Source organism: Hemicordylus capensis, chromosome 2, assembly GCF_027244095.1.
Source record: "Hemicordylus capensis ecotype Gifberg chromosome 2, rHemCap1.1.pri, whole genome shotgun sequence".
Classification (NCBI taxonomy): Eukaryota; Metazoa; Chordata; class Lepidosauria; order Squamata; family Cordylidae; genus Hemicordylus; species Hemicordylus capensis.
The window spans coordinates 351,620,549-351,692,637 of record NC_069658.1 but is presented as its reverse complement, the minus strand read 5'-3'; the positions used below and the strand labels follow the sequence as shown (position 1 = coordinate 351,692,637).

At 44.1% G+C, this 72,089-nt stretch overlaps 1 protein-coding gene and 1 long non-coding RNA gene across 2 annotated transcripts; one reads left to right on the top strand and one right to left on the bottom strand.

The window, feature by feature from the left end:
* Nucleotides 1–3,524: 3,524 nt before the first annotated feature.
* On the top strand, nucleotides 3,525–9,105 carry LOC128345964 (uncharacterized). Its single transcript, XM_053298706.1, has 2 exons — nucleotides 3,525–4,510; nucleotides 8,047–9,105. Exons 1-2 carry the CDS (start codon nucleotides 4,015–4,017, stop codon nucleotides 8,577–8,579), a joined length of 1,029 nt encoding a protein of 342 aa, XP_053154681.1. The 5' UTR covers nucleotides 3,525–4,014; the 3' UTR covers nucleotides 8,580–9,105.
* Nucleotides 9,106–19,208: 10,103 nt separating this feature from the next.
* LOC128342548 (uncharacterized) lies at nucleotides 19,209–39,650 on the bottom strand. The gene is made up of 3 exons (XR_008315064.1): nucleotides 39,307–39,650; nucleotides 37,141–37,302; nucleotides 19,209–19,592 (listed from the first exon to the last, which is right to left on the bottom strand). It is a non-coding gene; the product is annotated as an uncharacterized LOC128342548 (long non-coding RNA).
* Nucleotides 39,651–72,089: the final 32,439 nt, after the last annotated feature.

Below are 72,089 nucleotides of genomic sequence, written 5' to 3'. Positions count from 1 at the left end.
TTAACCAAATTTAAAAAAAAAATTAATATGGTTTTATCTTTTGAGATTATTTTTTACTTGTTTTGTTTTGTGAATTTTAACTGTTTTATATTGTTTTACATTCATTATATTTTAACTTTGTACATCGCCTAGAGATGTCTATATAAAGTGGCATAGAAATATGATAGATGAATGAATGAATGAATGAATGTTCCATTCTTTAATTCTTCCTGTCACTTCCTAAGGGAGTAAATACCCATCAGCAAGCTCCAACAGCTTTTCTTCTTGCTCTTACAAGAGCCTTCCAGCTCTGGGTCTCAGAAAAACTCTTGAGCCAGATAAAGGTTTGCTGAATCTTGCTGAGGAATGTTCTCACCCAGTGGAGGGGGGGGGGAAGTGTGGAGGAAGCTCTAGCAGCCCTCAGCCTTTTACCTGCTGCTCTATAGTTAAAGAGTAGCTTTGATGGAGGGGAGGTAGCTGGAATTCAGTTTGTTCTCACCAGTCAAAAGATTTTTTTTAACCTGCTCTTCACAGCTACATTATTTAGCACTGTGATGCTAGAAACACCAACTGGGAAATGCCGACTAAGCTAGTCACGAAACCTCTACAGGGAGAAAGTTCATGTGGGCTGAAACACTGTTCCCTGAAGTCTTTCTTAAATTTGTAAGCCTTTCAAGATTAAGGAGCTAACTTTTCTATGTAAAATAACTGTTACCCATCTAATGCACTTGGCACAATCCTAGGTTAAAATCAAAGCAAATTTTTAGGTGGTGCAGAATTGATTTGTGAATCTACACATTTTTTCTTCTCATGACAAATGAGGTTCTGTTTTCATATTGAACATACACCCACATAAAAGCTATGGCTATGTTTTTAAAAAAAACTAGTGTGCAACAAAATATATTATTAATGAGTAGCAAAATTCAGTTCCATGCCTACATCACTTTATGGACATGTTAGGGCCTATGTGTAGACATGAATAAACAAACATCCTTTCACATACCTAAAAAATATACAGCTTTAAATCCTGTTTCAAAACTGCTGTATCACGAGTGATGGAGAGTATTGTTCATCATGGGCACAACTCAATAAGTATCCATGACTGGCAGCCATACCAAAATATGCAGAAGTATGTTCATGGCAGTAGAGTTGATTGCCATGTTGTGATCTAGTTTTGGTTCTTCCCAGGTGCTGCTTCAACTGCTGCAGAAATCTCTATACAGGCTACGTATGCCTGTGGTATCATCTTAAGAGGGTGGTTTCAGATGTAGATGACTTACATCAAATGAAATGCAAAGGCTTTAAGGGTTTCACACAATGGTGATTACCCCACTTTATCTTGTACACAGTTCATTCCCTTGGCTTCAAACATGTTCACTGAGTATGATTCTCCACAAGAGTGTGCACCTGAATGATCATCTGCCCTGGGAGAATGCTTCCAACGTTATCTCCCTATTGCTATCAGAGATTATCCATATCAATATGATCACAAGATCTGCTACAGGCTCTCTTTTCAGCTGAGAAGGCTGTTAGATACTGGCATTTTGGTAAATTAATGTAAAATACCATTTCCCACAAGAAAATGAAAACAACAGATAATAAATTACTGTGTTGGAACAGGTTACAGTTAAATGTTTTTCCATCCAAAGAGATTCAACCTAGTCAACATAGGAACATAGGAAGCTGCCATATACTAAGTCAGACCATTGGTCTATCTAGCTCAGTATTGTCTTCACAGACTGGCAGTGGCTTCTCCAAGGCTGCAGGCAGGAATCTCTCTCAGCCCTATCTTGGAGAAGCCAGGGAGGGAACTTGAAACCTTCTGCTCTTCCCAGAGTGGCTCCATTCCCTGAGGGGAATATCTTATAGTACTCACACTTCTAGTCTCCCTTTCATATGTAACCAGGGCAGACCCTGCTTAGCTAAGGGGACAAGTCATGCTTGCTACCACAAGACCAGCTCTCCTCTCCTATATAGTCATATATGATAAATAACAGGCTGGTTCACACAATTCTAATTAGGGTAGCAGACACATCCTACCCAAGTTCGGGACCTGTGTATGCTCCCATTTTCAAATCGTCTGTGAGTAAAAGGCAAGGTAGGCGGGGAAGGAAGTGACTGTCTGCTAAGCAGCAGCTGGGTCAGAGGACTCTGTCCTACCCAGCAGCTGTATCCAGCTCTTTAACAATGAAGTACAGAAACCCCTCCAACCCTGCTGCTATTGAACAGACAATAAGGTCATTCACATGACCACAAGGGGGTCGGCTGAGGGGTGGGGAAACAGGAGCCTACCCGCCTTCCCCCAAACAAGCGGCACAACAAGAAGACAAGCAGCAATTGGGGCAGGGGAGGAAGCTGGGCTGACAGGTATCCCACAATGCAGTATGCAAGCAGTATGATTCATTGGGAAAGCTCCCTTCTGCTTGGCCACTCCTTCCCTCGGACTGTCTTATCAAGATGGCTGTCAGGAGCCCAGGAGGAACTGCTGGCAGCACGTTGGCCCACACGACTAGTGAGTGAGGTAGGAGACACACCCACTTGTTCTTACCTGTCCTCTTACCTCACTTTTAGCCTGGGTTTAAAGGGCTACCCAGGAGAGGAGCAGTAGGATCAGAACTGAGGCAACATACTACAGGAGAAGGAAGGAGATATTTGTAAGCCTATTCTAGGAAATAATTCTTTTCTGATCTTATTTACAAGTAGACCTGGAAAATAAAGAAGTACAACCAGCCAATCCTGGGCTAGCCCTGTCCTATCAAGGTAGGGCTGGTTGTGTGAACAACCTTATTCACTTCTTCCCCTCCTACCTTGCTTTTCATTCACAGAGAATGAGAAAATGGAAGTGTACTCAGCTCACAAACTTGGGTAGGACACATGAGAACAACCCAAACATGTTTTAAATAAAGAAAGATAGTAGACAGTGAGCTGGGTCTCACGATCAGTGAGACCTGGTTTGGGGCGGTGAGCAGGGAGGGAGCCATGGGTGGCCGGATCAGCTGCCAACATGATTTCTGGCTCCGTGACAGAGCCAGTGGGGGCTGGGGGAGCGGGGGCCAATCAGCCCACACAAGCTCCAGCATGTCCTGTGCGAGTGTGCAGGGCATGCTGGTGAGACCCCCAGATCCAGGAGGCAGCTTTTTGCCTCCCCTCCGGGGGTCTCCTCATGAGTAGCCACAGCTCAGAGTCGCACCATGGCTACTCACGATCAGAAAGCCCGGGTTTGCGGAGCACTCATTCCACAAACCCAGGCTTTAGGGAGGGCTACCAAAGTGGGTGACCCGCTTGTAAGCCACTGGGCTCGCCTGCGAGCCCAGTGGTTTACACAATCAACAAAAATTGGGCTAGGCTCTTCTAGCCCGATTTTTGTTGCTTATGAGAATCCCCCTCCCCTTGGCCCCGTGTTGAGGGGAGGGTGCTTGTCCCAGCCCAGCTCAGCACGAGGCCAAGAAGCGGCCTGATTGGCTGGCTGGGTTCTGTGGGCGTGGTTTTGGCTGCAATTGGCCGTTCCACGCCCCAACTGCTTCAGTTTGGCTTTGCATCTCGACGTGGAAGGAGCTCACAGTGCTGGCTCCTTCCGAAGTTTTCAAGAGGGAGGGGTTCGCTCGACAGCGAGCGCGGCTGTTTTCGGTGGTTTTAACTGCTGTGGGAACTATAGTGGTGTTGTGTGAGCTACTCGCTGTCCTGGGGGCCTGTTTTCAGCGTCCAACTTCGCCGACGGGGCCTGCTACGGCCCGTGAAGCCTTCTCGTCGCAGCGTGGCCTTCGTTGAGGGGCATCGGCCCCGTGGTTTGTCGGGTCCTTGGGGGGCCTGGGGGTGTGTGGGTTACGCCACGGGGGGGCTCCCCTGAGTGGGGTGGGCATTTTTTGTGTTTGGTCCCCTTACTATTTTGTGCTATTTCCACTTGCTTTGCTGGCATTTTAAAGCTTTGTTTGTTGGGATAGCTGGGCGGGGTTGTTTCGTTTCATTCAACTCTGAGGTTTTTTAGCTTCTGGTCATTTACTTTATTTGGGGCTTGGCTGTCAGAATTGGGTGGCAATGCCCAGAAAGGCAAAAGAAAAGAGAGGGGTGCGGCCTATTCGGCAGCCTAGGAGGCCTGCCCTTCCACCGTCCTCATCTGAGGAGGATGACGAAGAAATGGGAGTGATTCGCAGTTTGATTAATAGAATGGAGGCTTTGGAAAAGGCCAGAGGTGCTCCTTCAGACAAAGGTGCAGGTCCCTCTGGCGGTGGAGGCGTGCCGCCGCCCAAGGTTCCCTGCCGCACTAGGGGTTCTGCCTGGAGTCAATTATTAACTTCCCTTTCCATCAGGTTGGAAGCTTTAGAGAAAGGGACGGATCCGGCCGGCCCGCCACCTCCTGGCCGGCCTGTGGCGCCTTCTGCACCTGTTGGACCACCTCCTGGACAGCCTGTCCCGGTGTTACCGCTTCCATCTCCCTCTGATCCGGTTCCGGAGCTGCCATTGCCATCACAGCCACAACCTGCTGCACCGGTTGATCAGCCGCCTGCGGACCCGACTATGCCTGTGCCTCCTGGTGAGCCAGCAGCACCCACACCTCCTGGCATCACCAGCCAGTGGCCTTCTGTTCCCTGGCCGATGCCTGCCATGGGGGCTTGGGGACCAGCTTCGTACTGGTCCCCCTACACACAGTCTTGGGGTTTGGGTTTTCCTTTAGCTTTCCCTGGGGTCACTGCGGGTACGCAGGGTGCTGCAGAACAGGTCTGGATGGGTAATAGGCCTTTGGGCAGTGCTTTGCCTCCTATCAGCGGCATTCCCACTGCTGCTCCGGATACTGCTAGCAGACCGGGTTACTATCCTATGGGGATTTTGCCCACAACACAACACGCCCCTTATGGGGGTATGGGGCTCCCTCTTGGGGATCACCTACTGCCTTCCACTAAGGAAAAGATATTAAAAGGCGAGTACATGGACATCTTTAGTTTACTTTTTAGGGAACCCGAGGTAAAACACAAGGAGGGGGAATCTTGTAAAGAACATGAAGCCACAAAGCGCAAACTGGTCAAGAAGACCTGGAATAATTGGCTATCTGATTTCACCATCTATATGGGAGTGATAGTGCAGGCCCAGCCTGCGCGTGGGCTGTCCCTCTTAAAATACATGGACATTATCCACTGTGCGGTTTCTGATTTTGCGGGATCCTCCTGGATATGCTATGATGAAAGTTTCTGCATGAGGGCGGCTTTGGATCCCAACCTTCCTTGGGACACACCCCTTCAGGAATTGTGGCTAGTCATCATGTCCCCGGCTCGTCCGGTGGAAGGGGACCGATCGGATAGTGGACACTTGTTGTCCAAGCCATCGGGTGCCTTGCCTCCGTCGGGTGTGGGCCAGCAGTGGGTACAACCCCACCTGGTCTGCTGGGAGTACAATTCCAGTGGAAAATGCTCCCACTCCCCCTGTCGGTTCAAGCATGCTTGTAGCATCTGTGGGGCCAAGCACCCAAGTGCCTCTTGCCCCAGGGCGAGATTTGGTGGCCCGGGATCTAGGTTGCGGTCCAGTAACAGCCGGAAGTGCGGTCCCCCCCACCCCCTGCGGGAAAGGGGCCCAGCCCCATCAAGCTTGAAGTTTTGGAGCAGCTTTTGCTTGACTACCCAGATCGGGCTGCAGCTAAGTACATATTGGAAGGTTTTAGGGACGGGTTTCGGATCCCTTCTTCTGCTCGCCGTGGGTTGAGTAGTCCCCGCAACCTTAGGTCAGTGATAGGTAAGGAAGATATAGTTTTGAGGAAAATTAACAAGGAAGTGGCTGCCGGTAGAGTGATGGGCCCTTTCGACAGCCCCCCTTTTCCTAAATTGTGGGTTTCGCCTTTAGGTGTCGTTCCCAAGAAGGCCCCGGGTGAGTTTCGGTTAATTCACCACCTTTCTCACCCCAGGGGTGCGTCAGTCAATGATGGCATCCCTGACAGTCTTTGTTCAGTCCGCTATACTTCTTTTGATGAGGCAGTCAGAGTGGTTAGGGGGCGGGGCCCGGGCGCACTTTTAGCAAAATGTGATATAGAGTCCACTTTTCGCCTGCTGCCTGTCCACCCTGACGATTTTGAGTTACTGGGCTTCACCTTTGCTGGTCAGTTTTACTTCGACTGGGCCCTACCTATGGGTTGTTCAATTTCGTGTGCAGCCTTCGAGGCGTTCAGCTCTTTTTTAGAGTGGGCAGTCAGGCGGAGGGCGGGCCTTATGTCCACGTCTCATTTTTTGGACGATTTTCTTTTTGTTGGCAAGGCCAGATCCAGGGAATGCCACCATTTGCTGCGCTCCTTTGTGGAGCTCGCGGCTGAACTGGGGGTACCGCTAGCGGGCGACAAGACTGAGGGGCCGGTCACGCAAATTTTATTCTTAGGAACAGAACTTGATACGGTTGCGGGTTGCTCCAGGCTTCCCCAGGTGAAGCTATTGGTGCTGTTGGACTTAGTTGGGTCATTAGGGCGTGCCCGTAAGGCCACCCTTAGGGAGCTACAGGTAGTGGCAGGACATCTTAACTTTCCCTGCAGTGTAGTGGCTCCTGGCCGGGCCTTTCTACGTAGATTATGTGACCTCACGGTGGGGCTTCGTGCCCCCCATCATAGGGCCCGGATTACACATGGTGTCAGGGCCGACTTGGCCCTTTGGGAATCCTTCCTGCTAGGCTTCAATGGGGTAACCTTTTGAAGGACCAATATGCTGCTCAAAGCAGATCTACAGTTTCATTCAGATGCAGCTGGAGGTTTGGGGTTCGGAGTATACTTTAGGGGCCGCTGGTGTGCTGCGCGCTGGCATTCAGACTGGGTAAGCCAAGGAATAGTTCGCTATCTGACCTTCCTTGAGCTTTTTCCCCATAGTGGTAGCGGTCCACATTTGGGCTGATGAATTCGCTAATTCATCAGTTAGGTTTTGGTGTGACAACCAGGCCGTGGTCCAGGTGGTCAATGCACAAACTTCCCGCTCCCCTAGGGTTATGGGGCTAGTGCGAGCTTTAGTTCTGCAGTGTTTAAGGGCTAATATCCTCTTTAGGTCCCGTCACGTCCCAGGGATTCGAAACGACATAGCTGACGCTCTGTCTCGTTTCCAGGTGGACAGATTCAGGGAGTTAGCGCCCGAGGCTGCGCCACATCCGGATCCCATGCCGGTCTTTCTGTGGCAACTTGGCAGGTCGAGGCACAGCAGGCCATAGCGGCGTCTCTGGCGCCCAGCACCAGAGAAAGTTACACAGCCAAGCTTGCGGCCTTTTCCGGAGGGAAGAAGGCTTACCCGAGGTTTGGCCTATTCCGGTAGAACAGTTGCAGCAGTTTTTGGTTACCTTACGTAGGGCAGGGTGCGCTGTGTCCACCCTGAGTGGCTATTTGGCAGCTCTGGCCTTCCAGGCACAGGTAAAGGGGGTTATTGATTTTTCTGCTGACCCACGCGTGCGGCGCATGCTGGAGGGCTGGGCTAGAGGGGACCCTGGGATGGGTGACTCTAGGCCCCCCTTTACACTGGATATGGTTGCTGCCACGGTGGGTAAGCTGGCAAGCTGCTGTGCTGACGCCTGGGAAGCATCGCTGTTTCACGCAGAGGTACTGGTGGCTTTCTTTGGTGCCTTTCGGCCCGGGGAATTATTGCCACGCAGCAAGGGTTCCCCTAGGGATCGCTGTTTGCAATTTTCAGACCTTTCTTTCTCCGGCAATGAGGCTCGGTTGTTCCTCCGCCACTCCAAGACAGATCAGCGGGGCAAGGGTCAATTAGTCTGCTTAGCGGTGGCTGCGGATTCCCAGCTGTGTCCTGTTGCTGCCTTGCAGCGCTACACGGACCTGGGCCCTGCCTCAGAGGGATGCTTGTTCGTTCATAAGGATCAAACACCTTTAACTCAATACCAATTTCTGGCAGTGATCAAGAGTGCCATGGTGGCAGCAGGGGTTGCCCTGGCGGGCTTTACTTTGCACTCTTTCCATATTGGGGCGGCTACTACTGCCGCGCAGATAGGCCTTCAGGAGGCTGAAGTGCGGCGGATTAATAGATGGAGGTCCGTGGCGGTCAGATGCTATGTGCGCTGACAGCGGACTTTAGTGGGCTTACGTGATTTCTGTTCTCTCGACAGATGCTGGTGGAGCAGCAGCTCCAGTACGGGTCCTGATGTGCGGCCACTCGCTGGTCTTCTGGGCCTTCAAACGAGCCAGCACTTCTCTCTGGGGATCGCAGTTAGGTTTCGGGAGAAGGGCCTCGGTGTACTGGTTGGGCCTGCGGGGCATGCTATGGAACCAATTGCTACCTGCGATCAGGCAGCATTTAGTTAGCTTCCCCATTCCCAATATATTGGTTTTACGTTTGGGGGAGAATGACTTAGGCCGGCGGACTGGCCTGTCCATTGTTCAACAAGCCTCCGCTGATATAGCCCTACTTCAAATTTGGATGCCGGGGATGCGGGTGTTATGGGTTAACTGGATTCAGCGTAGGGTCTGGCGGAATGCCCGTTGCGGGCTGAGCTTGGAAAAAGCCCGTAGGAAGACTTCGGCTGCGATCAGTAAATTAATATTGGCAGCCGGGGGGGCTGTAGTGTGGCAGTCTGACCTAGCTGCCCGCTGTCCTGTTATATCGGGCAGATGGCGTTCATCTATCAGTCCAAGGCTGTGATTGTTATCTAGGTAACGTTCAGCGGGTGCTTGCTGAGCTTCTGGATGGGCATGGGGCAGGGGGGTCAAGCAATGGCTAACCCTCCTGGGTGGCAATAACAGTGCGGGCTGAAGGGTAAGGGAGGTTAGAGTATCGGTGAGCACCCTTGGATATTTAAAGGTGGATTGGTCAATCTCTCCTTTGTTGCCTGCGCGGCACGGGGAGTAATTTCATTTCCATGAAACCTGTTTCAGGAATTCACCAACCTTTGGGCTGTGCGGTCCGGGGCGGGTGAAGACCTGGAGATGTCCAGATCACCTCTGAGAAAGGGGTGGTCGGCGTTGAAGGAATAGGGCGGGATGTGCCCGCCTCTTTCCTGAGCCAGGGTGTGTCGCCCAATGAGGCAATGGGTAGGATGGGGAAATCCTAACTCATGCCTAGGGGCCCGCACTGTTTTCTGTTTTCTGTTTTATGAAGGTGATTATCACCTCATGTTCAGTCCGCCATGCCTGTTGTTCTTTAATAAAGCGTGGCCCTTTTCACCCAACGAATGTCTCCATGTCTTCTTGGGCTGGGGTCTGGGAACAATAGCCCCAGTGGCTACAGAACACATAGTACCAGCTTAGTTGTCTAAACCAGTCAGGCAACATACTATGGGAGAAGGGAGAAGATATTTGTAAACCTATTCTATGAAATAACTCTTTTCTAATCTTCTTTACAAGTAGATCTGGGGGAAAAAACTTATAAGGAAATTAAATCTACTCTGCCTGATATCCTGGTTCTAATTATGTCAGTATTTGATGCTCAGATAGAGGGAGAAAACCCTTAAGGAACCTCTAAGAACTCACGTGGGAAATCACTTTCTAACTCCAATGAGCCATAACTGAAATACCAGGAAAAATATTCTTCCAAAATATATGTTGAAATCAGTGTGCTTGAGAGGGAGACTACTCTAAAACATCTTTTCTCTAATAGTGCTAAAAAGGCAAGCTATACTTAAAAAAATAATAATCAAGCAGTGGCTTGTCTCTTCAGAAGCAGAAGCTGCTGCTGAGGGAACAAGTTTTTCTGCTAAGAATTAATTTGCCTACTTTCACTATAATCTTAATTGATGATTACCTCACATGTTATCTCACTTCAGCCTTAAATGTTCACACATCCACCATCTTGAATTGGGGTGGATGACATCTTGACAAACTAGGCTGTTAAGGTGTCCCTATGTGTCACTCACTACAACTGTACCAAATCTGGTTAAAATTGATTGGATGGTACATAAGTTAACCCACTTGTGTCTCAAATGTAAATGTGTCTGTTACCTTCAATTGGGGTGGGTGACATTGAAAATACGCCATTGGGGCATCCCTATGTATCCCTAAAGCTGTAGCAAATTTGGTTCAAATCAGTTAGGCAGTTCACAGGTTTTCCGTCTTGTGCCTTAAATGTTCCCATGTCTGCCATCTTGAACTGGGGTGGATGATATCACAAACTATGCCACTGAGGTGTCCAGGCATTGTGAAGTCGGTAGGGACACACAGAGAGATGGATGCACACACACACACTCACTCACACATAATTCTGGGTGATCTCATAAGTTTACTTTCCTTAAGGAAAGTAGGCTTAAAAATGTAACAAGAAGCACATATTTACTGATGTGTAAATTGCTTCTTTGGATCAGTGTTCAATGGTCTTCAGTATTAAGTCTGATGCAAAAAAAAAAAAGTTATTTCATTTAAGCCAAGGCAAAACCTGCAAGACACCAAACTTTCCACTTGCCAACAAATATATCAAGTGTTCCTTTTTATTACACAACTCTGCCCTGTCACTTCAAAGTCACACATGAATTGTCAAATCTTGTTAGTTTATTGGATTTATTAATACAGCCATTAAAGCTAGCTAATTGTAGAGTGACAAATTTAATTACAATCAATTGGGATTGTGTATTTTTCTGCCAATATCATAAAGCATTTAGGAAGAGATAAGTGCAGGCTGTGACATTAACACTACCACAGGTCCTCTTTTACCTGGGATTTGATATAGGTATACAGGCATTGACTCAAAATAATATTGAATTCACTGGCAAAGAGCCTAAATCACAAAATATTGGATATTTATTATTTAACATTTTTAAAATTTCTTGAATAATCATCCAACTATTGGGAGACTGTACAAAACAATTTCCCTGCACATTAAACCAAAAAAAACCCAAAAAAACAACACCACCAAAAAACCCTAGCATGTCAGAAAGAGGGCTGGGTTACAACTATTCACCATGTTCTCTATATGCAAGAAGATGTTTTGTTCTTTGCTTTTGTTTCTGCATGAGGGAACACTCAATCACATAAGCCCTCACCTGCAGTCCAACCCAGACATAGGCCACCTTAATACCTTATGCCAAAATGGAGGCAACGATGCAAAAGGTTTGGGTTATTTGAATATGAGAAACCTTGGCTCCATCAAAAACGTGACCCAAGGTTTCCGGCCACGAACCTTAATTGGCATCCTCAGTTCCTCTTCGGTATCACCGCCGAGACCTCCAGTCAGAAAGTGGTGGCATGTTGTCTGAAGGCTGTCTATGGTTGTAACCGGAGTTGAGGGTAGGAAGCTCCTCCCTCTCCCTGTCTTCAGTTGGCTGTTGTGGCTGTCTTTCATAAGAAGGAAACCTGCACAGCCAGTTCCTCCCCTCTTTCAGGCTCCAGACTTCAGATCGGGATTGTCTGTGAGCGTGGCAGTGGGAATGGGGTCAAACTGCAGGTCCGTTGGACCTGCTGTTTCCTGTTATATGTGAAGGACCCCATAGTACCTCAGTTATAATGTGACCAAAGAGCCACTTAGAAGTTACTCGCACCATGGAGTCTGTGATTTCCACACTGTTTCCATCTGCCACCATATCATTTAATACCCACCATATGAAGCATGCCCATCATGTTGAGAGTTTCCATACCTGTGATTGATATCAATGATGTTTGATGGTGGGAGTGGGGAAATGCATTAAATGGTGGGCAGGATTCATGCAATGAGTGCTACTTAAAAATATAGCAAGAGTGGGAAACTCATACAGGGAGGTTGATCCACAGGCCAGTTGTGATGGCTAGACTGCCCTTGGGAGACGTGCTGTGAAAGTAAACCAGGAGAAAGGAGGACATACCACCTTTGTTTCATATAGACAGAATTAAGAGAGGTTATGTTAGAAAAGGATGGTGCAATAGCAATCAAAGAAGAACATCTACCTAACCTTTTTTGAAAAAAGAAATTGCTTTTAAAAAGATCTGACCTGCACTAACAGATTGCAATGCTTAATGTAATCCGTGGCAGCACCAGAAAAACATTGAGAAGGGCAAAGTGCATTTATGGGTGGGTGAGCTGTGTTTTCCACACATTAGATTTCTGAAACAGAAAGTGGGGGCACATAGGGGAAAGCCTATAGAGGCCACTTCCCCATCCATGTCCGCCCCCCCCCCCACCGCAAGCCACCCTTGACTGAAACTCATATGAAGCTGGCAATGCAGGCAACAACTCAAAGTGAAACTGTGTGGCAACCTAGTGGAAAGGCCAAGCATATAGTGGTTTCTGAATCAGAGTTATTCTCTTTTTGTCATGAATAAAATGGGAGTATCAACAATACAAACTTCCTTTTAAGATATATGTAAATCAAAAGTTTTGAGAAGATGGACTCCACTGTTTCTGCAGTGTCTATTAAGGTGGTATCCAGCAATCCCTCTTGCAATATTAGATTGGATCAGTTTCAATCTGTGATGCCTGTGGACGTGGACAAGCTGCTTGGGGTGGGGCGGCCTACCACTTGCTCTCTGGATCCTTGCCCAACTTGGTTGCTTCTATCTAGCAGGGAGATTGTTGGGAATGGCTTAGTTAATATCATTAAATCATCGCTGAGGGAGGGCAGGATGCCTCCTTGTTTGAAGGAGGCAATGATTAGACCACCTCTTAAGAAGCCTTCCCTAGATCCATCAGTGATGGATAGTTATAGGCTGGTCTCCAATCTCCCATGGTTGGGCAAGGTGATTGAGAGAGTGGTGGCTAACCAGCTCCAGGTGGTTTTGGAGGAAACCAATTATCTAGACCCATTTCAAACTGGCTTTAGAGCGGGCTATGAGGTTGAGTCTGCCTTGGTCAGCCTGATGGATGACCTTTACCAGAGAATCGACAGAGGGAGTGTGACTCTGTTGGTTCTTCTGGATCTCTTGGCGGCATTCAATACCATTGACCATGGTTTCCTTCTGGATCGCCTGGGGGAATTGGGGATAGAAGGTACTGCTTTGCAGTGGTTCCGCTCCTATCTCTCAGGCAGATTCCAGATGGTGGAGCTTGGTGACAGTTCCTCTTTAAACCGGGAGCTATTATATGGAGTCCCTCAGGCCTCCATTCTGTCACCAGTGCTTTTTAATATTTACATGAAACCGTTGGGTGAGGTCATCAGGATATTTGGTGCAGGGTGTTATCAGTATGCTGATGACACCCAAATCTATTTCTCCTTATCATCATCATCATCATCATCATCATCATCATCATCATCATCATCATCATCATGAAATGGCATTCACTCCCTAAATGCCTGCCTACGGGCAGTAATGGGCTGGATGAAGGATAACAAATTGAAGCTGAATCCAAGCAAGATAGAGGTGCTCATTGTGGGGGATCAGAATTTAGGGGATGAGTTAGATCTTCCTGTGCTGGATGGGGTTACATTCCCCCAGAAGGAACAGGTACGCAGCTTGGGAGTGCTCTTGGATCCAGACCTCACCATGGTATCTCAGGTGGAGGCTATGGCCAGGAGCGCTTTCTAACAGCTTCGGCTGATTCGACAGCTGCGTCCATTCCTTGAAGAGAATGATCTCAAAACAGTGGTGCATCAGCTGGTAACCTCCAGGCTCAACTACTGCAATGCGCTCTACATGGGGCTGCCTTTGTACATCGTTCAGAAACTTCAGTTAGTTCAAAATGTTCCCACCAGATTGGTCTCTAGGGTAACCCGGGGAGACTATATTATGCCTGTCTTAAAACAGCTGCACTGGCTGCTGATATGTTTCTGAGCAAAATACAAAGTGCTGGTTATTACCTTTAAAACTCTGAACAGCTTGGGTCTGGGTTACCTTAGAGAGCGCCTTCTTCGGTACAATCCCCATCACTCATTGAGGTCATCTGGAGAGGTCCGTCTCCAGTTACCACCGATACGTCTGGTGGCGACTCAGAACTGGGCCTTTTCTATAGCTGCTCGTCGTCTATGGAATTCACTCCTGGATGATATCTGCAGTTTAGACTCACTGTCGGCCTTTAAGAGAGCCCTAAAAACTTATTTGTTTGGCCTGGTCTTCCGAGGCTTGTAAAGTGTTGTTGTTTTTTAAAGGAATATTAATTGGTTTTAAATGGTTTTAATTGTTTTTGAATGGTTTTATATTGTTTTTAGCATTATGTTTTCAATTGTGTGTTTTTATGTTTTTGAAGTTGTTGTACACTGCCCAGAGCCTCTGGATGGTGTGATTTATAAATGTAAACGCAATTAAGGGACACCTCAAGAGAGCTTTGTTCAGTGACTTCCTCCAGTGACATCCTGGGGGCACTCTCATGACCTTATTGCATGTGCCAGGCAGTGCTTGTCTGAACTAGCCCAACGACTTGCTTCTGAGTGTTAAAAATTCCCAAAATATTTATTTATGTTTATAATAAACATGGTGATCACTCAGAACAGTTTCTGGACCCATGACAGTCAGGCCAGGCCCTGCTAACCCTACAGTACAACATTCAATACTTTTTGGAAACGGGTAGTCTACAACAAAGTGCTGCATCTGGGCTTCTCCCCATGCCTTCTGCTTGCTATGGGCTGGGATAAGGTCAAAACAGCCATCAAACATAGGATTCTGGACACGGAACGCCAGGCAGATTTAAGCAAGGCACCGGGCTTTCTGGCCCTGGATAGTTGTAGATTCATCATCACCCCCTCTGCATATTTGTCACAATTGGAAATACCAAGCCATAGAAGGGCGTTCACCTTTGCCTGGTATCATGCCCTTCCCTCCGCCATTCTGGAAGGCAAATACAGGAAGATCTCACTCATGGAAAGGCTTTGTCCTTGTGACTCTGGGGAGGTGGAAACCATAGAGCATGTGCTCCTTTCATGTTCCTTTTATAAGGACAACCATGACAAGCTCATACCTCTCCTGCTTCTCAAATACCCCGGTCGCTCTAGTCAAGACTATACGAAGATGTTGCTCTCAGATGACAATTGGATATGGATGTGCATTTCATTTCGGATACAAAATGTTTTGTGCACAAAACAGGCCATTTTGGCTGTTTTGTAGCCAAAACAAAACACCCAAAGCTCAAAACAGAAAATTTTGTAGCCAAAACAAAACGTCCCTGTTTCAGATACATAACATTTTGTTGTTTCAGCTGTTTTGGAACTCCATTTTGCAATCACAAAAAGTCTTTCTCCTTCAGTCTCCATTTTGAGTTTTGACATCTGTTTGAATTTCCAGCCCTTTCAGCCCGCAGACTGGCCAGCGAAAGCACGGGCTGATCTGCTGGCAATTGCCTCCTTATTCCTTTTAAGCAAATTTAAGGGTTAATTTTACCCTCATTGGCCAGTGGGGCAGGGGGCATTTCATTGTTGTTGTTTCACACTCTTGTGTGTAGATCAATTGCATTTCAGGTGTGGGGGATGTGGATGTGCATGACCTTTGGAAATCTGCCTGATTTTTTCCAAAGATCTGATGTTGTTGATGTGTGATGTTGATGTTATTTGGGGTGGATTGGGGGCATAAAGGGGGCTTTGGGGGCAGAAGAGTGGTTCAGGTGGTAGTGCCCCAATGGGTACCTGCTGCCACCCAGATTCCAAAGGAATTGGGAAAAGGGCTGATTTTTAAAGAATTTCTGAAGTTGACATGTCTTTGGGGCAGATTCGGGGCAGAAAGGGGGCCTGAGGGGCAAAACAGTGGGTTGGGTGGCAGTGCCCCAAGGGGTGCCTGCCACAACCCAGATTCCAAAGGAATAGGGCAAAGGCCTGATTTCTTAGGAATTGTTGATGTTTATGCTTCTTTAAGGTTCCCCCCCCCGGAATAATGGAGGTTTCAGCAGACCCATAACTCCACCTGGGGGGCACTGGGGTGGCCGGGAGTGAGTGGTGGTGTAGTGCACATAGGGTGCCAACTGCCCCCATGGAGTGCTGGGTTGCTAACCCATGGAGTGCTGGGTTCTGTTGTTTCTGAGGTGTTCTGAGTGTAGATTCTCTGGTAGCATATGAGATTTTCAATGACATACCATGAATCCTCTCTCATATGCTACCTGAGAATCTGAATCTACATTCAAAACACCTCAGAAACAACAGAACCCAGTACCCCATGGGTTAGCAACCCATGGGGGTGGTTGGCACTCTATGTGCTCTACACTACCACTCGCTCTGGGCCACCCTGTTGCCCCCCAAGTGCAGTTATGGGGCAGGAGTTATGGAGGTCCATCATTCCCTATGGGGAAGAACTTTACAGACGCGCAAAGTCCATTACATCTTTAAAAATCAGCCTTCTGCCCAATTCCTTTGAAATAATTCTGGCAGCTTCCTTGCCCCCACTGGGCACTACCACCCACCCTACTCTGCTCTGGGCCACCCCTCTCCCCTGAACATGAAGCTATACTTTTGCTGAAACCTCCATTCTTCCCTATGGGAAAAATCCTATATTTCAAAAATTCACCAAAACCCAGCCCTTTGCCCAATTCCTCTGAAATTTGGGTGGTAGTTTCCACCCATTGGGCACTACCACCCCCACCCACTAGTTTTTGCCTGGGGCCATTTTTAAAAATCCAAAACGTTTCATATTTGGATTTTGCAATTTCGAACAAAGAACAAAATCGAGGTGTTTCGGATTGGCTGATTTCGAACAAAGAACAAAATGGGGTTGTTTCGGATTAGGGCCAAAAAAAAACAAAAAACGGGGGGAAAACGCACAACCCTACAATTGGACCTTCATGTACCATGCTGCCAGATTCTGCAGGGCAGTGTGCAAGATCCACCGGGTCCTGATTGCCAGTCAATACCCCTTGCAGCAGATTGTTAACTACTGGTCATTTTACCTGATTGTTTAATTTTAATTTGCTCCTCTACTTCACATGTTAGCTTTTATATGTTATCTTAACTATTTTATATTTTCAGATGCCTTACTTTTAAAGATAGTTGCATATTTACCTTTGTATAATTGTATCTTAATAAGCACAATTATACCCATCTTCTTATTTTATTAATCACCCCACAATTTCTAGAGTTGTATTTCACTAATCATAAAATTATCATAATCATCATAATCATAATTTTATAGGCTAATGATAGCTATGGATTTGCAGCATTTTAGGTGTATCTATCTGGTTTATAATAATTTTAATGATTTTTATTTCATTGTATCTATACCATATCCTGTGCTGGTCTTTGACCGTAATAAAGATAATTGATTGTTTGGAGCCAGTTTTGTGATGTCTGAAGGATGCAATTTCTTCCAACCAGCCTTAGATCCCATTCATGCCACATTCTTTCAAAGTAAGTGTATTACCCCGTAACCATTTTGCATTACTCAAAAAGTCATGCTTTTCAGACATCACAAAATTGGACTCAGATGCATGTTTTGCAAGACATTTTGCTTACTTGGGTAAGTTTGGTGCTGTTTCAGCAGAGGCGTATCTAGGGAAAATAGTGCCTAGGGCAAGCACTGAAATTGCGCCCCCTGTCCAAACATCTGACACCCATCTGATTCTCTGTACATAGTGCCAAACTGAATATGTGTACAGTGACTTATATTATATTAATTTTTTAAAAAAATAAAAAATAAATAAAAATAAATAATTTTTTAAAAATTACCCTGTAGCCCCTTCGGGGGGCTTCCTAAAGGCTGTGGGGGTCTGCAAAGGTTTTCCCTCCCCTCTCTGGTCTCTAGGGCCTCGCAGGGACCATTTCAGCATGTGCAGTGGCCATTTAAAAAAAAATTTTTTTAATGGCCACTGAAAACAAAATGGCAACTGCGCATGCTCAAATGGCCTCTGCAAGGCCTGGCATGGCCTAGGGCCTCACAGAGGCCATTTGAGCATGCACAGTGGCCATTTTGTTTTCAGCAGCCATTTTAATTTTTTTTTTTAGATTTTAGAAAAATGGCGCCCCCTTTCAAGTGGCGCCCAGGGCACGTGCCCTGCCTGTCCTACCCTTAGATACGCCCCTGTGTTTCAGTATATCTCTCCTTTAAGCATGAGTCTTGTAGCGTGACCCGGAACTACACATTACACATGGCATGGAGATGCTGCCAAAAACACAATTTCTGTGTTAAACTCTCCTTCACTCCCCATGTGTTGTGATATCTTCACTTATTTCTCTGTCATATTTCTCTGCATTGTGAGGATTCCCACTCCTGTCCCACAGTACTGGTGCTACCAAGAGGGCTGGGGAAATTCACAGCTCAGTGGTGTGACCCCATGACATGGGTCAGTGTTCTTATTCCTGAGTGTTATAGTGGGGGATGGGGGGAGGATGTGGGAATACCACTTTCAGAGGCAGCTCCACATTGTGTATAATATTTAGCATCAGAGTTAGGTTTTAATCCCAGATCAAGTCCCCCCCACCCCTTTAAAATAGTAAGGTTTTTAACAAATGATATCTTTCAGAGTGTTGGCATGGTATAATAAAAGCACTGTTGCCCATGGTGTGAACATATCCTACTAGGTTTTGAAGGTCCTTGTAGTGATATAGAAACTTGCAAAATTTGACCAGAGAGGTCACTGCAACAACAAAAAACGTGAGTATGTACAATACAGGAAACGATTCCTCTATCATGCCACGTTCAACTCTCTTAAAAAGTACCATCTGTCTCTAGTCTGTGAACTACAAAGAAATGTGTAAATGGAAATGCTGACAACCTCTTTACACAAGTGCTATGAATAGTGCTTCTCTAATGATAGAAAACTATCGATTGCTCCTACTGTCCTCTCCAATTGACCAGGTCCTGCAAATCTCTGATAACACTCTTGTCGTTACTTGTCAGTATTGTGCACTTTAGAAGAATATAAATGAATACAGCACCATCGTCTGCTTTGATTGTCTGATAGAACAAGTGTCGGGGATCTTTGTTATTGATTTGTAGATAATATTTCCTGTATCTTAAAAACCGTCAGTGAAATTCTTTGGGTACAGAAAATAGTGTTTGGGCTTTAGCATTAGGCTGTTTACTAATTAGTTTGCAAGTGGAGAAAGCAGAAAGGCTGAGTGACTCAGCAGATTGTTCCACCAACTTTTCTTAAATCACAGAGTATCTAATTCAAATGCACAAGTACAAGCAGTAAATGCTGGCCACATTCGCACATAACGCAGAACCACAGAACCACTGTTCTGCTCCCTACCCCCCACCCTCCTGACTAAATTAGGACATAATGGAGAGCAGGGAGCCTTTCATGAAGGACAAGAACCATCATGTGAGCACATCCTCACTGAACTGTAATGTTGGAACTGCAGCATCTCCCAAATGTGTCTGTGAACTAGATCTTAGATTTTTAGGTCTGTTCAAGTTACAGCTCTGGGAACATTTCATGGATGACTAATTTCACCTAATGTTTCTACAAGCTTCTGTTGAAACAATTGTTTTTAAAAGTCTGTTGGTAAATTCCAAAGAGTTCGGTTGAGCATATCCCTTTTATCTAACAATAAGACTTTCCTTTTAACATTTGAAGAAAAATATCAATTAATAATCATTGTGGTGGATTAGATGGGGAAATGATATATCATTTTCCATGACATTCCCCAAAAGTCTTTTTACATAAAGCCCTTCGTAGCATGCTCAATGATATTTCTGCTGTCAGACCATATTTCTCTCATAGTTACTTCTTTCCTGTTGACCTGAGTTTCACCAACAATGCTGTTTTAAATTAGGTCCCTCGAGAAACATCAGAGTAAATTCATAGTTCCGTGATATAAATAGTAGTTGCCAGTGCTTGTACATCATTATAGTCGTGTTTTCAGCATAGAGATAACAGAGCCCACTCTGTATTTCTTGACAACTGCACAAGAAACATAAAGAGCAAATTTAGAGGTAGCGTAAGTTAAGTAAATCTGCATTTATCTCAACAGATTGGCGCTTAGCTGGCATCAGTTGTAAAATAAAACCATTGGCTGAGGAGTGTATTATGACATTTGTCTTGATTCTCTTTATTGCTATACTGCAGTGGCAGCACCAGAAAAAAAATTGAGGGGGGGCACAGATGGGGTAAAATGTATTTATGGGTGGTTGAGCTTTGTCCCACATATTAGATTTCTGAAACAGATTTCTGAAACAGAAAGAGAAACAGAAATCTAATTCATTGAAATGAAACCATGAGATGTTCCTGATATTTCTCTAATTAGTTAATTATTTCATCAGATCATTTTAAGGCAGCACATTAGGAAAAGGTGCTTGCTAAGGAGAGTTTTTATTTTAGGAAGTTGCTTTTGGAGGATAGATACAACTAGCTATTCCTGCTGGTGTGGGATACAATTTCCAGAAAGACATTAGAATTACATTTGCTTCTGAAGAAGAGTGTATTGCTCAAAATGTGTCAGGCAAGATTGAATAAACTGATTGCCAATTCAATCAGCACCTTTGGGATTTCCCCCCCACCCTGCTTTTTTTTTTTAACTTCTTGGTGCTGCAGCATTTTCCTCCCTCCTCCTTTCTTTTATCCTCTGACTGGTCCCTCTACCTGCAGAACTCTCTGACAAAGATGGCCACCAGCTCTTGGGGACTGCTTTAAGCAGAGATTACAACAGATGATCAAAGACTGAGGTATGGTGGCTGCTATTTTTGTCCTACCTCAGTAAAAATCAAGGTACAAAAGTTGGACTTCACAGGTTCAAATGGGCTGGATAGAGGGGCTTCCCGTGGGTTCTCATTATCAGCAATAGCTGGCTTCCACTCTCTGATTGCTGGTCATAATATGGACTCTGAGACTGATTATCATTGTTGTTGTTTTTTGTTTTGCTTTGCTTCAAAAGCACTTTTGGTCAAGAAAAAAGATAAAATGTTCAGAGATTAGACACCCAGATGGCAGATTCCTGGGAAACACCTCAGTGATGGGACCCTCTTCTCTCTTCTCCCCTAATTTCTCTACCTGATATTTCTTTTCTCTTTCTGGTATCTGTCTTTGTACTTAACTTCTTATTGCCCTTTCTTTTTCCAAGCATGTCTTTTCTTTTGTGTACACTAACCTTGAGTCTTTCTTAATCAGTATGGTTTCTTTTTCTAGGCTTGAAGACCTCATAGAGGCTGTTGTCATGCACAGCCTAACCCAGGCTAGGGATGCCTAACCTGGGTTAGGCTGTGCATGAGAACTGCCGGAATGGGGCCTGATCCCACTGGCCAGTGCTACCTAGCCTGGCTTTTTAGCCTGGCTGCTAGCCGAGGTTAAGTGAGTGAGGGCTCCCTTAACGTGAGCTACTGGCTTGTGTGCAAGCTGGGTTGCTTCCAGCCTCGCACCTAGAGCACCCATATCTTGGGGGAATCTGCCAATGCATTGTGCATGTTGTGTGGTGCATTGTGCGATCTCCAGAAGCCAGGACGAGTCCTGGTCTTTGTTTACCCATGCTACCAGTAGTGCTGGTCATGTGCACATGGCTTGCATGCCTTCAGGGCTGGGCTACAAGTGGTCATCTGGGGGAAGATAGGTCGAACCCTGCCTTCTCCCCCTCCTGCTTGACCCCGCACAAGTATGCTCGTGTGAACAGTCCCATAGAGTTTTCCAAGTATGTGAGGAATACAATGCAAAGAAATAGGGTGGAGCTTGTAGAAATATTCAACCAATTATTTTAGATTCATTGCTAAGGATGTGTTTGCTTTTGGTTTCAAGTATGTTGCGATATAGGAAGATGCTGAAAAGGCATCATCTCATACTGTGAGGGAGATGGCAATGGTAAACCCCTCTTGTATTCTACCAAAGAAAACCACATGGCTCAGTGGTCTCCAGGAGTCAACACTGACTCAATGGCACAACTTTACCTTTATGTTGCTATTATTCCATATCTGATTGCTTATATATTGTATCTAGGGCTTCAGTAAAGCATGACGCATTTTATTCAGTTAAATCCATGCACTGATATATGTGTATGCATTTGCATTTTGATGTCATGACACAATGAGAGTTCCTAGTGCCTTTTGCTTACAGAAAGCAAAATAGAGCCAGCAGTCAGGAGACAAGCCCATTGCCATAAGAAAAATGTTGGAGTGCCAGTGCATCGACCGTGTGCATCAACTATCCTAATGACCACTAGGGTCATTGGGAGTATAGATAGTGAGTAAGGGTCTCTCTAACTGTTCTACCTGTCTCTACTCTATGACCCCTGATATGACTCTCCAGGTATTTCCTGTGAGAGTCAAAATCCCTTTCTTTCCTCTTAGAGAGCAGATGGAAATATCTATCTCTCTCCCTGCCTATTCATTATGCAGTTCTATAGATTAGGATTAGGTCTTTCCTATCCAAAGTGTACTTTACCAATAAATACTTAGTGAAGCTATTCACGATTGCTCAAAACCAGGCTGGGCTCCCTTAGCCCAGTTTTGAGCAATCATGAGAACCACCGGGCTCACAAGTGAGCCCGGTGGTTCTCTGGTGACTAGCCCACCTAACTACCCCTCACCCTAAATGAGGTTAATGGAGCGTTCCTTGTTTATCTGATTGTGTGTCACACTGGGGTGGGGGGAGGGGGACACCAGGAAGGTACCATGCACTCGCACAGTGTCTTCCTTTGGTTTGGAGGGCCAGGGGGCCGCGCGGTGCTCCCCTTCCCCCAACCGCCGGAGCTCCCAACGGAGCTGCGGCTGGGCATGGAAGTGCCTGACCGGAGCAGCTACCTGTCTGGGTGGCCGATCCAGCGCCCAGCAACAAGGAACTGCTCGTGTGAAGCACCTCAGTATTTAGTTCTACAAGAATCTCCATGTCTTCTCTAAATAGCTGCAACAACTAAACGCTTCAAACTGTTGTGTAACTGGGGTGGGTAGCTTCTTTAGTGCTCTGCTAATTAAGTTGGGGTGGATTACAATCTCCAACAAAAAGTGGTGCTTCTGAGTGCTCCTGCCACTGCTTGAAAACACAGCAGCCTTTAGCAAGGTTTAAGAAAGAAAAGCATTGCCCCTACAGCCTAAGCTAAGCATCTTAGAACCCGAAAGAATATCGCAGATCCCTTCCGCCACAAAAGTGCACAATCTCCCCACCACCACCACATATACACACACGGAGGTGCTTCACACAAGCAAAGTGAAGCGCCTTGAGGTGGTTTGCAGGGAGCCGTCCCTGCGGGCTGGAACGGCCACCCACACGATTGAAATGTTTCTGCTAATCCGTCATGGGGCAGTGGGGATCGGGGGCCGCCCAGCCCTCAGAAGTCCCAGGCTGCCCCATGTGAGTGCATGGGGCATCCTGGGGAGACCCTCGAGTCCGGGAGGCTTTTTGTAGCCACCCGGTCAGGGGTGTACTTGTTTGCCGCCACAGTGTGGCGGCACACAATCAACTAAACAGGGTTTGCAGAGTGCTCACTCCGCTAACCTCATTTAAGGGAAGGGGCATTTTGTGAGGTTTGCTGCTGGGAGCCATGCAGTTCCCATTGCAGCACACAACCTCCCCAAAGCGGGCTGGGCTCCCTTAGCCCACTTTTGGGAGCTCGTAGCAATAGCCTCATAGATCCTGGCAGTGATTCAGGTCAAACCTAAGCTAGACTCATGTCTACTAGGAGACAGCCTTTACAGGAAAGACCAGGGAGCCTGAAACCGATGCTCAGCATGCCCCGAAGGGGGCAGGTCTTCAGGTGTCAGTGGGAAAGGCCTCCTGTTTCCCACAGCTTCTGCATGTAGAACTCCTGATGTGCAACACATTTTGGTCTGATAATCTTTTCTATCAATGTAAGGCCAGTCATTTCACATTTTGTTACCAAGAGAGAGGGAGAGCGTCTTTCAGTGCTGACACAAGTTTGAGAGGAAAATGGTTCATTAGTATTCAAGGGTAGTTCAAAAACCTAGTGCTTCCATCTTCACAATTACAAAATATCTAAATTCATCCCAAGATTAACTTAACAATACTGCATGTATAAAAGGGAATGTTTGTTTATTAGCATGGCCAGAAGTAAGAAGACCCCAAATTACATGCAAGGGTATTATACTATATGACTTTACCAGCTGCAAAGTCTGCAAAGCAATGGCTTCTGGGCAGATTGGAATTCAGAATACTGACTCAGAAAGACTGACCTCATATAGATCGAAGACTTTGAAGGAAGAGAGAGATATAAACTAAAAAAGAAACATCACTATAAATCGAGCTTTTGGAATTTAAAACACACGTTACTAGCCTTGAAACTTCAGATATTGGTTATCCCTCCTAATATATTGAGAGGCAAGACAGATGCCATTTTTCACAACTGTCAGAATAGTATTTTCAGAAATGTGCCAATATCAAAGAGGTGTCATTTTATTGATATAGACAGGGCATTCTGATAATAGATCTGTAGTATGTGTGCCATTTCAGTGAGTTAAAAAGTTATCTCCTACTCAAGGTGAAATTCTGTTCATCTAAATTCACTTTTATGCAGCAAGATTATCACTAAGCGAACTAGTTGGGCAGGGGGTGGGGGAGAAAAGCAGCAAAGAGGACAAAAGAAATACCATGGCAAAGAACCAAATGCTTCTTTTCAGAAAGAGCCATGCATTGGTTACAGTTGCCTTAACAGGAATGTAGAATGCTGCTTCATGGGCGGTCAGAGATGCTGCACAACTATCATGATGCTTTACAGTGCAAACAACTGGACAAAATGTCAGAATGTTGACAAACTCATTGCTGGCAAAATGCTGGAAGTTTTAGTTGAAATTGATTTGGCATTAGCCACTGCCGCTGTTCTTATCCCCATCAGTTCCAACTGCTCTATTTACATTATTGTAAATATGCAGGTTGTTGTTTTTTTAAAGTCCTGTTTCCTTTGTGTGAGAACAAAAAATGTTGAAAACTGCCATTTCTTATGTCATCTTGTTTCATCTTGTTTACCAAAGGTCTATAAACGTGTGGTATTTCTGAACACTGGTAGCACTGGATATTAAATCAAGAGATCTTAAAATCCTTTTGCTCCAAACTCTGATGTGATAGAACATATGCAAAGTTATGCTTTCTTTGTTGATCTCATATACACACAAATATAGGGTGTGTGTATGTGTATGTATATGTGTCTGTGTGTGTTGTGTATATAGATATAGATATAGATATATTGTTTATGTTGTATCTTTTTCTTAATTCATTTTCACAGGTACAGTAAGGGAAACCAGATCAGAGGAGAGCTGGTCGTGTGGTAGCAAACATGACTTGTCTCCATAGCTAAGCAGGGTCTGTCCTGGTTGCATCTGAATGGGAGACTTGATGTGTGAGCACTGCAAGATATTCCCCTCAGGGAATGAAGCTGCTCTGGGAAGAGCAGAAGGTTTCAAGTTCCCTCCCTGGCTTCTCCAAGCTAGGACAAGATTTTTTTTATAGGACAAGATTTTTTTATTGAACCAACAAACTACCAAAGCATACAGTACGTTTCCAAAGCACAATTATATACAAGGTGGTTGTTTGTACATGATATATCTACAAAGATTTATACACAAGGATTTGGAAACCCACAAGGTTATGAGGTATATGCAGGTAGTACTGTAACTCGGGGGTGGGGGATTACAAGGCACATCAGGTAATCGGGGGGGGGGGGGGTTACGTCCAATGTCCATTTCCATAATTTGTCCCATTGCTGTTTAGAAGAGATACTCTTGTCTTTTTGCACATAACCATACAAACTTTTCCAGTAGAGATTTAGTCTCGTCCACGTGAACCTCTTGGTCACGTCTTCCCTCCCTATTCCTATGCACAAGCATTGCATAAATGACATACAGGTTTACTAACCTGATTACGAGAAGGGGAACGTTCCAATTCCCTAGTATGAGGGCACCCGTTCCATCCCGTTTCCTTGAAGGTTTCTTTCTGGGACCTCGAAAAGAGGTTCTTTTGCTCAAACCCAAGGTTAGTTCTTCCCAAGTCTGTTTTTCCAAATCATGCCACTCTAACAGATTGCTTACTCCCTGCCACACTCTTTTGGCTACCACACACTCTTTTAAGAAATGTGAGTGGGTTTCCCTGAATGTTTTGCCTAGCTCACTATCTTTCTGTTTGCAGGTGATTTTAGGACACTCTTGCTCATCCTCTGGGAGCCATGGCTTAGCCGCATTAAGTGGCAGTACTTGGTGGTATAAGCGCCACCTTGTTTCCCATAAATGGAAAGGGACTTTTTTCTCCTGGGCTGAGAGAGATTCCTGCCTGCAACCTTGGAGAAGCCTCTGTCAGTCTGTGAAGACAATACTGAGCTAGATAAACCACTGGTCTGACTCAGTATATGGCAGTTTCCTATGTTCCTATGCAGGGGCGTAACTACCATTAGGCAAGGGGAGGCAGTCATCTTGGGGCCCCACTGCCTCAAGGCCCCCCCCCAGAGGCACATCACATGACTCCCCACCCACCCATGTTGCACCCCCTATGAATTATGTTGAGTCTCTTGGAGATCGGCAAGAGCAGAGAGTAAAAAAAACTAGATTCAATGTGAACTAGATATTCACCGTATTCATAATGGGGATGCGAGTGTGAGTGCACGATATATTGTGAAGTGTGTTTGTGTGTGTATATCAGCGAGGGGCCCATTTTAAAATCTTGTCTCTGGGCCCACTCCAACCTTGCTACGCCTCTGTTCCTATGTTCCTAGTGGCTGGAACTGGAGGGATTTTAAATCAGAAAACAAAATGGTGAAATGTTCAAGCATGTCGTTGGTGACTAGTCACAATAGTTGCAGTAAGGGTGTGCATTCCCTTATTGCATCCCTAGTTGTCCTGCAGCAGTAGTCAGCTGCTTCCACTAGCAAACCACTTCTCAAGCTACCACTGATCCTAATTCTGACAGGACTTAGCAAGACTGGGACATTGCTGAGTGCTCAAGGCCATCAGAAGGGTCCATGGCTGATCCTTGAGACCACCCTTCTGCCTGCAGCTTTTGGGTGTTGGAAGCAGTGTTACTTTCTTAGGCCCATCCAGGTAAGAGGGATCCTATGCAGGACAATTTGCCAAGGGCCTCCTGAACTGGCCCTGAGAAACAGAGCAATAAAGCTATCAGTAAGAAGGCACTAAACGGCATCAGCCTGGCATGCCTTAACATTTTATCTTTTGCCTCTTAAAGTGTTACTACTTTGTTCATTCTCTTACCGTTTAGAATCTCATGCTTAACATGGCTTCAGATGCCAATTTAATATCTCCACCACTTGTTAAAATGCCTCTGCAAGGAATGATTTTGTTTTAAAAATGAATCGCTGTGCCCAAGCACAGTTCTGCTTGGCAAATCTGTTTATAGTCTATAAGCTATGCACCATGCTACATTTTTTCCTTGAAAGCGAAAGCTTAATAGAGCTGGAGTATATTAAGCCAGCTGCAACAAGAACATTTCAAAAAATTATTTTTACTTGCATGGTAAGGAAACATATGAATCAGTCAAGTTGCTGAAGCTAAGCCGGTTACTTTGGATGAGTGGCCACCTGGGGGGTGCTAAGCATGCTGTTGATTCCATGGTGGTGTCCCTTGCCAACCACTAGGGTTAGGGTTGCGTTTCTGCAAAACCCCATTGTTGGCAAATTTGTGGTTGGTGAGACATAGGAATAAATGGGAAACAGGGGGTTAGATGAACTGTGATTGCAAAAACCTGTCAAAATAAAGGAAAAAATGCTCAAAATCGCTAAAAATCACCAAAAATCCCTTAATATTACCAAAAGCCATGAGCAGATTAAACCTCTGGAAAGGTTTTTAACCACCAAGCATCATTCAAATGTACTTTAAATCACCAAGAGTCACCTGGAGTCAGCAGGGGGGTCACCAAAAGGAATGTGCTGATTGAACCTCTGAACCCCCCCAAATCACTAAAACACCCCCAAAATAACTAAAGTGGGTACTCGGGTCATGATTGGCAAGACCCATCACAGTTTCCCGTTCGTAGATACTTAAAACCATGGTTGGTAAAACTGTGATTGGTGAGGTATGACTCTAGATACGTAGATGTTTTTAACTTGCTCAGTAAATAGCACAGGAGGTGGCAGAGGCGCCGTTCCCCCTGGACTTCAGGGCAGAAGTCTGGTCCCTTGCAGCACCTAGGCCACCAAATACTCTGTATTCTGCCCCGGTGGCTGCACCGTACTGGCCCATGCCTCACCGGGTGGCCAAGCGTAGCTGTGCTTAGCGGCAGCCAGTGGGGGCTGAGTGCGGCCAGCCTCCTCAGGTAAAACAGCCAGCCTGCTGTGTGCCTGATCTCCTCCCGGGCATGGAAGTAGCGGTGGGGCCGGGCTGGTCAAGCAGCCCACTGAGCTGACAGCTGCTTCCACCCAGCCATAGCATGGCTGAACAGAGTGCACATGTGACAGCATTGGGCAAGCCCAAGCCACGCAAGCTGAGAGGGATTGTAGCAAGCCATGAGGCAGCTGCGGCGAGGCCGGGGACCCCCAGGCAGGCAGTCCCTGACTCTGCTCAGAGGCTCCAGTTGGAGCTCCTAACCAAGGCCAAGTGGCACTGGCTCTGGCAACAGGCAAACACATGGCAGGCCGAGGCAGCCGTGTGTGGAGTGAGCATGGAGAGGGAGAAGCAGCTGTGGTGCTGGCCGGACAAGCACACCTGCAGTGAGCCAGCCAGCACATGCCTCCCTTGTTTGCTTGAGTTGCCAACTTGCAAACCTGCCCCCCCCCGCCACACACACACAGAGACCACCAACTGTGTGCACGAAGTCAACTTGCGGTCCAGGCTTCTGGGGCTTGTGATTATTTAGCAATGTACCAAGGAAGCTACCATTTCTGTAAGCTGCACTTACAGAGTGCAGAGTTTAGTTGTTGCAGATATTTAAGTCACACGCATGGAGATCACTGCAGAGTCTAAGTTACTTAACTAGTTTATTGGTGAAGTACTTTTGGGATAGGAAAGACCTATCCTATCTATCAGCCACATAATGAATAGGTAGGAAGAGAGAGAGATGTTCTCACCTTCTTTCTAGGAGAAAAGGAAGAGGACTGACTCACTACAGGAAGTACTTGAGGAGCCATAGAGCAGAAGGCAGGAGTCATAGAGCAGAGGAAAGCAAGGACAGGAAAGGAGACCCTCTCTAGCTACCTCTGCTCCCAATGCCCCTATTGGTCATTAGGATAGTTGGTGCAAAAAGTTGATGCACTAGAACTCGAATTCCAACACAGGCAGCAATACTGGATTCACATTATTTATTTATTTATTTATTTATTTATTTATTTATTTATTATTGAAAATGTTTATATACTGCCCAAAACACAAGTCTCTGGGCGGTTTACAGCAAAACAATAAAAACAGATTAAAAGATTAAAACATTACAACAATTACAATTTTAAAATGTTAAAACTATTAAATACACAATTAAAACGATGAGGCTCTTCTCACGATCAAGTGAGAAGAGGCAAATTGGGTTTGTGGGGAGAGAGGGCTAAGCCCGCTCTCCCAGCAGACAATCAGTAAGCCCTCCTGGGCATCCGCAGCAGCCACCCACACGACTGCCAACTCCATCACTGAGCTGTCAGGGGCTTGGAAGTTTGGGGGCTGCGCATGACCTGGAAGTTCCAGCATGCCCTGCGCAACTGCACAGGACCCCTGAGCCGGGAGGCTGATTTTTAGCCTCCCAGTCGCTCACTTGCTCTTCAAACCCAGTTTAAGGGCAGGGGCAATTTAGTGGGTTACCTGCTTGTAAACCACCAGGCTCGCCTGTGAGCCTGGTGGATTACATGACCAGCAAAAATTGGGCTAGGCCCTCCTAGCCCAATTTCCGCTGGTCGTGATAATAGCCTCATTATCTAATTAAAAGCCTGGGAGGACAAATGCATCTTGACAGCCTTTTAAAAAGTTATAAGACATGTAGTGGCTCTAATTTTAGCAGGAAGTGTGTTCCAAAGCCTTAGGGCAGCAACAGAGAAGGCCCGTCCCTGAGTAACAACCAGATGAGTCAGTGGCAACTGCAGACAGACCTCTCCAGATGATCTCAATGGGCGCTGTGGTTCATACCAAAGTATTCTCTTAAATACCCAGGGCCCAAGCTATTTAGGGCTTTATAGGTTACAACCAAAACCTTGTATTTTGCCTGGAAACTTATCGGCAACCACTGTAGATCTTTTAGGATAGGAGTGATATGGTCTTTTCGAGATGACCCAGAGACCAACCTGGCTGCCGCATTCTGGACCAACTGCAGTTTCCAGACTCCATACAAAGGCAGCCCCACATAGAGTGCATTGCAGTAATTAAGTCTGAAGGTGACAAGCAGATGTACTACTGTTCTGAGGTCATTTATCTCAAGAAATAGATGCAGCTGAATAGATGCATATCAGCCAAAGCTGATAAAAGGCACCTCTGACCACTGCCTCAAACGTCTGGGTGGACAAATGCATCTTGACTGCATTAAAAAAATTATAATAGCTGTGGTGGCTCTAGTTTTAGTAGGAAGTGTGTTCCAAAGCCTTAGGGCAGCAACAGAGAAGGCCCATCCCAGAGAAGGCCCGTCTGGGACACCAGGGAAAGTTTTGTGTCCAGAAGCATCCCTAGACTGCATACCTGTACCTTCTAAGGAAGTGTGACCCTATCCAGAACTGGCACATCAAAATCATCTCCCAAGTTCTGACCCTGCACAATAAGTACCTCCGTCTTATCTGGATTCAGCCTCAGCTTGTTACCTCTCATCCAGCCCATCACTGCCTCCAGGCAGGCATTTAGGGAGGTTATGCCTTCTCCTGATGATGTTGACATAGAGAAAAAGATTTGGGTGTCATCAGCATACTGGTAACACCCTGCACCAAATCTCCTGATGATCTCTCCCAGTGGTTTCATGTAGATGTTAAAGAGCATTGGAGAAAGTATGGAACCTTGAGGGACACCACACAGAAGTTCAGTTTTTGAAGAACAACAATCCCTGAGGGACACCATCTAGAATCTGCCCAAGAGGTAAGAGGGGAACCATTGCAAAGCAGTACCTCGCACCCCAAACCCCCTCAGATGCTCCAGAAGGATACTATGGTCAATAGTATCGGAAGCCACTGAGAGGTCCAAAATGACCAAAAGAGTCACACTTCCTCTGTCCATTCCCAATTGGAGATCATCCATCAGCCCGACCAAGGCAGTCTCCACCCCATAGCCCTCCCAAAAGCCAGTCTGAAACAAGTCTAGATAATCATTTCATCCAAGACTGCCTGGAGTTGAACCCTCTCAATTGCCTTGCCGAGCCATGGAAGGTTGGAAACAGGCCTATAGTTGCTCAACTCTGAGGAATCCAAGACAGGCTTCTTCAGAAGTGGTTTAATAATTGCCTAATAAGGCAAGGAGGCATCATACCCTCCCTCAGAGAAGCATTTATTATCTCTGCTAGGCCTTCTACAACAACCTCCCTGCCAGATAGTATTTAACCATGTCAGGCAAGGGTCAAGAGAACAGGTGGTAGGCCGCATCGCTCCAAGCAACTTGTCCACTTCCTCACGAGTCATAAACTGAAACTGATCCAGCCTGACCACATAAGAAGAGACGCTGGACACCTCCAATTCAGATACTGCAGTAATTGTGGGGTCTAAATCCAAGTTGGCCCAAATATGAGAGATTTTATCCACACAAAAATCATTACATACATCATAACGGGTAATAGATGGTTCCAAATTCTGATTCAAGGGAGGAGGGGCACTTACTAGCCCTCTCACAACCCTGAACAACTCTGCTGGATGTGAATTTGCAGGCGCAATACGGGCTGAAAAGAATAGCTTTTTATCATGTTATGCTGTGGGTTGGTTTAGGGTATTGGAGTGGGTAATGGAGGGTGAGAGAAAGAGAGTGAGAGAGAGTGCAGGGGCTCCAAGAGGGATCTGGTGCTTCAACTTTGCTTTGGGGGCATTTGGAAATACGGGGTTTAATCAGGAGCAATAGAAAGAGATGTGGAAAAAATGCCTCAGTCAGAAAGAAAACAATCTCATCCATTTTTGGCTCAGGGGTCTCTCCAGCATGCCATGAGCGCTCGCGCGGGGGCATCCTGGAACTTCCGGGGGCCATGTGGCCCCCAATCCCCACAGCCCATGCTGGCTCCATGACAGAGCTAACAGTCGTGTGGGCGGCTGATCCAGCCACCCAGGGCTGCAGCCTTGATCACCCCACAGAACCCCCTCCGGTGGGTCTCACTGATTATGAGACTTGCCTCAATGCTTCACCTGCTTTACTCCAATGTTGGTTTGCAGTATTGTTACTTGCAGGGTTCCTGTGCCTTTCATAGATAGAAATTGGTGTTTTTAATATCCTGCTGAAGAGCTTAAATGATGGGAAATGTGTTGGAAGGGAAGGACTTTGCGCTGTCTCTTGTCTCAAAGACAGTGGAGGACAGACTAGTGAGTCAAAGGGCTAGAGGGTCAAGACACTGGTCATCCTTTCTCCACTGCTCTGATACTATCCCTTTGGAATGTACTCTTAGGGACTAACTTCCTTCCAGCCACTTCCTCTCTCCACCCTTCTCTTCCTGTTTCTACTACCTTGCAACATGGCAAGCTCCTCTCCCTGCACCATGTGTGCAGAGAAGATGCAGAATCCATCTGCATCCAGCTAGATAGAGAGATTAGAGATCCTAACTCCTCACTTTCCTATCTAGAATGGAGTTCTCTAATAAATACAATTTATATTGATTTGAAACTATGAACTGGCTCCAAGTTACTTTATTCTTAGCATACACGCATGCCTAACTAAATCCCGCTGTGTTGTGCCTCTGTGCACTCTGCTATAATGAAAAAAGGTTTCTCCTACCAGAGAGAATTCCCAACAAAATGCTCCACTGGTTTAATTTCTGTCTTCCAAGCAGCTGCTAAAGGCAGAGAAGACCTGCCTCACGAGTTAAAAATAGTGTGAATGTCACAGTGTATATGTGTGTAGAGGGATGATGATTATCATGCAGGGCAGTGGGGGGAGAAGGCCATTGGGTCCATAATTACCTAGCTGCACCTCTGAGAGGTGGCGTGGCAGAGCACAGGCTGTTCCCAAGATGCTCTTCAGCCACTTTCCATACCTGGAGACATAAGAGCAGCCTTGCTTTCTACACCCATTAAAATATACTTGTTCTTATCTGCTGTTTTGTTTGTTTGTTTGTTTGTTTTTTAGCTTTGCTTTTTTTGTCTTTTAATCACTCTGTGATATTTTCAAACGCTCTAGAGTTTAGTTGTGGTTGTTTTATACTGTACTCCATTTTGGAAATGTGCATTGAGGGCTTACATTAGAATCTTGCAAATAGCTAAAAAAAACAAGTCCCTCACATCTTTGTGGATCTGTTCTTGTCGTAGAACAAAGAGAAGGAATTTGTGTTTGATTTCTTTAGTTTGTTCTTGTAACATCAACAGTATAATAACATTACCTTGCAGCCCCTGAGTGCATCTTACAAAAAAATGTTCTTTGTCATAAAAGGCATCCGTGGCAGGGAGCCTTCTCCCCCTCTGCTGGCGGCCAATAATATACTCATGTATCTTCTAATACATGAGTAGAGCTGATACACATCTCTGGGAATGGAAGATCCTTGTGTGCAGCACAAGATGCAAGTCCTTGCTTTCTTTTCCAAGCACCAGTGTGATCACACCTTAAGCAGCCATTTGAAGCACGGCATGCTGACTCAGGTGAGACTTTCAGGAACCACAGAAAAAGCACTCTCACTTTCAGGGATGACTCGCCAGCATTCCCTCCTAAGGATCTGACTTGCATGCTGCGAGGATGTTTAGTTCAGGTTTCACTTTATTGAAGGCATAATTCAAGCTACAAGCTCCTGAATGCAAAGGCCTGTCCTTTTTTCTTTTCTTTTCTTTAATTAGCAAAGCTCCAGGCATACCTATGGCACTATAAATAATAAATATGTTTAATTAAATTCAATATTTCACTGAAGAACTAAAAATGGTTTTGTGGATGGGTGGGCAATTTTCTTCCTGCTGTATCATTATGGAATGTACTCACCTATAGCATGCCATGGGGCTAATCTGTGGGGTAAAGTGACTAGTCATCTTAGCAATGTCATTTCTGAAAAAGCTGGAGCAGCAGCACAGACTTTGGCATATACTGGAAGATTCTTCTATGATTCATAAGCACAGTCATCCACACAAAAATGTCACTCCATTAAGACTTGAAATGGCATAATCATGGCAGATGTTTGGCACAGAAAGTTGATGCTGTTAGAAAGCAGAGCAAGTTAGCACTTCTATTTTTGCTTCATGAACTGAATTTCTGCTACTCTTTTAAAAATATATTAAAAGCCTTAATAAAGAAAATAATATTGCAGGCTGCTCGCCATGGCAATAATTACCTGAAATTTGGGATACTTTTTAAGAGTGAAAATGGAAGTATCATTTCAGTTAGAGCCCAGAGCAAGCATATATTACAACTGAAAAGGGACTTTACCAAGACCTCTGTGGTGACCAGTCTTGTCACTCATAACCAAGTGAGTTTTTCTGCCCCCATGTGTTGTGAGTTCACTCATAACCAAGTGAGTGCTTATGCCCCCATGTGTTGTGGGGCTTGTACAGACATACAACGTGAAGCCAAAGTTCCATATAGTGAGCACGTCTAAATGTTAAAGACTGGGCCAAAGTCAGTCAGAGGAAGAAGGTTTTGGTGACATCTTCATGTTCATATCTTCATAGTGACTTCATGGTGACATGTTAGATGTGCTGCAGCCAATATTGTTCATTACTTTTACTTACACCTCCCTTTCCCTCAAATCTTCAGCTCCTACATTCACTGCATTGTTTCACTTGTATCCCACTTTCCTGCCAATTTTTCTCTGAAAAAAATTATGCCATGTCTTTTAATGACTAGAAACTGGGCAAAGGCATGAAAAGCAAAGTTTTGTAATTAGCATTTTACTGAACCATTTTAATGGTTTTGTACAAACAGTACAACTGTAGAAGAAGAAAATCTGAGAGAAAAGAGTGCATAAGTGAAAGAACAAAGAAAAGAAAGAAGGGGAAGAGAAAAGGTATGGGCAGGGATAGGGAACCAGAAGGAAATTTTCATGAGAACAGAGTAACTGTATAAAGTCTCTCAGAATCTACACTAAAAATCCTTCTTCATGGGTGGTATTAAGTGTCTAGAATTTTTTTATTAGAAAATAACATTTCTTCATATTCCTTCATATTTCTTCCATATTAAGAAAATAGCATTTCTTCATATTCTTATATTTCTTCATAGTCTGGATTCATTTCATGGTTGTACATGACTTCCTTATGGAAAGGAACTGCAGACATCTCAGTCCATCAACCAAGTCTGGGAGTGTCCTTCCATGTTTGTATAACAGTGCTTTGGTAGCTAGTGAGTTATACCTGAAGATAACAATATTACAAAACTGGGGAAACAAATCCCAGAATCCTATAAAGAGGTTCCAGAAAGAACAGAGGGTCCAATAGCATGTTTAGACATATGTTGATGTCTATCCATGAAAGACGAATTCCTGGATGCAACCAGAATATGAAAATGATGGTGGCCATACCTTTGCCACATCTACAATAATGGGGCTATGCACATGATTGCCAGCATGCGTGGGCTGGAAGGAAGGCCAGATTCAAACAACTTTCTCCCAGATGAGCACTCGCAGCCCCAGATGACTGCTCACAAGCTGTGCACCCACACGACCAGCACTGCGGGGAGCAGCGTAGATGAATCTCCCCACTGCTCCACGCAGAGTAGGTAAACAGAGGCCAGGACTCATTGTCCTCACCTCCGGAGAGTCCGTGTGACATGGCACGATGCATTGGGGGATTCTCCCAAGAGACGGGTGATCTCGGAGTCCATCTCTGTGTGTGGCCAGGCTGGAAGCAGCTCGGCTCACACACAAGCAAGTAGCCCGGGTTAAGGGAGCACTCTCTCCTTTAACCTTAGCTAGCAGCCGGGCTAAAAGCCAAGCTAGGTGGCACTGGCACACTGGGTTCGGGATCAGTCCTGGTGGTTCTCCAGGCTGGGTGTCCCTAGCCTGGGTTAGGCTGCACATAGAACAGCCTCAGTCTCTTTCATAGTTGTTTCAGCCTGTGTGTAGTCCAGTCCTATACACCTTCCAGTGGCATTTGTTGGACTATCTGTAGTCTAATGTCTACTGTGGATAGTTTGATAGCTAACAAAATAATTTTCCATTGAGATGTCGATACTGACTGTCTCAGTCCAAAGACAGACAGTCATGATTAAGCACTATTGAAATCAATGAGACAAGTTAGTCTGATTAAATTACATCCCATTTACATCAATGGGACTTAGTTATTTATTTTATTTATTTTTATACTACCTGATATGTACAATTCTAGGTGGTGTACAAAATTTAAAACAATATAAAACAGAGTAAAAACAGTTAAAAATTCACAAAATACAGTTATGACTGTATTTCTTTGGATACAACTAGTATTTCTAGTCTTTCTTGGACACAACTAGTATTTCTAGTTTTTCTTCCTGTTGTGTTCTTTCTTTGCTTAAACCACATTTAGTGGATAACATTATTTCCTTGTATGATGATACTGAATGGTCTGGCTCAATACCTGAGAACTCATGGGGTCCAAAAAAAAAAAAAAAAGGAAATAGGGTCATAAGATCCTAAGGCTTCAGGTACACATTTGGAAGTAAGGAGCTGTACAAACTGGATATAACACCAGCAGGTGATGAAATAATGGGGTTGTATCTTAGTGGTAGAGCATCTGCTTTGCAGGCAGAAGGTCCCAGGCTCAATCCCTGGCATATTCAGGTAGAGTTGGGAAAGCATCCTACCTGAAACTTTGAAGAAGCCGCTGCCTGTCTGTGTGGACAATACTGAGCTTGATGGACCAATGGTCTGACTCAGTATAAGACAGCTTCCTGTGTTCCTAATGGACATATTTTTTGCTGTAGGACAAGGCTTGAGGAATTGTTCATCCAACTGAAGAAATTTCCCATTAATTAGCTCATGGCAGTCATTCTTTTGAGTGTACCACAGTTTCCAAAGAAAGCATTTACCTGATACTTTAACTGTAGGATTGGCTGAGTCCTCAGGGTTAGTTTTCTTGGAGATGGACTTCCAGTGCATCGATCTTTTGCACCAACTAGCCTAATGACCACTAGGGGCATTGGGAGTAGAGACAGTAAGGGTCTCCCTGACTGTTCTACCTGTCTGTAATCTATGACCTCTGATCTGACTCTTCCGCACTTCCTGTACTGAGTCACAATCCTTCCTTTCCTCCTAGAGAGCAGATGGAAACATCTCTCTCTCTCCTTACCTATCCATTATCTAGTCATTAGGTTTAGGTCTTTCCTATCCAAATATATTTAACCAATAAATATTTAGTATTTAGTTCTACAAGGATCTCTATGTGTTTTCTCTAAATAGCTACAACAACTAAGCCATCCTCTGCTACCTACTCTGTAACTGGAGTGTGTGCTCATTCCTTAGTGCTCTGCTGTTTTGCCTATTGAGGGTAAAAATTAACAACCTCTAACAAATTTACCATTGATAAATGGGTAAAAAAACTCACCTAATCTAAACTGCTCTCATTCATCAGCAGCTGTTGTAAGTATGGCCATATCAGTGCCCTTGCTTCGTGGTGCTTATCAAACAGCAATAGGGTTAAAAACAGTTGATTCTATTATTGTACAGCCGAGACTGAAGTCATTGTGTAGAGCTCATCACTGGCATCCTTGAGGTGTTAAAAAGACAATAATAAGTTCAGATATCAGACAGATCTAAACTACCTTCCTCTGGTGGTAGCTGAAGCTTGTTCAGTAAAAAATCCAGACTACCCGAGCTCCCAATAAAATATCATATTAATTTATTAACTTTTTGAAATATGTTATTGGAATTGTTACTGGGAGGCCTCTTAGTATATCAAGTAGATATTAATAAATGCATATTTTAATGTGCCCAAAGCTGTAGATTAAAAATTGCCATCTCTTAAGCTAATTTCTTCATATGAAGATATCCCCTAACATTTCATTGTATGGATACATCAGACAGCCTGATTAATTATGTTTGTAACTCATCACTCTGATTAGAAGCCACTTTCAGTTTCATAAGTAATATACAAGCAATTCATAAGAATGTTTCATTGGGGAGGGGGCTAGCTATAGATTTCCTAAAACTTGAAAACTGGTGAGAAATAGGGCACCTGAATTGAACCAATGCCTGCAGACTCAAAAACAATGCTTTCCAGAGACAGGCTCGTCCCACACATGATCAAAGCCTTTCTTCATGTTCTTAATACCTGAGCCATTTTTGGAAGGGTGGTATAGAAATCGAAATAAATAAATAAATAAATAAATAAATAAATAATATTTATTATTTATTGTAAACTTCACCCTGTTGGTCAGAGCTCTCAGGCATATCCTTCTGGTTGCTATTTTATTTAATCATATGACCGGTGATTTATTGTCATGGTGCATTGTTGTTAATGGGAGGCAGCTGTATAACCCAGAGTTCTGGTCCAGGGCCAAATGTAAGTAAGAATGTACTGTTTTTTAATTCTTTGGGTACTACTGAGCATGCCATTGGTCAGTAGTACCAGAAAAACTACCATTCTCAGCCCTCCTTGCACCTGGTGTGCTTGAATAGCAAGGGGAGAGAAATGTTGTCACTGATGTTACAAGGAAAGTAAATGGGGTAGCAGAGGGACTGGAAGCATGGAGGGAGGGAGTCACTTCACCTTGCATTAAAATTCAAGCTAGGGGAGAATTTTTTTAATCTCTTAATTTTTAAAAATCTCTTTTTAAATCTCTTAATAACCTGTTTTATCACATTTGATGAGAGCACTACAAAACTGCCAGATTCCACTCCTGAGCTGTGCTTGGATGGAACTCATTACCATCATCACTACACAGAAGTAGAAGCAGCAAAAAGCTGGAGAAGACTCTGCTGCAAATTGTTTTGTGTAGACATACTTGGGCTTAGTAGAGATTGGTTGGCTGAATAAAGTCCTAACTATCCTCCTTTGAACAGGAAACTTTGGCCATAATGTCAGGCAGCTGGGATAGGCAGTGAGAGAACAAAGCTGCTGTACTGAAAAATTATGTCTAGTACAAAGAGTATGAAATACTTAAAAACCAAACAGCTCACCAGAGCCTTGATTTGGCACAAATCGAAGTCAAATGGCTCTCTGATGGCATTGAAAAGAAGGGGGGTTTAATATATCTTTAAATTGTGTTTTCCTTCAAGTTTTTACAAGGGGTAATACAGCAGACTAATTAAATATGTTGTGAACAGATCTTATGTCCTACAAGCCAAAGGTAAGGAGCTTTTTATTGCTCTTTTATGCAGCTGTTGTCACGTTGCACATTTGTTTCAGCTCTGATGCAGTAACTTGGCATTGTAATGTGCACTAATCTTTTTCTTTTTATTGCTTGTTGCTGCCAAAATAGGCTATAGAAAAAGCAGATATATTAGTTTTTATACAACGCAAACAAACAAGGTCATCTCTTTGCGCCTCACACCCTCATATAGTATGCATTAAAAAAAGGACTCTAGAGAAAGACTGAGTGAAGGGTGTGTGTGTGCACGGACATACATGTTTTTCTAGAAACAAGGGCTCTTTATCCTTTAATAAAGTGCAGGGAAAATGTAAAACTGATGGCGCTACTTTTTCGGTAAGTCATACAGATGCCTCTAAAAACTGCGCAGACATACCAATCAACAGACCTGCTTCACTTACCAGGCAAGTTAGGCCAACCTTCGGCTTTAAAGCTTATAAAATCTAGTGATATTTTCACAATGGCGTCTGCCACTGACATGATCCAGACATAAAAGTTTATTTGAAAAGACTGCCTGTGTACCAGGTCTTCCTCTTTGATTTGCAGACTTCTCTCAGTGTGTCAGAACTTGAAGCTTCTCTGAAAACTAGCCAACCCCGCACAGAGCATCTGTGCGCTCCCCCCAGTCTCCGCTTCCAGGCCCAGCCTCCTCTCCTCCCCACTTCCACTTCTGCCCCCACACTTTCTTTTCTCCCGCCTGGGCCTTGCCTCCATGGGCGGGCCAGACCCGCCACCACCTCTGCGACCAGGCCCGCCGCCGCGGTGACCAATCCTCCTGGGTGCGCCTCAGCCAATCAGGCGCGTCCACTGCCCAGCCAATCAGCTGGGTGCTGGGACGCAAATTCCAAGGCACACCCAGGAGAATTAATATAATAGATCCCTCCTGGTTTGGAGAGTGGCTTGTAAGGAAACCGTGGGAGCTTCTTGGGGCCCTGTCTGTGTTGCAGCTTCAGTGGCATATGCAACACATGGAATGTGTTGCAGCTTCAGTGGCATAGCAAGCTTCTGGAGGGCTGGGGATGCTGGAACAGAATTTGAAGATGTAACCCCGCTTTTGCTGGGCAGCAGTGGCAGGTAGTGCCTAACTGAGAGCAGCCCAGCTGATGATATCACTACACCAGTTCAGTAAGACAGGGTTGCCTCGATCCCAGTGAGAATAGGCCTGCCTAAAAGGAGCCACCTGTTTTCACTGGCATCAGGGTAGCTCCACTGGTGTGACATCCCCTTTATTCCAGGCCTATTCTCCCTATCATCAGGGAAGGCCAAGCTGGTGCAGCTGCCAAAGAAAGAAGCTGGTACAAGTTGGGGGGTTAAGAGAAAGTGGAAGGACAAGGGAGATGACTGGTGGCTCCTGGACACCTGTGGCCCCCGGGCACTCATGGCGTTGTCTCTATTGTAGCTACACCCTTTCACGGCTTCTCTCCCAGAGCAAATAGCAACTAAGGAAGGGGTGATTTTCATCAGGACTGCAGAGCACGGAGAGAGGACAGGTTTATTTATTTATTTAACATATTTTTATACTGCCCAAAACATACGCCTCTGGGAGGTTAAACCCTCCTGGTATGCCATGGTCCTAAACTGGATTGGGAGCCTTTTTGCCTGTTTTTTTTTTTTTTTTTAAAGATAGCAAGAGTATGATGTGTTTAGTATCACACCTAGTTTTACCCTTACAGTATTTTTTAAACTCACATTTTACCACCCAATGAGTGTCTCTCTAATTGTTCTCAAGGCTGTTAGGAGTATAGTTCTTGCATAATTTTTTATCTTAGCTTTTTTTTCTAAAATGCCTAATTGCCATTCTCGGTACTTAGCAGCTACACACTCTCAAGTGACCTTTGCCTGGGTGTTAATTATAAATAACTTTGTCTATTGGACAAAAAAAAAAAAGCCCAAGTAGCTTACTTTTATGCTCCTATCAATAATTTAGGCAGATATCACAAAGGAAAAATATGGCACCTTTAGGGATAAAGACACATTTTTGAACTTGGGACTTTTTTTTTTACTGAGTGGGAAAACTGAAATAATAAAGAATAAGCACTGGCCAGATCTCTCTCTCTCTCTCTCTGTCTCTGTCTCTGTCTCTCTCTCTCTCTCTCTCTCATTCTCCTTGCCCCCCACCCCGCCCCGCATTTCCACATTTCCTGTCGAGCATAAAGCTGTACAGGTCTGGTCCCCTCACAGTTAGGCTTCCCATTAACTGCAGCTGTCAGAGACATCTGCCTTGCCTGATTACTGTCAAAGATGAGTGGAAATAATAGTGTTGATGCAGGAGATGTTCCATTCCTCTACAATGAACTTTCATGGAGTGTTTCTTTCTAAGAGATCCTTGAAAACTTACATGCTTAACTAGGGATACATATATGGAAGTCAGTAACAACATTTAGCCTTAGAAGTAATTTCTTTTGTGTTCTGTTCTTCAGTCTGTGCTAAATGGGTATAAAGTCTTTGGAGTGCCCAGTAGGCTACTGAGCTTTATGCGCAAAGCTTTCCTTATAAAAAATACATGCACCATAAGGTCATTTTTTCCCCTGACTTTGTTTTTTAAAATGCTGGAGAGCAAACCCTGCATGAACACTTCGGAGAGGCTGATACTGAGAATTCATCTGTGCAGTATTAACAGAAAAAGAGACAAAACCAAAGGAGGGCCAATATAAAATATCAAAAGGGAAGACACACCCTTTTTATTTCCAAGACATAATATAATTTTTTAAAACAACAACAAACATTTGCTTTACAATCCATTTCATTGGTTTGTGAAGTATAGTGTACCTGAGATTATGAGATGCCCTTCAGAAAAAAGGAGGAATCTTCATTAAGACAGGTCCCTGAGGTTTATGAACAAATTAAAAATTAAATTGCTTCCTGACCTCTGATATGCTTTTGGCTATATACTGTGGCCCAGTTCAGATGTAACAGGAAAATGGAGGTCCCTTCACTTCCAGTTTCCTAACCTGAACATCCAAATTCAGGGAAATGGAATTTGTGGGGGGAAGTAACCTGCAGTTTCCTTCCCCAAAGTCCACTCTGAAGCTTCGGTCAGAGTGGAGTTTCGGTACCACAAACTCCATTTCTGCAGTGTCAGCATTACATCTGAACACTGGCACCACAGATTGGGCCTCACAGAACTGGAGCTGAGGGAGGAAGCTCCTCCCTCACTGCAGCCTGATTGGCTGTGCAAGCTGTCCTTCAGGAAAGAAGGAAGCCTGCACAGCTGGCTCCCCTGCCTCTCTGCAGTCTCTCTGACTACAAAGAAGCAGCTTTCCTGCATGTCTGAATGCAGGCGGGAAAGCAGGGGGAGGGGGGTGCAGAATTGCAGATCCATTGGGTCTGCAGTTCTGCGTTATGTCTGAACCAAGCCAGTGTGAAGACATTGCTAAGAAGGACAGTGAAGCAAACCTACAGATCATTACATACATAGTTTCCATTTGGTAAACACTAACATAAGCACCTGTACAAAAAACTGCAATGTCACCATTCTTCTTCAATTTCACACTCTTCAGCCTTGAACTACATATAACAGGAACATAGGAAGCTGTCATATACCAAGTCAAAACATTGGTCCATCTGCTCAAATTGTCTACACAGCCTGGCTGCGGCTTCTCCAGGGTTGCAGGCAGGAGTCTCTCTCAGCCCTATCTTGGAGATGCTGGGGTGGGGATTTAGGACCTTCTGCGTGCAAGCATGTTGCTGCTCTTCCCAGAGTGGCCCCAACCCCTGAGGGGGATATCTTACAGTGCTCACATGGACTCTCCCATTCAAATTCAACCAGGGGAACAGAACCTGCTTAGAAAGGGGACAACTCATGCTTGCTACCCAAGAACTGCTCTCCTCCTCCATCATTTCTCCCAGATTTCTCCCATTATGCCAGTCTTAGCGTGTGTAGTGAAGCTGGAAGGAACATAATGAGAATGAATGCAGGCTGGACATATAGGGCAGGACACAAGATGAGGCATTTTTACTCTCTGGGTACTGGACAGGCATTCTTTTTAACTTCATGCCCCTCCTTTCCAGAGTATCTCTCAAGCACATAGGCATGGATTTCAGGCCCCTGTCATATCCATAAGGTGACAGAAATCTCTGGCTGACACACCCTGACATTTGGCTGACATCCTGACTAAATTTACTAGAGGAAATCTTATTGAAATTTATTCGTCCTTTAGAGTAACTCCTGAGTAGTACTATTGACTGATTTAGTCAGAATGTCATCCACTAACAAGCTGGAAAAGATTGAAATGGTTAGGTGGACAAATAGAATGTACAAGAGAAATGTACTGCGGTAAATTATTTTTGTTGCATGACTCCTGATGCCAAGTGGGTATGTTCCATAGAATCTGATTTACAAGAAAGATTGAAGTGAAATGCAATGCTACGTCTTCATTACGACACACACACACGCTGCTCAGTCAAGAGAATCTAATGAACAGGATCCCAGATTATCCTGTTGTTAGTCAATTCTTAATTAAACAAGACCATTACTTGGAAACACCTGAAGGGGGTGGGTGGGAAATGAAGCCTCCTCTATCTGAATGTTTGTCATTGTACTAAATTTTGATGAATGCTTTGATTCATGCCACCAGCTCCTCTCGAGAGCGGGCCTTCTCTGTAGTCGCTCCTGGGCTGTGGAATGCGCTCCCTATAGATATTCGAGGCTTAACGTATTTATCAGCCTTTAAAAGAGCCCTTAAGACAAATCTTTTTAGCCTGGCATTTAGTAATCTTTGAATGTTTTTAATTGTTTTAATTCATTTTAGTTTTAATTGTTTTGTTGTGTTTCTATTGTATTTACTGTTGTGAACCACCTAGAGTCAGGCAGTATATAAATTAATTGAATAAATAAATAAATAAATAAATTTTTCTTTTGTCTGTTTTGTTTTCTTTTGATTAATATCTGTATGTAATTTTCTATTTTACTGTAATAATTTCAATACATTTAGAGAGTGTTCTCAAGACCAGAGATCTTTGATCGTCTGTGAATCTGTGGTCATCTGGGGCACTAGGAGTCCTCTCAATGTAGCAGCTCCAAACATGAGTAGCCCTGATCCTCTACCCAGGTTAAAAGTGAGGTAGGATGAAAAAGGAGCCTCTCCTACCATTTGTATTGATCATCTGTACTGCCACACTGTTTTAAAATGTTCCAGGGCAGCCAGAGGCCATGTTTATCATAGAGTCCTGTGGCTTGTGGGGCCAGGCTGAGGACCTGCTTCAGTACTGAGGCCTCTTCACTGCTCATGCAATGCATTGTGGGACAGCTGGAGGCCCCAGCTCCAAATTTCTGCAGTGCAGATCACTCCATTCCTGAAGTGTTCAATGGAATGATCATGAAGTGTTTGTATCGGTGCATGATCTGCAGAGCCAAAAGGAGTCTCTGGTCATCTGGGAGACATGAGGTAGGAGCATGCCTTCCCTCCAGTACACCCTCATAGGGTTGTTAGACCAGGCTCATAATGTATTTTTTAAAAGAAAATAAGAGGATAGGCTATGCTACTTGACAACATTCTAGTGGTTGGTGACTTTAGCCATCACCTCGAAGCATACACAGAATTGTCTTGTGAGCCCAAACCTAGACTGGATGTACTCTACTTTTACCTTTGTCCCAAAGCTCAGAACTTTACTTTGGCATCTAATAAAAAGCCACTCCAATTCAGTACAGTCATCACATATTTCATTGTCAGGATGCCAATATATCTTGCAGTGTATTCAGTTATTGGGATTCCATAAAGTTATGTCAGAAGTGCTTGAATGTGAATGTCAGTGAATTTTGATCTTCACACTCCATCTCCTCTACAGGGCATGAGCTAGCTGGCCTTTACTGTAAGTCCTCTGACACATGAAAGTTTGATTTTAATATCTTGTTTTGTTTGTTTTTAATTACTGAGGTTGTTTAATGAAAATATAAATCAACGATGCATAGATTCACCTGATTACCTTGGATATGGTAAGTGCTGAATAATATGTAACATATCCAAGGTCAGACTTCCCTGTTGAGAAAGTGTAATTGATTTTGAAAAGTCAACATTAAAGACTTGGAGGTCAAAATACACTGAATGCATTTAACCTGCAACAATTTATTAGCCTTAGTTCAGCATCTGATGACCTGTCCTCGGGATCTGTGTTGGTACAAATGTTACTAATCCCCTCCTACTGAGTTCTGGTAATTGGACAAGTCCCCTTCTGTTGGGACACATTGCTAATGATAGACTCGTGTGATGGACTCCTTCAGAAGGAGCCAACAGGAAAAATACAACTCACAGTGTTAAGGTTGCTCTTCTGATCAGGATAAGTAGGTTCCATTTTACTTTGTTGCAATAAAAAACTGATATATCTGATAAAAGAAAGGAAGACTAGTGATAGCTCCAAACCCATGACTACCTGTTTGGTATATGAATATGTCTACCTCACCATGCTTGGCTGTATTACAAATCAAGCACCATTGTTTTGTCTGGCAGAAAATATTAAATGATTGATTTTAAGATTCCTTGAGTTACAGGTCCTGCAGTGACACTGCTGAGCAAGATGGCAGCACCAGAACTGCTGCACCTTGCGTGATTGCACACCGCATCACTGTGGCAGCACTGAGGGATCAGTGACAAGGGGCCTGTGTGCAGCCATGTTGGAACCAAGACACAGTCATCATCATCATCATCGTCGTCGTCGTCGTCATTGACTGACATGATAAGGAAAATCGTTCAAAGTAGACCAATTCATATTAAAAGGACAAGTTAGGCATTGCCAAACTACTTTTAGCAATTTTCCTCATTGTGTCAGCCATTATTTACCACTTCCCAACAAAAAACATTCTCAAAGCAATTGATATGGCAGAAACGTAAGGAAATGGTTCTCTGTCCCAAAGGGCTCATAATTTTCACACACATGACATGACGTGACACCAGCAACAACCACTTAAGACACACCATATTTGGCTGAATATCTCTTAAATAGCCCCTAATCTAACCCCTGCTAACTTGACAAAGAAGCACTTTTTAACATGGTGATTCTCTTTATTTAGCAGGGGGAGAGTAACTTATTTATTTGTTATTTCTCTGTGTTAACCGCCCTGAGCCATTTATGGAAGGGCGGTATCGAAATTGAATTAATAATAATAATAACAACAATAACAACAACAACCCCCAGTGAGGCACTACCTTGGCGTGGTTGTGGGGCTTGTGTGCTCTGAGGAAGGTGAGAGCTATGCCAGAGGTCCAACCGTACTGGACAGGTCTCACCAGAGGAGCCAGACAAAGAGTGCCTCTCTCATCAACAATATGGTGAGACGTAACTTTAATAAATCTATACCGGATCGGTCGTCGCCCGGGTCAACAAGGACTGCACCAGGTGCTGGAGTCCCTGGACATCTGGTGGCAAGTGGGCAACAGGACTCAGGATCTTCAGTTGAGCAACCAGGGCTGGAGATTGCAAGGTTACTGGAAGAAACGTCGCTTAACCGAAAAAAATATATGAAAAATGCCAACAAGGAAGTAATGATCTGCTATTACAAGTCTAGTCCAACTAGAAGAGGTTATTTAAAAAGAATGTACCAAATTTGGAAAGAGAAGCATCCAGATACAGAAATATCCAGATACAGAAGCATCCAGATACAGAAATAAGCATCCAGATACAGAAATAAAGGCTAGCAGACAAGAGAAGATTCATAATAAGAAATAAAGTATTCATAGGAGTTGAGCTGGAAGAACTGCAAAGAGCAACACAGGCTCAAGATATGGAAGAAGAATTACCACCAACTGAAGAAGTTGCTCAGGCGCAGGTGGAGGAGGTGTTGGAAATAGAGAATGCCACTGTTACTGAACTGTTTCAAAATCAAAACCAGGCAACCTCCCCTTTGCCTTCACCTCAAAAACCCAAATGCCGTTTAACAGAAAAGCAACAAGAACTAAAGCAAAAATTAACTGGGCTCATGAACCAAACAACCACCAGGGTTCCACTTCCAGCTCTAAAAACAGTTGCCAAAAAGCAACTTGCTCAGGCATTAAAAGATGTCAGTGCTGCACTTGCAGAGATAACAACCAAGAATTTGTAAGAAACAAACCAACTAATGTACAGTGCAGCAACAATAACAACACAAGAGCTCGGATATAAGATCAGTGGACCTGTAAAAAAAGAAAGCAGTACATCACCTAAATGGAAGATTAGATTAGAAAATAAAATCTCCAGGCTTAGATCAGATGCTAGTAAATTGAAAGATATGAAAGACAAGAAGCTGAAGAATGAAAACACCAAACAGTATCTGATCCCAAAATACCACTTGGATTCAAGGAAAATTAGAGAAGTCCTGGAAATAATAAAGCAGCAAATAATAGCAGTGTCAAAGAAGATTAGCAGGTATGAAGCCAGAATTACACAACACAGGCAGAATCTCCAATTCCAGTCGAATCAGAGACGTTTCTACCAAAGCATAGAAGGAGAAACTGCAAGAAACGTAGAAACACCAAATAAAGAAGAAACAGTGCAATTCTGGGGGAAATTATGGGACAATCCAATAGATTATAATAAAAAAGCAGGCTGGATGAAAGAGGTCAAAAAACGTAACCAACAAATGCAAGATCTAATAATAACACCAGAATTAATAAGTGAAAGAGCAAAGAAAATTAAAAATTGGACTGCTCCAGGTGACGATGAACTGCATGGCTTTTGGCTTAAACACCTAGCAAGCCTTCATAAACAACGATCAAAACAGTTCAATCACATTTTGCAAGGAGATGATATTGAACAATGGCTAACAACTGGGAAAACTCATCTCATCATGAAAGACCCAGCAAAAGGTGCATTTCCAAGTAATTATAGACCGATAACCTGCCTTCCAACCATGTTCAAATTATTAACTGGAATAATAGCAGATGAAGTCTTGCAACACTTATTAACTAACAAACAGCTTCCAGTTGAACAGAAAGGAAATTGCGCGGACACCAGAGGCACAAAAGACCAGCTGCTGATTGACAAAATGATTTTAGAAAATTGCAAGAGAAGAAAAACAAATCTAAGTGTTGCATGGATTGACTACAAGAAAACCTTCGATTCATTGCCTCACACATGGATACTAAAATGTTTAGAAACAACTGGTGTCAGCAAAAACATTCAGATATTTATTTTTTAAAAAGCAATGAGCATGTGGAGTACACAGTTAACAATCAATGGCGAGACACTTGGACAGGTTAGCATTAGAAGAGGCATTTTCCAAGGGGACTATCTATCCCCTCTGTTGTTTGTAATCGCCATGACCCCACTTTTACAAATACTAAACAAAACAGGCCTCGGATACGAAACATCTAAAACATCAAGTAAAATAAACCATCAGCTGTACATGGACGATCTGAAGTTGTATGGAAAGTCCCAGTCAGAAATCGAATGACTGCTAAGCACTGTCCATATATTCAGTAGCGATATAGCAATGGAGTTTGGACTAGACAAGTGTGCTGCATTAATAATGAAAAGAGGGAAAATAAGAAAAACAGAAGGAATAATGGAACAATGGAAGCAAGATCAAGAACCTGGAAGAGAAAGAACATTACAAATACTTGGGCATTCTCCAGGCTGATAACATTGCACACACTGAAGTTAAAAGAAAAATTGGAAGTGAATACATCAGGAGAGTTAGAAAAATCCTCAAGTCCAAACTCAATGGCGGGGACACCATACATGCCATAAACACCTGGGCTATACCTGTTATCAGATACACTGCAGGAATAATAGACTGGACCCAGGCTGAGCTAGAGACGTTGGATAATAAGACCTGGAAAATCATGACCATCAATCATGCTCTGCACCCCCGCAGTGATGTTGATAGGCTATACCTCCCTCGCAGCTCAGGTGGAAGAGGAATGCTGCAAGTCCATCAAACAACAGAGGAGGAGAAAAGAGGCCTTGAAGAATATATCAAGGACAGTGAAGAAGATGCACTTCAAATGGTCAATAACGCGAAACTATTCACCACCAATGAAACAAAGCAGGCCTACAAGAAAGAACAAGTCAAGAACCGAGCAGAAAAATGGAAAAATAAGCCCCTGCATGGTCAATATTTGCACAATATAAGTGGAAAATCGGACATCACCAAAACCTGGCAATGGCTTAAGAATGGCAACTTGAAGAAAGAAACAGAGGGTTTAATACTGGCTGCACAAGAACAGGCACTAAGAACAAATGTAATAAGAGCAAAAGTAGAAAAGTCAACAACAAACAGCAAATGCCGCCTTTGTAAAGAAGCAGATGAAACAGTGAACCACCTAATCAGCTGTTGTAAAAAGATCACACAGACTGACTACAAACAAAGGCATGACAAGGTAGCAGGGGTGATACACTGGAACATCTGCAAAAAATACAAGCTACCTGTAGCCAAACATTGGTGGGAACATAAAATTGAAAAAGTTGTAGAAAATGAAGATGCAAAAATATTATGGGACTTGCGACTACAAACAGACAAACATCTGCCACACAATACACCAGATATAACTGTAGTCGAGAAGAAAGAAAAACAAGTCAAAATAATCGACATAGCAATACCAGGGGATAGCAGAATAGAAGAAAAAGAAATAGAAAAAAATCACCAAATACAAAGATCTACAAATTGAAATTGAAAGGCTGTGGCAGAAAAAGACCAAAATAATCCCATTGGTCATTGGCGCCCTGGGTGCAATTCCAAAAGACCTTGAAGAGCACCTCAACACCATAGGGGCCACAGAAATCACCATCAGCCAATTACAAAAAAGCAGCTTTACTGGGAACAGCCTATATTCTGCGACGATATCTATAACAGCAGCAACATTTACAATAAAATTCAGCCATCCCAGGTCCTTGGGAAGGACTTGATGTCTGGATAAAACAAACCAGTCAATAACACCTGTCTGACTGTGTTCTCTGTCTGGACTTCCACAAATGAAAAAGTATATCTGCAAGGTGGTTCTTTGCCTAGTTCTTTCTGAGAAGTCCATGGTGCAGCAGCCCCTCAAAGGTTTGGGCTCTGTTGGGTAGTTGCCCCTCCTTGCTCTCTGTTGTGCACAACAAAAGCAACACTTTGTCTTCACCACCCCATTCTTGGGATGTGCAGAGGATGGATTTTGTGTTCTGTTTCAAGCTCAAAATGAAACACAAAATGGCTGAAATATTTCATCAAAATAGTGGCTATAGGATCCTATGGGAGTTTTAAGGAAAGGTTAAAAATGTGTTTAAAATTGCTCACTTGCCCACTTCTTTTCTGGGTTGGGTGATAGGTAGCACCCATCATGCCCTATCACCCAACCCACTTTGGTGTCCCTAGGAGATACCCTTGGGGAATAATGGGATGTTTCGAGTTTCCCAATTGTTCCCAAAACTCAATTTACAATGTATTTTACAACCCTGCCTTATTTATTTATTTATTTATTTATTTGTTTGTTTGTTTGTTTATTGTTAAATTTATATACCGCCTTTCATTAAAAACAATCCCAAGGCGGTTTACAAAAGTTAAAACACATATAATTAAAATGACAGTTAAAAGTATTTAGCTAAAAATATAAAAACAAATCTGATTTTAAATATATAATATACAAACACAGAAAATGAAACATGGATAAAAACACACAGAAGCAGCAATAAAAGCATCATGTAAAGGCCTGGACAAAAAGCCAAGATTTAACCAGTGTTCTAAAAACTGTGACAGAGTCCGAGGTGTGAATGGCCACTGGGAGAGCATTCCAAAGCCTGGGGGCAGCAACAGAGAAGGTCCTGTCCCTCGTGCATGGCAACTGAGCCTCCCTCATTGTCAGCACCCAGAGCAGAGCCCCCTCAGATGTTCTTGTCATGTGGGCAGAAACCCTTGTGAGCAGGCAGTCCCTCAGGTATCCCAGGCCCAAACCATTAAGGGCTTTAAAGGTCAAAACCAGCACCTTGAATTGGACCCAGAAACACATTGGTAACCAGTGCAGCTCTTTCAAAATAGGTGTGATGTGATCACACTGGGCAGCTCCAGATAAAACCCTAGCTGCTGCATTTTGTACAAGCTGCAGTTTCCGGATGTTCTTCAAGGGCAGCCCCACATAGAGCGCATTGCAGTAATCCAGCCGTGACATGACTAAGGCATGGGTAACTGTGGCCAGATCTGCCTTCTTGAGAAAGGGACGCAGCTGGCACACTAGCCAAAGCCATGCAAAGGCACCCCTGGCCACCACCTCCACCTGAGCTTCCAAAAGAAGAGTCGGGTCCAGTAGTACCCTCAAGCTGCATATTTGCACCTTCAAGGGGAGTGCAACCCCATCCAGAACCGGTAAAATCTCCTCAACCCAATTGGCTCTCCTACTGACCAATGTTACCTCCGTCTTGTCTGGAATCAGTCTCAGTTTATTAGCCCACATCCAGCCCATCACAGCCTCCAATCCCCAATTCAGGACATCCACCGCCTCCCTAGGATCAGGTGACAAGGAAAGATAGAGCTGAGTGTCACCTGCATATTGCTGACAACTCAGTCCAAGTCTCCGGATGACCTCTCCCAGTGGCTTCATGTAGATGTTAAACAGCATGGGGGACAAAATCTAACCCTGTGGGACCCCACAGGCCAATGGCCACGGGGCCAAGCAGTAGTCCCCCAGCACCACCTTCTGGATCCTCCACCCAAGAAAAGAATGGAGCCGCTCCAACACAGTACCTCCAATTCCCATACTCAAGAGGCGGTCCAGAAGGATACCATGGTCGATGGTATCGAACGCCACCAAGAGGTCCAGCAGAACCAACAGGGACTCACTCCCTCTGTCTAGCTCCTGGCAAAGGTCATCCACTAGAGCAACCAAGGCAGTTTCAGACCCACATCCGGGGCGGAAGTCAGATTGAAAAGGGTCCAGATAATCCGTATCATCCAAGACCCTCTGCAGCTGGGATGCCACAACACGCTCTATCACCTTGCCCAAAAAGGGAAGATTAGATACAGGTCTATAGTTGTCCAGGTTGGAGGAATCAGGGGAGGGTTTTTTAATAATGGTCTTACCATTGCCTCCTTGATGCATGATGGCATCCTGCCCTCCATTAATGAAGCATTAATGATCACCTCCAACCATATGCCTGTACCCCTCTGGCAGCTTTTATTAGCGATGAAGGACAAGGGTCAAGAGCGCACAATGTCGCCCGCACACTGCACAGGATCTTGTCCACATCCTCAGGCTGCACCAACTGAAAAGAATCCAACACAATGAGACCAGATGGTACAAAAGGCATGTCTGCTGGAACTACCCAAACTCTGGAGTCCGGGTCAGCACGGATGCGAGCGACTTTATCTGCAAAGTGGCAAGCAAACTGGGCTTTAGATGATTCCTCCCCCATTACCTGGGGGATGTGTGGAGCAATGTTTTTGCCACAAGAAACAGCTCAGTTTGTCTGCACTGAGCAGATGCAATGGGGGTGGAGAAAAAACATTTCTTTACCGCCCTCACCGCCATGGAGTAGTCCCTAAAATGGGCTCTAGCCCGTGTTCGATTGGATTCAGCACAAATCTTCATCCAGCGTCATACCAGCCATCGTCCAAGTTGTTTAATCACCCTAAGCTCCAAGAAAAACCAAGGAGCCGAACAGGCTCCACCAAGCCGGAGAGGGCATTTAGGAGCAACTGTGTCAACTGCCAGGGTCGTTTCTCCATTCCAGAGATCAACCAGGGCCTCGACAGAGTCACCAGCTCTGGACACTGGAAACTCCCCGAGGGCCATCTAGAATCCAAGTAGATCCATAAGCCTCTGGGGGCGGACCATTCTAATCGGTTCACCACCCCTGCAGAGGGCAGACGGAGCAGTCAAACTAAACCCCACCAGATGATGATCTGTCCATGACAAGGGAGTTATCTCAAACTCCCCCACCTCCAGATCATTTATTCCCTGGTCGGCAAAACACAGATCCATAGTGTGTCCTGCCATGTGGGTAGGGTCCGATACCAGCTGAAACAGGTCCATGGTTGCCATGGAGGCCATGAAATCCTGAGCCGCACCCACTAGGGGGGCCTCAGCATGGACATTGAAATCCCCCAGAACAATAAGTTTGGGGGAACCCAAGGCCACCTCCGAGACCACCCCCTCCAGCTCAGGTAGGGAGACTGAAGTGCAGCGGGGTGGTCAGTACATCAGCAGAATCCACAGCCTATCTCAGAGGCCCATCCTCAAGGACGAACACTCTAAATTCTGAGATTGCCTGACCGGGCACTTGGAAATGGGGAAGGTCTCTCTATAGATGACTGCAACACCCCCTCCCCGACCCTCCATGCGGGGCTGCTGCACACTCAGGAAACCTGGAGAACATTGCTGAGAGAGACCAACCCTGCCCAGCTCATCCAACCAGGTCACACATACCAGGTCAGCATGCTCATCCACAATCAGATCGTGGATGAGAGATGTTTTAGCATTAACCAACCTGGCATTCAGAAGCAGCACCCTAATCCTTGAGGAAGTGTTCTCAGAGCTCCCTGGGTTCTCAGGGTTGGGAGAAGAGCTGGAACAAGGAACAGGCCTCAGTTGCCTGGACCGTTTCCCCCGTAATGGCCTGCCCAACTCCCACCGCCCAGTGGTATTGCTGCCCCCACACCAACCCCACTTTCCTGTTCTCCCAGGCACATTCCTCAGTCCAAACAACCACAGCTCCACCACCTTAAAAAAACACCGCAGAAGCACACAGTAAAAGGGAATCTGTATTTCCCAACAAAGAGCACACATTTCAAACACAGTCCAAAAATATCCCAAAAAAAGAACCATGGACTCAGAATCCACTGCCAGTCACAGTGCCTGCACAGCAGGCACATAAGAAAAGCCCTGAGGAATCAGGTCCAAGGCCTATCTAGTCCAGCATCCTGTTCCACAAGGTGGCCCACCAGATGCCCCTGGGGAGCCCACAGGCAAGAGGTATGTGCATGCCCTTTCTCCTGCTGTTGTCTACTTTCCAGTCCTCTGATACACAGCCTGATTGTAGGGACAAGTTACATTTTTTTGCTAGGAGATCATACGAACATAATAACATAAGAACAGCCCTTCTGGATCAGGCCCAAGGAGGCCCATCTAGTCCAGCATCCTGTTTCGCACAGTGGCCCACCAGATGCCGCTGGAATCCATAGGCAGTAGTTGAGGGCATGCCCTCTCTCCTGCTCTTATTCCCCTGCAACTGGTACTCAGAGGCATCCTGCCTCTGAGGCTGGAGGTGGCCCACAGCCCTCCGACTAGTAGCCATTGATACACCTCTCCTTCATGAAGTTATCCAAACCCTTCTTAAAGCCATCCAGTTTGTCGGCTCTCACCACATCTTGTGGTAGAGAATTCCACAAGTGGATTATTCATTGTGTGAAAAAGTACTTCTGTTTGTTGGTCCTAGATTTCCTGGGAATCAGTTTCATGGGATGACCCCTGGTTCTAGTGTTATGGGAGAGGGAGAATAATTTCTCTCTATCCACTTTCTCCACACCATGCATGATTGTATAGACCTCTTTCATGTCTCCCCTCAGTCGTCTTTTTCTTAACTAAAAAGCCCCAGGTGTTGTAATCTTGCCTCATAAGAAAGGTGCTCTAGGCCCCTGATCATCTTGGTTTCCCTCTTCTGAACTTTTTCCAGTTCTACAATGTCCTTTTTTAGATGTGGTGACCAGAATTGTATGCAGTACTCCAGGTATGGTCACACCATAGTTTTGTATAAGGGCATTATAATATTAGCCATTTTATTTTCAATCCCCTTCCTAATTATCCCTAGCATGATTTGGCTGTCCCATTGCTTCATTGTCCATTCATTCAGTCTTTGCTCGTGATGCGTCAGCAATGTGATCAGCAATTTCACATTTGAGTTTCTTCAGAACTGTTGGGTGGGTACCATCTGGCCCTGGTGATTTGTTAATTTTTAGTTTTTTAAGACAGTTTTGAACATCTTCCCTTGTCACATCAAATTTGCCCAGTTCTTTGGCCACTAAACCTGAAAAGCTCAATTCCGGAGAGAGTATATGGTCAGTATTCTCCACTGTGAAGACAGATGCAAAGAACTCATTCAGCTTCCCTGCAATCTCCTTATCCTCCTTAATAATCCCTTTCACACCCTCATCATCTAAGGTTCCAACCACATCCCTGGCAGATGTTCTACTTCTGATATATCTAAAGAAGTTTTTGTTATTCCCTTTGACACTCCTAGCTATATGCTCCTCTTTCGGTATCCCTTATTGACTCCTTGCATTTCTTTTGCCAGAGTTTATGTTCCTTTCTGTTCTCTTCATTTGGACAGAACTTCCATTTTCTGAAGGAAATCTTCTTCCCTTTAATAGCTTCTCTGATTCTACTTGTTAGCCACACTGGCATCCTCCTGAACCTGGTGGTACCTTTCCTATTTCTTGGTATACATTCCAACTGTGCTTTGAGTGTTGTGGTTTTAAATAAGTTACATGCTTTCTGGAATGATTTGACACCCCTGACTTTCCCTTTCAACTTCCTTTTTACCATTCCCCTTATTTTTTAGAAGTTCTGAAGTCCAATGCATCTGTGTTGGACTTCCTTGACAATTCTCCACTTGCATATATGCTGAATTGGATCACACTATGGTCACTGCTACCCAGTGGTTCTGCAACTCTGAGATCTCGCACCAGGTTCTGGGCACAACTCAGGATTAAGTCCAAGGTTGCCATCTCTCTGGTTGGTTCCATGATTAACTGTTCTAAGGTGTAGTCATTTAGCATGTCTAGAAATCTGGCCTTTATTTCATTACCTGAATGTGAATTTACCCAGTCTACGTGTGGGTAGTTGAAGTCAACCATTATTGATGTTCTGTCTCTCTTTGATGCCTCTCTTATTTGCATCATTGGCACAAGTTGTACTCTCACACACAATTATGATACCTTATGTAACTTACTAACTTTGCAACATCTGCCACAGCAGCACCCCTGCTTAGCAGCAAGTATAGCCATAAGTTCTACTAGAGCCACATTTTTGACTGAGTACACCTTGCAATGCAGATTGCAAAGCAGACCAGAGCAGCGAGTGAAGCACAAGTTAGTCTTGCCAAGAAGCAAAGAGATCACAGGCCAGTCAGAAGCCAGTGCCAGAAAACCAATCAACAAGGGAAAAACAGGCTTCCAAAATGGTGCTCGAAACATCAAAACATTTTGATTGAAACAGGGTTTTCTGCTCTGAGCTTGAAACAGGCTTTTTAAAAAGAGAGCATTTTGTTTAGAGCTCAAAACACTCAAAACAGCCCATTTAAAGTCGGAAGGTTTTTCGGTCAAAACGTTCTGCACATGCCTACTTCATCCCCTCCCACTCAGTCAGATCCAGGTCAGATGGCAAAGGGATGCTGCTTGCTTGCCAAAAAAAAAAAGGAAGGGAGTGGTGTTTGACAGGGATAGCCACCAATTGTGTTTGTTGGGACTGCAGTCTGAGGGGAAATTGTTCAATCCCTTTCTGTGTACAGTCCTCATCCTTATCAGGCCACGTGCAACTGCTATTTTAGTTAAAAACAAAAACGTAAGCCCAAATGCTGTGCTAAGCACTATGTCGAGTTTAACCCTAAGAATCATTAAGTAGGAACTAAGAATAATAGCTGTTATTATTGGTTCATTTATTTTGTGCTGGTTTATGACTGTAACAATAAACTAAACCAAATAAAGAAAACTATTTTTGCTTTCCCTTGAAGAAGACTTACCCATTTATTTTGAAGAAGAGACTAATGACTAGAAACACATTGGTTGGCTTTCAGAATTGTTCTCAGTGCACCTTTGAGGTCTATCTCTCCTTTGTTCATGTGCTAGTTCCTCTCCTTGGTGTGGGTGCTTCTTTCCTTTCTCAAGTCTTTTAGCCCAGAAAAAAACAAATACTCCTTGCGGCATCTTAAAAACTGACAAATTGCTTTTGGTTTGAGCTTCCATAGGCTTGAGCCTACACCATGAAATACAATTAATAGTTTCTGGAATATATTCTGCAGCACAAGAATTTAATCCATAGAGAAGGAAGCCTATTCACTTTTAATTTTAAAAATCCCTCTTCTAAGAATGTATTGGAAAGTGGTTTTCGTCTATGACAAATGAAGGGGACACAGGTGGACAAATGGCAGTGAAAATGGGCTAGAACTGATGCCAGACCCAGCTTCCCTTTCCCGTTTCACAGCTGGCCTTGCTCTGCTTTTCTCCCCTTCGGCCCTTGCTTCCTCCATCTCCTGTTCCCTTGACTAACTTGCCTTTGGCTGCTGATTTCTCTGATGAATAATTTTGTAACCAGTGATGCATGGATGACTGGAATGTAGCCCAGGAATAAGGTGATAATTTATGGGTATTGCCATTTCCAGAACAAAACTTATTCTGGCCAGAACTTCTCTCCAAAAATTATTTGAGACTATTGGGCACATTTATTAACATTCCTCCAAGGAAACTGTGCCACAAACCCTTAATTGTGGGCACCAAGACTATTTAAAATGGTTTAGTTGATGTCGACCATGCCTACAGTGGGATTTATTTCTATGCTGAAGTCTCAGCTAGAGACAGAACTCTTAAGTTCCAGTTGCCCTTAGGACAGCTTTCCTTCTGTGAGCTTAAAAACATATGAAGCTGACATCCAGCATAATGCCGTGCTCTGGTTGTCTGACTCTCAGGGACATTTTTTCAGCAGGCACAGAGCCCTTCAGAGTGAAGGGGAAATCAATGAAAATTGCCCCTCTCCCCTAACAGTGAAGTGTCGCACTAGGATAGAAATCAGCCTGAAGCTCCTCTTGTTTAATAAAAAGCAGCCCAATTCCAATGGGGACTGTGAGATAGCAGCCCTTAATCTTTTGCCCTATGGCATTCTGCCAAATCACCATCATCATCCCCTGAAGCTATTTGCCCCAAAGTGACTATTTGTAGCAAAGAGCACTTGGAGGCAAATAGCAACTTGGGGAGAGGGGGTGGCAAAACAAGGCAGGATGATAGGGTTAACCACCTCCCCTACACCATGGTCCTGATCTGGACCAAGGCTCCCATGGCTGCATTTTGTTGAGGCTCAGATATGTCTCGTAACAACTCATTCTCTGTATAGCCAGCGTGGTGCAGTGGTTAGAGTGCTGGACTAGGATCAGGGAGACCCGAGTTCAAATCCCCATTCAGCCATGAAACTAGCTGGGTGACTCTGGGCCAGTCACTTCTCGCTCAGCCTAACCTACTTCATAGGGTTGTTGTGAAAGAGAAACTCAAGTACGTAGTACACCGCTCTGGGCTCCTTGGAGGAAGAGCGGGATATATATGTAAAAATAAAAAATAAAATAAAATAAATAAATAGTGTAATCTGGCTTTAACAACATGGGACAGGGCAGAGCTCTGGAATTATATGGAGCTATAGGGTTGTGTTGTGATGTCCCTGAAGCTTAGATTGCGGGGCGGGGGTGATAAATGAATGGCCCCAGAAGCTGCCTTATACTGAGTTGGACTGTTAGTCAATCTAGTTAAATATTTTCTACACTAGCTGACAGCAGCTCTCTTCAGACAGAGACGACATTTCCTCCATACTTCTGGGTAGAAGTTGGTTCCCCCACAGGCATTGGAGCCCCCAAATTCTGCTGCTTCTTGTGCCACATGGCGACAGAGCAATGCTGGCTTGATCTCAGAATGCTGGATGGCCAAGTGTGAGTTGCACAGCATGACTCGCACTGAGAGCTGAGTGCTGCTGACAGCCTCCTGCCAGGGCAGTGGCAGCCCATCCAATCTGCTCCAGTAGCATCTACTGTTAGCATCTACTGTTGAACCAGCCGCCAGGGCAGAGGGAAGCAGGCACATGGGTAGGCAGGGAGTGGAGATAACCCCCACACACACACCTCTCAAAACCAAGCAGAGCAGGGAGCCCCTGATAGGGTCACCTCCTTCTCAGTTCCTCCATCCCATTCATGGAACAACCTTTGCGCCCATTCCATTGCTGCGCAACACGCATAAATCCTACAGGTGAAGCGCTTGCTTGAACATGTGCCAAAAAAGGCTACAAGACTCCACCTGTTGCATTTCTTCCAGTGATACAGCGCAAGATGGCTCCGGCTCACTCAAAGGAAGGATGAGGAAACTGAGAAGGGCGTGATTTGTAAGAGATAGGAGGCAGAAAGAATTGGAGAAGTGCAAATCTTAAAGATGGGGATTTGGGAGAATGGCCAGTGCTTGATGTCTAATATTAAAAGATTCCCCCAAGTATTCTGTGCATGCTCTAAGACCCTCGCTGGACTCTGCCATGTGTTATACAAAAGCTCAGTAGAGCATGATGCATTTGTACTTGAGTAAGTTTATGACATCCAATTTGTCACCTGCTTTACTTCAATGTTAGCATGCAGTATTGTTATTTGCAGGGTTCCTGTGCCTTTCATAGATTTTTTTCCCCTGCGGAAGAACTGAAATGATGGGATATTTTAATTTCTGTCTTCCAAGCAGTTGCTAAAGGAAGAGAAGACACGCCTCAAAAGCAGGTGTCTTACATGGTAAATAAATAAGATTGCAGAGGAAGAGATTTTCTACACTTGGTTCAGAAAGGTGTATTTCTTGGTATCTCTTTGTATCTCTAGGTGTCTCTTGGTATCTCTTGGTTGATTCTGTATTTCTGAGGTTTCCTAATGCACCACCCTCCATTTCCTATTACTGAGCCAAAAGAAATTTGTTTTGTGGAAAGCAAAGCAAAGAGAAACTTTGAAAATGGAGACAGCTCAAGGATTCCAGATGATTCCAGATGATTGAAAAGTTGCAAGGTCCTGAGTATGAGGACCAGATCTTTCAAGATGGAGATGCTTCTCAGGAGTCATGGACTTGGCAGTGTTCTGCACAGCCAGCATCCTGCAGATGCTTTAAAATAGCAGAAAGAATGGGACAGCGCAGGTGAAAAGGTATCAGGAATGATTTGCTTGGCAGTGAGTGACCCAATCTTAGTGCATTTAAGAGACAAAGAAAATGCAAAGGATATGTGGGAAACTCTAAAGGGGTTGTATAAAAATAAATCTGTGGTTTCCAAAGTGCATCTAGTAATAAAACTGAGCAATAAAAGACTTAGAGAAGGAGAAAGTCTGTCCAAGCACATAAATGAAATCCTAGAAATATCTAGGCAACTATAAGCTGAAGTAATAATGCCACATGCAGTTTTGTTAGGATTGCTGCTGAATAGTTTGCCACATTACTTTGAAAGTGTGACTAGTGACTTGGAAGTCAAAGAAGATGCAGACTTACAATTTTTAATTAACCATCTTTGATTTGCACAGAAGGGATGATAGGCAACCAAAGGCAAGTGAAGAAAATGCATTTAGAACATTTCAAAGAAATAAGAAATGCTCTATTTTTGGAAGCCCCAAACACTTGCAGAATAAGTGTCCCAAGAATAAATACTTAGCAGACAAAAGGCAAGCAAAACAAAGTTGCAAAGAGCGTGAGTAATCTGGGAACACAGAGTAAATAACTTTTTTTTTTTTTTAGTTTTACACTTATAGCCCACTCTTCCTCTGAGGAGCTCTGAGTACAAGCAATCAGGGACTAAAGCTAAAAGCAAAGGATATACCTTACAAGGACAGATAAAGTTTTAGAAGCTAAGTCTGAGAAATGCAGCAGTTGCATCTGCATTGACTTAGGTACTACAAGCAACCTGATTATAGAAAGGGAGAGATACAAGTTGTAAAATCCCTATATATTTGGTAGATGGAAAACTGATGTATGCAGAAGGGAAAGGATCTGCAAAGTTCTCAGCAAACTGGAGAAAACAGAAACTATTGTATTAACAAATGAAGAAGCTTTGTATGTGCCTACTCTAGAAATAAGTCTGATGTCTGTAAAATATGCTACAGAAAGGGGCTACGAAGTAAAATTTAAAGGAAGCCACTGTTCCATTACTCATAAACAGAAATTGCTTATGTAAGCAGTTTTACAAGAGAATGGATTGCTTGAAGTAGAATGTGTGTTAGGCCATAGAGATGCCAAAATGATATGTCAGCCTGAAAAATTAGATTTAGCCCCTACAGCACTGAATCAAAGTGTGCATGCTGAATCAAAGTGTGCATGCAAAGGCAAAGGCAACATGGCCTGCTTTTCTTCCACACAAAGAAAAAGAAACACAGCATCCTTCGGATCTGATTCATAGCGATATTTGTGGACCTATGCAAGTTAATCCATCAGGAGGGAATAAATATCTTCTTACTTTCATTGATGACTATTCTAGATACACTTACACATACCTGATAAGTGAAAAAGGACAAGTACTAGAAAGACTAAAAGAATATGTTACAAGAGTGAGCAACAAGTTTGGGAGAAAGCCACAGATTCTCTGCACTGACAGTGGTGGCGAATACACTGGGAAGGATGTCATAAGATTCCTACAGGAGGAGGGCATTGGACACCAAAAGACTGTTCCTTATACTCTGGAGCAAAATGGAGTGGTGGAAAGAAAGAACTGTTCTCTTATGGAAATGTAGCTTAATGATGCTGGTTTGCCTACTAAATATTGGGGAGAGGCGGTCTACTTACCTGCAAAACAGATTGCCAACGAAGGCCACAGGAACAATGCCACATGAGTTATGGCATGGCAACAAGCCCACTTTGAGTCATATAAGAGTGTTTGTATCTAAAGCATACACTTTTATACCAAGAGCCAAAAGGACCAAACTCAACTGTAGATCTGAGGAAGGAATACTTGTTGGCTATTCCATAGGATGTAAAGGATATAGGATTTTAGATCTTGCCACAAAAACAACTAAAAAATGCCATGTAGCTTACTTCAGTGAAAATGAAAAACCAACCACTTGTGAACTGCCAAACTTAGAGCCCAGTTTTCAGTTGGAGAAAGAATCAAGGCAATATGATCAAAAGAAAGGATCCACTAAGTTTTACACCTGTCAGCAATTCAGCAGAAGGGGATGCTGATGATGAACAAAGGGTGTGGCGTTCAACATAACAAAATAAAGGACTTTATTAACTTCTAAATAAATCCTTCTTGTTCTTCAAACTTAAAGAACTGTCTCCAGATCTTTTGCTTGGCTTTGCTCTGCTATTTGCGGACTGAACTCCCATTCTTCCCCTACAAATTTAACCCTGGGTGTTTACATTTCCCAAAGAGCTGTCCAAACTTGACCTTGCTAATGCTGAAAGGGAACTGTGCACAGAGAGATGGCAGAATTGATGAATTAGATGATGCACTTTATCTGTTAGTTACAAATTTCTGCAGTCTCAGAAACCAAGTTATTAGCCTTTTGTGGTTGGGGTTGGTTTTTTTGACCCATTTAATTATTGGACTACTACAGCATTTTTCAGTCAATGGGAGTGCAAAAGCATTTTTGGAACATCTTATTTACTCCTCTTCTACCAACAGAATCTTAAAGACTTGTCAAATTCACAGTGTCAGCACTTAACACAAATACATTCAACTCCAACCCCAGATTCTCTCCCATCCCCTCATAATCACTAACTTTTACTTCTTCTCCAAGAGATACAAAAGGGGGGTGGGGAGAGAGAGAGAGAGAGAGAGAGAGAGAGAGCTGACTTTAAATTCATGAAGTTTCCAGGTTCTTTTAAAAAAAAACCTACAAGTTTGGGCAGAGTGGTTGCCCCCTGAAGACATGCACCTTCTAAGAGAAAGCACCTTCTTCCATCTTTAGTAGAAAGGTGAATCAAAACATTTTCAGGCTATCTATCCGATGTCTCCTTCTTTTGTTCCTATAAGCATCAGCAATCATTTTATGCTAATTTTGTTGTGTTTCCAATCTAACATTGTGTTGTTCAGTAAAACACAGATAATTGACTTAGTTTGTTCCGGGTGTTGTAATCACCTTCTTCAATATGTTTACTTGAGAACAAATGCAGTTATAATTTCTTCAGAGAATCAATATCTCCCAATGAATATACACTACCCTGCTCAGGATGCAGATTGCATGGAGAGAAAGGAAATTTATTGCATTGTAAATGTACGCAGAAGGTGGTAGGTTTTGTAAGCCATAATTAAAGTTTTGCTGATAATAAAAATAGAGGAAATAGGCATAGACAGAGCCTCTCTAGTCAGTTAGTGTTAGCACTACTGCACAATCAGCCCATTATGCAGATAAAATTGCAGCACTGTGCTCTTTTTCTGCACAATTAGGCTAAGAAAGTATGCTTTACTTTCTTTCGAAAGTAAATTTTGAGTCTTAGCGCCTGTGTACACTCTGAAACTGCTTTAAGACCACCGAATCCTTCAAGTGTTTTGCAGCCATATGCTACAAATGTTGCATCTGTCAGTCTTAATTTTTAAAAAGCAGCACACCATTGGTATATATTTTAACATATTTACAAGCTCAGAACAAAGCATTTGAAAGACCAAAGCTGTAGAAAGCTGGAAAATTCCTCCCTCCCCTCCCTTGAAATATTGCCTCAGTATAAAGAGATATAGTATAGGTACTGCCCACAACAAAGAGTAGTGACTGCAAAAATGTGATGAATGGGATGTGTACTGCATATGCCTGATGAGGTGCATTATCCACAAATTTATTTTTCCTAATGCAATCACGCTTCTTGAATTCTAACTTCTTGCACACATCAATGCAGAACTAAGCATTATGCTGTTTACCTCACGGCATATGAAATCCTGGTTGTGCAGAATACTGTCAGTGTTGCAGTCAAAATTTAGAATAGGAGAGTTCTGAGTAGGAGCTTTCCCAGTTCTAGCTTAAATTGTACAATGAAGCCAAAACTCTCTGAAGCTTGGGCTTCACTCATAATTTGCTTGGTTGGTTCTAGCTCCTGCAGCCACTCTGCCCCTAAATGCTGGGGGGACATTTACAGGGAGAACCAATGGATGAGGGAGAATTTACCTCCTCTCACTCACTCTCCTGCAAGGGAACCCCATGTTTACCTCATAACATCTAGTCCTGCCCATATTAAAAACATTTGGTGGTATAACAGTGCCACACTATACTTCATATAGACTGAATGATAAGGGAGATCATTCTGAGGGAATGATAAGGGAGATCTGACTGAGTGATAAGGGAGGATCAAGATTGTTAAAAGTAATACTAGCTGCAATGATACTCACGTGGCTGTCACCAAAAATTGTAGTGATGAATGTAGCCCTCCTCTCCTTCTCTAATTTTTAGTAGAACAAAGATCATGCCCTGTTATCTTGATATCCTACAAGTGATGCCAATGATGGGGAGCAAAAGTGGGAACGTGCAGAATGCTGTTCAGGGCATGGATAACTTCTGCTGGACATTGTAAGAGGTAAAGGGAGCAAGAGGAACAGCTGCCATTTTCAGCAGCAGCAGCCGTGCACTTAGCATCAAATCTACTACGTAGTTTTGTTACTACTTAGTGACAAAAATGGCTGCTTCTGTTGCTATAGGCATAGTTAAGATATGAATGTCATCTCTATTAAAAAAATTTATTCAGAAATGATGGCTGACCTCCTGGCTACCAAAGCACCGATGCAGCAGAAGTTTCGCCCTAATGCAGATGAAAGATTCCCCAAGTTCTGTGCCATCAAAAACTCTCTCTGAGGGTTGCACAACCCTCGTGGACATATTTTTTGGAAGGCACAAGCACTTCTAGACACAGGGAAGATCAGTGAAAATTGCCCCCTTTGTGGCCATGCTCAGCGGAAGTGGGAAAGCTCCAGCTGCATTAGGAGCAAATTTCTGCTACATCCTTGCTTCATGCATGTATACTGGAGAAGTGGGGAAGCCTCCTACTGCATCCTGACTGCCTTCATCAGAATGTCTGTCAGTGCTTGTCATGATAGGATGAACAATACACATTTGTTCATCAACAAAGCTAAGCAAATTCCCTACTACTACCACCACCACCACCGACAACGAAGTTCAAGGATTGTGTGTGTATATATATATATATATATATATATATATATATATATACACACACACACACACACACACACACACACACACACACACACATATACATATACATATACATACAATTACAATATTTTTAAAACTGGGGGAGGGGGGATTCTCTGCCTTCAGGAAACCTTGTATACTTTTTATACCCTTTGAGCTAGCCGGCAGCAGCCGTAGTCATTGGGAGGGGTGATCTACCTGCCAAAGAGGGAGCCCTCGGTCTTCTGCAGGGAGGTAAGCTCTTTAAGGCTTCCCTCCCACTCGCCCTCTTGCCCTTCTCACTGCTCCCACTACATCATGGGAGAACAACTCTGCACCGAACTCAGGAAAATCTTGAGAGAAAATGTTGATTATGTTATTATGAAGAAGATAGAAGCATGATTCCAGACTGAAGAAAAACTGTAAGCCATCTGTCTTGTCCTGAAGTATGCATGATAGCTCTTTTTACCATGTAAATCAGCACAAACCTACAAGTTAAGATATGGAGAAATCTGCCTCATAAAATTCTTCATGTTTCCCTTTGGGAAGAAACCTGGAATTCTAATTCAAATCTCAGTTTGGAGAATTTTTGGCGTTAACCCTGAGCCCTTTCTTATGATCACAGAGAAAGGGCTCCATACTGCAGGGAAGAAAGCCTTAAAATGATCACACACACACCCGCCCCAGACAACCCTGGTCTACTTGCTGGGAGAGCAGATTGCAGAAACCAGACATTTGCCAGCTGCTACTGGCAGCCCGGAGCTTTGGGGTCTGGGAGGCCCCCATAACTCCCATAATGCACTGTGTGAGTGCATGGTGCATTATGGGGAGCCTCCTGATGCCAGCCAGGCGCTCTGCATTCTCCCAGTCCTGGCTGCAGTTCTCCCAGCCCTACAGATGATCAGCAAAATGGGTTAAGAGAACACTCACTCTCTTAACCCCATTTAAGAGGGTAGCTGGCTTGGTGGGTTTGCTGCCGAAGCACCACCAGGACTGAGCACGGTCCCAACAGTTCTCACATGTGGGCAAGACCGGGCTGGGCTTTGTTAGCCCAGTTTTGCCTGTGCATGAGAATAACCTCCATATCTAATACAGCTGGACCGGAGATCAGGGAGGACAAGGAGGCAGTTATCCATTTCCCTTATTTTTGAGACCACTTTCATTAGAAAGTAACCACAACAGATGCTTTTAAAACTGCAAGCTGCTGCTGCTGCTTCTTTTTGCAATTTAATGTTGAATATATCCAAGAACAGATTTTTCAACTTTGTGTGAATCTTCCCCCCTGAAACCTAAAATCATGCCCCTGAGCATCAGATTAAAAACGGAAGGAAAATGGTTTGTTCTGCACCTCCTCCAACCTACATACATTTTCATCACTGTTTGGCCTAGCAGCAATATTAATCAGCTGCTATGCATAATCTAGTTTCCACTAGAAATGAGAATTAAAAGATTCTGTGCAAAGAATCGGTGCTCACTACATCGATGTCAAGTTTCCAAGAGCATATTAAAAGGACAGTACTTCAGCTCAGTCTGGCATGAGTGTCTGAAAAAGTAGACAAAATATAGACATTTGAGAGCAGCAACAATATTTTAAAGCTTTTGCCTGTACCTTCCATGACTCCTTTGCTCTTTGATTAAAGGTTTCTGTCCTTGTAAGTTTTATTTCCACCAATTATCCAACATTAAATATATAGACAAGATATTAAATCCTATCCTCTGTTTAAACCAATGTCTTAACTAATTAAACTTGATTTTGCACAAGGGACAAGTAATCGCTCTCATTTTCAGATGCTCACCCACCTTCCATCATTTAACACGTATTCATAATTGTTGTCAGTATACCATTCCCAGGCAGCCACTAAAATTCTTCAGTTATTCCTATTGAATTGCCAATAACAAATGTGACTTCACAGCATTAAAAGTACTTTAAAACGTGTTTGGCTTACTGATTAAATAACATCTAAATGTTTTCCCCAAGCTTTTCTCTGACAACACAGCAATACCAAACTGTCTAGTACTGATGTGTAGGAGGTATAAAATAAATATAACCCATGGATGGTCCTAAAGGAAAGTGTAATACTGCGAGACAATCAAATAACTGGACCTCATGCACTTATAAGCAAAGCAAATCAGATTATTCTGGAACAAAAAAATCCCCCCACATCCCACCCCAATTTACATGCATAAGAGGCACCAGAATACTAGGATACCTTTGGGGAGGGGGGCATCAACAGGATTGCTGAAGGTATTTTACTACTAGACATGGACTTGATCCCTGCATGACAGGTCACTAAACATAATCTAGTTTTACTGGTTGTGACTGGATTAGGACCGGGGAGACCCGAGTTCAAATCCCCATTCAGCCATGAGACTAGCTGGGTGACTCTGGGCCAGTCACTTTTCTCTCAGCCTCACCTACTTCACAGGGTTGTTGTGAGGAGAAACTTAAGTATGTAGTACACTGCTCTGGGCTCCCTGGAGGAAGAGCAGGATATAAAATGCTAAATAAATAAATAAATAAAATAATCCTTCCTAAACATGTTGACCCAGAAATGTCATTTCCCCAAGAAAATATTATGGAAGTTAACAAATCCCTGATATCCTAATTCATAGCCTTCTAACTGATGGTCTAAAATGCCATTTTATAATAAGCTCCATTGATGATACAATTCATGGACAATGTGATTTAAGGTTAATTTATATGACTTCTGCCCATTTGATAGGGCATTGTTCCTCCTGGTCAGACTCATGTTGAGCAATCCTCAGGATGGACTTTCGTCTGCTAATGGATGTTTGCCCATGTAAAATCACATTTACAAGAACCGTCTGCCCCAAGAAAAAGGCAGAGAAGAATAACTATGTGCTAATCTTCTCCCTCTCATTAACCATTGCCTAAACTCACCCTCACAGTCTGGAACATTTACAGTGACATGTCAAGCGAGTGGTGTGAGATGCTACCTGGATGACCATCTCATGGGCTCCTGAACTGCAACAGATATTCAGTTAAAGCAACAATAACAAAAAGTTGGTTTACAGGGAGAGTTATGAGTGTGGCAGCTCCAAATGAACTGCAAAGAGTGAGAGAATTCAATGGCTCATCTTGTTCACACTATGGGGTATGAGACCTGATGTCCAGTCTGAGATAGGGTATGGGCCTACAAAATCCTAACTGGGGATTAGTGCTAGTGTTAAAGCAATGTTTTAAAAGAATTTGGTCAGTGCTGTTACCTCAGCAGCCAACAACTACGATCAGCAGAAATCATAAAAGAGGTAACAGCACTGACCATGTGCTCAGAGGCACATGTTACCAAATGTCCCAGCTTTTGGGGTCGGGGGTGGGGCAGGAAGATCCAGCTGTGATGTTGGAGTTTCATGTGTGCTTTCTCAATTTCTGCTCCTCATAACATAGCCGTTATTCCACAGCTTCATTTAAAAAAACCAACACACTTGTTCAGCAGGCAATTTTGAGCGTATAGATTCCTGTTCTAGCACAACTATGCAAAAGGAAAGCTTTGCAAAACAACAACAGGTGTGTGTGTGTGGGGGGGGGGAGATCAGGTGAAATAACATGATAGAATGCTGTTTTACCTCTCCAACCATAATACAGAGGCATGTATTATGGTTTCTTAACAAGTTTCTTAACAATTAACACTATTGTCAGGTTTTTCGGATGCTACTGATGGGTTTCAACAAAAGGCATTCTAGAGATGAACTGTACTCTGTTGTTTGTTCGGGGAAGCATTAATCCCAAAGTGCCAGCTATGAAATTGCCAACCCAGCATCCAAGTTTCCCACAGAACACTGTTTATAAAATCTATACATGTTAATACCGGACCATTAAAAACTTGGATTCAATTCCAGTTCAGGTTCATCAGTATTTTTTAATCATCCAGTTCAGGCCCAGTTCAGTCACTAATTTTAAAACACGATTCAGTAACCAGTTCCGACACTTTGGAGTAGTTTTGGTACATAACATGAAAAATAAAATCAAACTTCTGCTTGCAATCTAACTATAACTACAACAGATACAGAATGCAGCAGCCAGATTGGTCTCTGAGTCAACCTGAAGAGACCATATAACACTGATTTTTAGAGAACTGCACTGGCTGCCAATATGTTTACGAGCAAAATACAAAGTGCTGGTTATATTACCTATAAAGCTCTTAATAGCTTAGGCCCAGTGTACTCCTTTGTCGTGAATCCTGCTGCCTATTAAGATAATCTGGAAAGGGCAAATTATGGTTGCCGCTGGCTCATCTGGTGGCAACTCAGGCCCAGGCCTTTTCTGTGGCTGCTCCAGGGCTTTGGAATAGGCTCCTTGTAGGGGTGTGCACAGAACCGCCAAACTGCGGTCTGGCACTGGGGTGGGGGGTAGCTTTAAGAGCGGGGGGGTTACTTACCCCTCCCGCTGCTTTCCCGCTCTGGCGCCGTAATTTTAGGAGTAATTGGGGCGGCAGGATACCTCCCTGCCACCCCTTCCCCGCTGTTGCTGTAAAAAACTCCCAGGAGTACTTTGCACACATGCACGTCACAGAGATGTGAAGCGCACGCACAACGTGCACACGCGCAAAGGACTCCTGGGAGTTTTTTTACAGCAACAGCGGGGAAGGAGCGGCAGGGAGGTATCCTGCCGCCCCAATTACTCCTACAATTACGGCGCCAGAGCGGGGAAGTGGCGGGAGGGGTAAGTAACCCCCCCCCGCTCTTAAAGCTACCCCTCCACCCGAACCAGACCGCCCAGGTCCGGACTGGTCTGGAGGCCTTTACAATGGCCTCCGGACCGGTCCGGGCCCATCCCTAGCTCCTTGTCAAAATAAAAGCTTCTCCATCTCTGACTGCTTTTTTTAAAAAGACCTTTAAGACACACCTGTTTTTTCAGGCTTATAATTAAAACTAATTTTAAACTGTTTAATTGTTTTACTCTGTGAAATTATTTTAATTGTTTTATTATGTGAATTGATTTTTATTCGGTGAAAGTGTTTTAATTGTCTTTTGTATTTTATATTGTAATATAAGTATAATATATTGTATTATATTACATTATAGTGTACACAATACAAGTTACATTATAGTTTTTCACAAACTGAAGTTTTTCACACCCGGCTTTTAGTTTGGATCTCCTCTAGAATAGAAGTGTGCATTCACATATCGGCCAAATTTACCCCAAAGTCCCTGCAAGCACTTCACACATTGGTTAAAAAATTAGACAATTTTTTGAATTGAAATCTGTCTTCAACCTGTCCTTTAAGGTCTCTCAGTAGCGCATTCATTGCTGTCATAATTGAGTCCATCCACCTTGCTTCCGGTTGTCCTCTTCTTCTCTTTTCTTCAACTTTATGGACTTCTCAGGGGAGCTGGGTCTTCACATAATGTGTCCAAAGTATGATAGTTTGAGCCTGGTCATTTGTGCCTCAAATGAAAGTTCTAGATTGATTTGTTCTATGATCCATTTGTTTGTTTTCCTGGCTATCCATGGTATCCTCAAAAGTCTTCTCCACCACCAAAGTTCAAAAGTGTCAATCCTTTTTCTATCTTGCTTTTTCAAAGTCCAGCTTTCACATCCATAGAGTGTAATGGGAAAAACATGTCAGAACGATTCTAATCTTTGTAGGTATAGACACATCACAACATCTAAATATTCTTTCCAAGGCCTTCATTGCAACCCTAGCAAGTGCTAGTCTTTAGCGTATTTCTTGACTGCTGGATCCTTTACTTCATTTGTTTAGTCTTCTTTTCATTTAGTCATAGATAGATAGACAGATAAAATAAATAAATAAGTAAATAAAATGAACACAATAGTCATGACTTAACTTGAGAAAAAAGTTATAATGAGCCGGGTCTCATGATCAGTGAGACATGGTTTCTGCAGCAGAGTGGGGAGAGCGGGCTAAGACCGCTCTCCCCACTCACGATCAGAGTGGGATCCCTGGGCAGCTAGATCGGCTGCCCACATGATTGCTGGCTCCATGAAGGAGCCGGCGGGGGCTGGGGAGTTCGGGGGCCATGCGGCCCCCAGAAGCTCCAGTATGCCCTGCGAAAGTGCGCAGGACATACTGGGGAGACCCCTGGAGCTGGCTTTTCACCTCCCCTCAGGTGGTCTACTTGTGAGTAGCTGTGGTGCGGAGCCACGGTGCGGCTACTCACTATCGGGAAGCCCGGGTTTACGGAGTGCTTGCTCCGCACACCCGGGCTTAGAGGAGGGCTACAAAAGCAGGCTAGCTGCTTGTAAGCCAACAGGCTTGCCTGCGAGCCCAGTGGTTTACTCGCGCAGCAAAAATCGGGCTAGGCTCTCCTAGCCCGATTTTTGCTGCTCATGAGAATAGTCCCAATGATTTTTTAAATGGGCCTTTTTAAGCAGCAAAATGCATACAACAGAATAAGAAAATCCATTTTCCCTGGCTAACACTCAGATTAGCACTGTGCTGATGCAGCAGGGCTGAATTCCAGTGAGCCTTTGGATGATCAGTGAAAGGGCCAGTTTTTTATTATCTCCTCTTTCCTGTGAAGTCCACTGTACTTGCCAGAAATACAAGGGCTGCACAACCCTCAGGAACATATTTTAGTGATGGATCATTGGTTTCAGAGGCAAGGGAAATTGTCAAAAAAATTCTCCTACCTTTACTTGTGTGATGACACACTATTAGTTTGGAACTTAGGACTACTGCACTAGCACAGTGGGTGTCAGCCAGGAAGAAAAAATATCATAGAATTGAAACCTGGCCGCCTGATTGATTGTTGAACCACTTATTTAGAATTCATTGCCACTTTTTCTGTTTGAGGGATCTGGTTAAAGTCTACTAGTCAATTTCAGTTGACTAAAAATCCTCTTTGAATGGTTGTTGACAGGGATGTGCTGAACCGATCTGCTGTGAACTGAGCTGGCTCAAGAAGGTCGATCGTGAACCACTTCAAACCGATTCGAGCTGCTTCGTTAACTTGACCAGCCCAGCCTGTGGATTTGACCGAACTGGTTTGGAGACCCATGGTTCAGTCTGAATTCAGTCTGAATTTGGACTAAACTGCAGCAACCAGTTCATGCACACCCCTAGTTGTGGATTTAGGTTCATCTTCACTGGGATTCCCTGCTTTTTAAGCTTCAGCTTCAGTTCAACTCCCTGCTTTTTAAGCCCAGGAGCTGAATGTTCATTCGAAGCTTGCCTCCCATGTCAGTTAATGTGCATTGTTTGTCAACAGTGATGTGGGTCCCCTCCAGGAAGTAAGGCCTGGGGCACTTGTCCACATTGCTCTGCTCCACAAGTCTGAGTCTGGTGCTTTGGATACCAGTAGCAATACAAAATGGATGTGAGAGATGCAGAGCTTCTGGTGGTTTTGCTGGCAGAAAGGAGTACAGCTGCAGGAGGTGATCTGATATGAGGGTGGAGTGCTTGTGTTTTTAAAGTTGTATGTATTATCCTTTAACTAGTTGGGA

What these genes read in the sequence shown, in the direction of transcription:
- LOC128345964 (XM_053298706.1), top strand. Translation starts at nt 4,015, where the DNA reads ATGCCCAGAAAGGCAAAAGAAAAGAGAGGGGTGCGGCCTATTCGGCAG. An exon ending in GACTATGCCTGTGCCTCCTG is followed by an intron (nt 4,511 to 8,046) that starts GTGAGCCAGCAG and finishes TTCTCTCGACAG; the next exon opens with ATGCTGGTGGAGCAGCAGCT.